The 54247-nt window shown below is 42.2% G+C and overlaps 3 protein-coding genes and 1 pseudogene across 6 annotated transcripts; 3 read left to right on the top strand and 1 right to left on the bottom strand.

Annotated features, from left to right (window-relative positions):
- Window positions 1-513: 513 nt before the first annotated feature.
- On the top strand, window positions 514-23200 carry mid1 (midline 1). 4 transcript variants are annotated; one of them, XM_076746300.1, is made up of 11 exons: window positions 633-770; window positions 9328-10049; window positions 12540-12599; window positions 16347-16442; window positions 17092-17199; window positions 19442-19590; window positions 19671-19798; window positions 20414-20557; window positions 21124-21285; window positions 21384-21591; window positions 22025-23200. In XM_076746300.1, exons 2-11 carry the CDS (start codon window positions 9384-9386, stop codon window positions 22371-22373), a joined length of 2070 nt encoding a protein of 689 aa, XP_076602415.1. In that variant the 5' UTR covers window positions 633-770; window positions 9328-9383; the 3' UTR covers window positions 22374-23200. The 4 variants fall into 4 exon arrangements, with proteins under 4 accessions (XP_076602417.1, XP_076602415.1, XP_076602416.1 ...); XM_076746299.1 differs by lacking the exon at window positions 633-770 and adding an exon at window positions 7301-7538; XM_076746302.1 differs by lacking the exon at window positions 12540-12599 and having other exon boundaries at window positions 514-770.
- A 1914-nt stretch (window positions 23201-25114) lies between these two features.
- On the top strand, window positions 25115-35877 carry cog3 (component of oligomeric golgi complex 3). The gene is made up of 23 exons (XM_076746298.1): window positions 25115-25301; window positions 25584-25730; window positions 25829-25890; window positions 26570-26735; window positions 27300-27374; window positions 27711-27803; window positions 28060-28185; window positions 28284-28364; window positions 28459-28502; window positions 28597-28723; window positions 29386-29477; window positions 29813-29952; window positions 30678-30838; window positions 31037-31145; window positions 31244-31362; window positions 31495-31584; window positions 32214-32334; window positions 32626-32714; window positions 32833-32967; window positions 33456-33531; window positions 33650-33777; window positions 34209-34307; window positions 34472-35877. Exons 1-23 carry the CDS (start codon window positions 25134-25136, stop codon window positions 34499-34501), a joined length of 2478 nt encoding a protein of 825 aa, XP_076602413.1. The 5' UTR covers window positions 25115-25133; the 3' UTR covers window positions 34502-35877.
- Window positions 35878-35990: 113 nt separating this feature from the next.
- Window positions 35991-47812, bottom strand: LOC143330821 (uncharacterized; annotated as a pseudogene).
- ednrbb (endothelin receptor type Bb) lies at window positions 40212-52194 on the top strand. Its single transcript, XM_076746295.1, has 8 exons — window positions 40212-40362; window positions 47708-49113; window positions 49254-49366; window positions 49555-49759; window positions 50038-50178; window positions 50258-50391; window positions 50491-50599; window positions 51290-52194. Exons 2-8 carry the CDS (start codon window positions 48697-48699, stop codon window positions 51458-51460), a joined length of 1290 nt encoding a protein of 429 aa, XP_076602410.1. The 5' UTR covers window positions 40212-40362; window positions 47708-48696; the 3' UTR covers window positions 51461-52194.
- Window positions 52195-54247: the final 2053 nt, after the last annotated feature.

Here is a 54247-nt window from a genome sequence, read left to right as displayed (position 1 = left end):
CCCCCCACTGGGTGACCAGACTGTACTGAAGAGTCATTTAAAGATCCTGGGATTCTTCGCGTTGACCCTAACATTGAGCTCGTTAGTCATGTACAACGCAAAAGACATTTTCATGAATTCAGCCGTGTTAAAAAGACATTTGCTAAGTCAGCTTTGATTGGCCGCTGATTTCCATGCCTTTATTTCCTCTTGAATGACATGTAAATGAGCGAGCTGCATAAGTCTATTATAAATATGCACGTAACCTCAGCTGAGCACCTCTGCAGGCCCATCCATCCCAGCGCTCCCATTTGTCATGCAGGGCACCTCTGTTCCCCGGTGGCCAATCACAAGTGCCTCCTTGGCAACCAAAAGCAGCCACCCCGCCCCCCCCCTCCACCACCTCATCATCAGTTGTGATTGACAGCCTCCCACAGGAAGGAGGGGGGTTATTTACCTCCTTATGTTCTCATGGGAGTAAGTTAATGATCCCAGCCAACAAAATAATACAAAGAGGGGAAAGCCTGAGAAGTCGGCGCCTGGTTGAACCATTTGGAGCAGTTTCGGCTTCCTTTAGAGAGGATTAGAGAAGAAGAGGCTGTGTGAGGAGAATTTCAGAGATAGCGGTGAGACAGACGAAGCAGCAGAGCCCCAGACAGAAAGTGGGAGCTAAAGGGAGGCTTCTGAGGAAAGCCGGTGTTTTTAGAAGCATCTCTTCCTGGGCTTTATTTCTGCATTCATCTGTCACCCGGACTATGGACTGTCTGTTTGACTGACTAACAGACTGAGAGGTAAGGGATCATCTGTATTTCCAATAGGTGACACTTTAAAAGTCCCCTTTAAGTCTCTGTTAGACTTTCAAGTCAGGCTTTGAGAAAGTTTTGCTTTGCTAAAATAAACATGCTTTGCAGTCTTCTGCCTGCTTTTTTTGTCTATTTGTTTGAAATTCAGCAAATTATTTTGGGATTTAAGTGAAGATCACAATGAAAGTAAAATGTCAGTGGCGATGTGATGTTGCAGCTATGGTCTTTTTTTTTTTTTTTTTTTTTTTTTTTAATTAATTTTCCCTGCAACTGAGTTGAATTATTTTTTAGGCTCCACTGCATGTGTTTCCACACTGCACAGTATGTACATACAGCTGTAACCATTGCATTTGCATTGAGTCTCATGCAATTACTAATATATTAGTGTTCTGTTACTTCAAGTCATTATCTGCCTCAACATACCTTCAAGTATAAGTTGTTTTCATTGCTCTCACATTTCTTTCCATATTTTATTGAACCCCACAGGCTAAAATGAAACACAAGGAGTCCTGCCAGAGCTTTTTGGATTGCTTCTAATCCAAACCAATCCATGTCTTATGTGCTGTGGTTTTACCACAAAACATAAACATTTGCTTTAAACAGAGATACCTTATTAAGAACCGTGACTCGATGTCGCTGACAAGGTCATCTGAGGTACCGGCCTCTAACTGAATCCCCCAAACCTCATAGTTAAACAGTGATCGTGGGCTAGCATCCAGAGCTAAGACACTGATCAAACTTTAAGTGATCAGCATCGCTGTTTGGATGCCAGTCCTGTCAGCCAGCACATGTTTGTGTTGGGAACGTTCTCCACGTAGCCAAAGAGTGGTGCCAACAATCTGAGACAACTTTCAACACTATCTGAGTCAACTGTCGCAACCACACTGCATTCCTGTGTGTTTCCATTTCAGTGTATTCACATGGAAAAACAAAAGGGTGGATTCGCTCAGAGAAATAAGGTTGCTGAGTCCCCCGACTGAATGAGGTTTGCTTGATCACTGTCTGTGCTGTGGGGAACATGTCAGCTGCCAGCAGAACACGGTAGCTGTGTGGCAAAAACAGTGGATTGTCTGTTCTGTTGTCATGTCAGCATTTGCATTGGGCCATTAATTCTGACACACAGTGCCACTGTCCTTTCTGGAGAGCATATACTCATCATTGATTACTGTGTTTATTTATGCACTATTTCATTCTGCTGTATTGAATCCCGCCTTGGGCGTGAAACACATTTCCAGCTGCAGTAACTCAGAGTTTGCTGAGGATAAATTTGACATGTCATAATACCAATTATGCGAAACTCAAGACAGAACGTGTTACAAATGCGCTGAATGTTGTTTTTATGGTGTGCAGCTCAGCTCTTTGGATGAAGTTGAGTTGAGGATGACAAACCAACCCTTGTTGGGAGTTGTGACAAGACTCCATGCTCTGATAGCCTTGAGTGATAGACCAGCTGAAGTCCTGCCCCTCTCGTGTGATTGGCCAGTGCAACAATTTGCAGCCCACTGTGTATAGATGGGATAGGTACAGTCCTCAGTGAGAGCAGAGGAACGGGTGGAAAGTTTCGACCCTCCTACTGCTTTTCAGTGGAGAACAGGGTTAGAGGGTCAGAACTTCACAGGGAGCAGAAGAGACGAGCCACTGCACTCAAAGTTCAGAGCGCTGCACTGGACCAGCTTGGCACAGTCCAAATATCAACACTGACTGACTTTAAAGGTGGCTTTTTTCCTCTCTTGCCTGTTTATGGATGTAATCATGTGGCGGGTAAGTCATTCTTGACTCAGTCTGTATTTTGTGTTACTGAGCCTCTATGTTTTGCTACCAAAACATTGAGTCATCACTTGTTTCCAAGCCTCCAGGCACAGCTCTGCGCAAGTGCTGAGGTTGTTTGGCCTTGTTGTGTTCACAGGTTCCTTCATGTTTAGAACTGCGGATAATACTTGGGAGATAAGATGACTAAGTGAGAAGGCCGAGGGGGATTTTGTAAGCGTCAAAGAGAGTGGGAGTAGCCGAAGTAGGTTTCCAGTGTCAAAGCAGCTATTCAGTGTGCACTTTGTAGAATTTCCTGAAATGTATATGCATCTAGCTGGGCTCTATCTAAAACAATACATTAGAATTTGTAAGAGCAATCGCTTGAGTGTGCCTTGCAACATTATGTCTGAAGGTGGAGTGAAAGTTCTTTTCCTCGTCTCAGCGTCACCTTTTCTCATAAAAGTTTTTTATTACCTTTACTGAGGGAGATAAAAACCAGCCTTTCATCCACAATCTGCTAGCCTCGTGGCCCACAAAATACCATTTACCCCACTGATAAGATAAAAGATACAGACTCTCCTCCCCTGGCAGTACATCTGGACACAGTTTGCGACGGGCCCACATGCATAAGACACACACACACACACACACACACACACACACACACACACACACACACACACACACACACAGGAGTCGTTTCACACCAAGCTGAGGCACAGATAAACTGGGACATTGCAGTTGGGTCTGTGGTTCCCCTTATTAATTAGTAACTTAGCTTGTTCCTGTGAGGAGGAATGCCAGACATCTTCCCACCAGAGCGCCTGCTGCCTGCCTTTGATCACTAGTGTGACAAATAGATATCAAGCTGTCACCATGGCAACACATGTGGAGGTCTTTATGAAGAAACGTTGCATTGGGTTTTTTTTTAGTGAAGGGTAAGCTGAGGGGGCAGATTTCTGAATGTTAATTGTGCTCACAGTGAGGATGGGGATGATGATGATGATGATAATGGTGATGATTGTCAGTTGTTGCAACTACTTGTACAATTGGGAGAAGTGCAAACAAAAACAGCACAATTAAGACTAAATTCAATCTGCAATATTCTTTTCAATTACAGCAATTTTTTTCCGCTTGTAACTGTAAAATGTCTCCATGTAATTTTGTTGACATTTGTAAGGCATGAAAGGTCTCCTCTGAGCGAGGAAGCGTCAACATTTTGCTGTAGTTTATAAATCCGCCACACGGTGTCGCTCTTTGACCGTTTTCCCGCGCATGAATAAAATCCATTCTTGTTGAATGACGTTTACAAAGAGCTACAAACACACGAGGCAGGGCGGACACGCAGGCCAGCAGCTGGTTTGTGCACGTTTATGTTAACGAGATGCTTCTATCTGCACTATAGTCTCAGCTCAGTGAGTCATGTCCTCAGTGAGCAGCAGGCGCGCGGCCACATGCCTGGAAAGCCACATTCTGCAGAGTTCCTGTGGTTGTGGAAAGGATACAGTGGAGGTTTTTTTTTTTTTTTTTTTTTATCTCTCCTGATGCCACCTGCCAAACCACGGAGAGGAAATGAGCCTTTTGGTGCAACTTGTGACACTGACCAGGAAGACCTGTTCAGCACAGACAGTAAGAGAAATGATAGGAAGAGCTTGTTTGGCTGACCTTTAAACCTCTATTTCCACTTCTCACTCTGTAAGAAACTCATTAGCTCTAAACATTATGTACATCATTGATTTTTAGTGCCATTTCCTCCTTAATGGAGTCATCTTTTACTTTCAGAACAATTCTGTGTCTGTGAGCATCAGTTTGCCAGATGAGTTCACAGCAAAAGTCATACTTTTGGTTGACAGATGAGTTCTTAATCCAGTAGCCTCGGTGTTTAGATTTGTAATTAAACTACCCTCCACAGTCGTTGAAATAACAGGAAGAATGGATGTTGGTCAGGGCCAGGCCTCGTGCAGCTAATCTCAGTAATGTGTGCAGCTGCAGATCAGGTAGATTTGTCAGTCTGATCAGCTGGTTTGTGCTGCCACAGCTGTAAATCACATTAGGCCTGAGTGGGCCGCTGCTGAGCTGGCTGCTTTAGGGAGCAGCAACAGGCCACACATTGGTCACAGCCACGCTGTGAAGACAGGATTACAGATAAATATGTTAGGTGTCTGCCCCGGGAGAGAAGACAAAGAGCGATCATACTCTTTCAGTGGCTGAATACATGGTTAAGAGCCATCATTAAAGGTGATGAAAGAGCATAACCAAAAGGATTAGAAGACGCTTGAGCAGGTAATTGTCTTCCTATCTGAGACATTGTAATTGTTTCATCTCTAAATGACCCATTACTTCCTAATCAAATAAAACCACTCGCGTTAAGTTGGTGCTCAAGTTCATCATCTGACAAAGCGTCACACAGTTGAGTGCGCACGTCTCACAGCTGTCATGCTGATAGTCACCATGAAGCACCTAGAGTCATAATTCTGCTGTGCAACCCGTGCGCTTCCAGCTGCTGTTAAATGTAAATGCAGATTTTTCTTGGAATGCAGATATGGATTTTTTTCAGTCTATACAGATGACCGATAATGCTTCTCATGGCCGATACAGATAAGATAACCGATAATTTCACATTTTTGTATTTTAATCACAAGTTCATAACTTGATTTGATGTGTTAAGTCTGGTAGACTTTTTCTTTCCTCTTGGAAGCCTTGAAGAACATGTACTGTAAAGAGCAATCAAGTTGTCTTCCTCTGAATCTGTAAAAACGTCCACACTGGCAACAAGTTTGGCTTCTTCCTTTTCTTCTTCTTCTTCTTGTTCTTGGTTTTGTTCTTCTTCTTCTTCTTCTTCTTCTTCTTCTGCTCTGTGTAGATCAGGCATCTCCAAACTATTCCACAAAGGGCCGAGTGGGTGAAGGTTTTCTTTCCAACCAAGCAGCAGCACACCAGACTTGACTCATTTCATCAGCTGATCTCAGTCTTCAGAGAGCTGATTGGTCAGACTTCCTGCTCTTGATTGGTTGGAGGAAAAACCTGCAGCCGCACGGCCCTTTGTGGAATAGTTTGGAGATGCCTGGTGTAGATGCTTCACTTGACAAAACTAAGTCAATGAAAGCAATTTGGCTTCGTACTACCGACTCTGTTTATCAGCTATAATTTCATTAATAATATCCAATAATCATAATCATAATAATACCTAATATATCTTGTATTCCTGGATTTTCCCTCAAAGTATTAACCCATAACAAACATATCTGTTAATTTTAATACACAGATATAATATTAACTGTTTTGTTGTTCTGTCTGTTTTTATGGGATTTTGGTTATTATATACCATGGCATAGCTTTTGTAATTTTTCTTGTCTTAATGGCTGAATTACAGTTCTGAGCTTATCTGTAGTTGAATGAAGTGAACTATGAATGTCTTTGATCATCATATCTAACGCTTTTTTGATTTTAACATTTCTTTTGTAGCCTCATAGTGCAGCAGCATATCAATACACTCTCTGTCAGGACTGAGGTATACCCAGATGGGATTGGATATGTGATATGGGCCCTAAAGGTAGTGAAACTTTACCTACACAAAGCCTTGTGTGGAAAACTTTGCATTGCGTAGACATGTGCCTTCCTAATACATCGATTTTGTCAGCACATCCTGTTTAAATGCGAAGGAGCGAGCGGAGGAGGTGGCAGAGTAGGCAGGAGTTTGATCTCATGGTACTAAATTCCAGTTGGGGAATGCCATGGGAAACCTGGGGAATGCCAGCCACATTCCCACGTGCATCTCCCAAGCAGCGTAGCTCACAGCCACCGCATTGTGTGAACTTTAGCTCGTCTTTAATATTTACAGTGTGTATCTGTCTCTCAGAGAGGATAGTCACTCTGGGGACTCCTTTGAATGACAGCAGAATTCAAATGGAGCACGGCGGGGGTGTGTCTGGAAATTGAGGCACATGGTAAGCAGATGGTACCTCGGTGATTCCCACATGAGGGCCAACTGGGACAGGCTTGTATGTAGCAGATGATGTTAACGTAGTGTCTGTCTTCATTTGTAGCCTTGTCTGTCAGAGAGGATGCTTTCTGTCGTTCAGTTTTGGCTGTCAGGAAGTTGAAATGGGCTTTTATAAGATACTTAAGTAAGATAGTTTTACTTTATTTTACCATCTATAGAGCGAGACGGTTTTCTGAAACGTGACCCTGGTGAGGCCCGAGCCTTGGGAGACACAGACTGTGATGTCATTTGCTTATTCCATGTCATCACCGGTTTGTTTCTGGAGGCAGAGGGAATTTCAGACCCTCTGTCCCACGTTCCAGATGAGTCTCGCTGCCTCTCACACGGCCTCTCAGCTGTGTTTGTGTCTTCAGCTTTCCTCTTTGAATCCCTGGTGGCATTGCCAAGAAAAGTCCCAATCCACGGCATTGTGCTGCTAGAAAGCAGAGGGGACGGTCACACAAGGAAACCTGAAACTGATCCTGATGCTTTGAAATTCTGAATGGGCAGGGCTGAGAGGACACTAACCTGCCTGTGAGGACATGGGCTGGGGCTGTGCACAATCCTGTGCCTCTGCTTATTTGCTCTCTCTCTCTCTCTCTCTCTCTCTCTCTCTCTCTCTCTCTCACTCACTCACTCACACACACACACACACACACACACACACACACACACACACACACACACGCACGCACACACACTCTCTCTCCCTGTTGTCTGCTCTCTCTCTCTTCTTCCAGTACTGGCCAGCGCTCCAGCTGTAGGTGGAGCTGGCTTTCCTGGAATTGTCGGGCAACTTTTCCTGTTGTGCTTGCTACCTCTTGCTCAATCTCTTGCTTAATGACAGCTCTGCTGCAGGATTACTGGGGCTGTGAAGACTTGTGCCATCTGGATGCCCATCTCTACAGCGTGCTGGGGTTTATGGCTGGTGCATTTGTTGTCATAAATATGTTTTCATGATTTAGGTCAGAAGTTCTCCCTCAGCAGAAATGTCTCGGCAGTGCACAGTGGGGCGAAATCCATCGGTGGGTAAAGTAAACTGTGTATGAATGGGAGAGCTTTCAGGAGTGCATAATGTACTGTACTTGGGGCTGCAGTAATGCAGTTTGCAGTGACTCTTTGCCACAGTGTTGTTTTACAAGCTTTCTGTAACTTCGGGGTGTTTTGTGTCACAGGCGATGACATCAGAGGATTAGCATCTTTGCATTGTGTTTGTCATACGAGGCTCTTTATGCATTTTGCATTTAGGGCAGCCCAGCCGGAGTGAGGACTCAACCTGTTTGACGAGACCTGTGCGACACCGCTGTTTTGTAGATGATAGCTTTGCTAAAAATGACGTGATGTCTCATGTGTCACGCAAATGTATGAAACGCTGGACAAGTAATATAGCAGTTTTATGTGCCACAGTTTGGTTACTCTGCGGAGATTATTTTGTTTTCAGGCTGCTTATATATGCATGAATTATTCCCTGCAAACATATGGTAGTTTAGAATTGAAATTGAAATAAAGTGCATAAAAGAGTCTGACATTTTAAAGAGAATATGTTAATGACTGATGAAATGACAAAGAAAACAAAAGGCTTGATGTTCAACATATTTTGTTTAACGCTCGGGGGGTTTGCACAGTGAACAGGCTGTCTTTGATCCTCTCTTATAACTTCTAGACACCTGCATTCACCGCTTTGTCTGTAAAGAACAAAATAGCAAAGAAACAAAGGCCCGCAGATGCATCACAGTCGTCACCAGAGACAAGTGCAACAATCGCCTCTTGTCTTGTACAGTACAGTGGGATAGCTGAGTGTCTGTGAAGATTTGAATAGAATGGAAAGAACAAAACCAGGTCTGTGGCTCAGAGGTAATTGCTGTATCCTCACAACTTCAAAAGGCTACTTGTGCCCGACTGTCCTGATAATGAGCTTTTGCCTTCTTCACACATAATGAGTGGAGGTAGAGAGTTCACGTAGAGAGACGCTGTGAGCACAGTGTGTCCACTCGCAGCTGGGGTGTCTGACTGGCCGGGAACAAAGGCTTAGTGTCTGCGATAGTGTGGAGCCCCAGCCATCAGCAAGCAGGCCAATAGACTTCTGCTTGGCTGAGCTGTCAGTCCTCACTGGCCTGCTGGCCTGCGGACTACAGTATAGAGAGGAACACATGGGGACAGGCTAGACTATTCCTGTGCCAAATTAAAATGAGACGCTGCTGCATTCTCTGAGATGCAAGTTCAGCCAAATAGACCATCTACATGTCTGATGTACGCATAATATGCAGACACGTCAGTATGTGCACATGTGTGAGTATCCTGCTGCTTGCATCTATTATTTTTACAGTTTGCTTCATTTCCCTAATCAGCTGTCTCTTGCAAATATATGCATACACTAATAATTACATTCATGCCTTCATATTCAGCTTGCAATGGAAATTTAATGAAGCTCAAGACAGCGATGTGTTGTTTTTATTGTCATAAGCTCTTGATAATAGAGACGGAATGTGCATAATATCTGTTCATGGTATTGTTTTCACGTAAACGTCATGTCTAAACCTGGACATTGATTAACGGATTAATTGTTTGGTCTATTGAATGTCAGAAAATAGTAAAAAATGCTGGTGTTACAATTAACTAAAGCCAACAGTTCAAAATCCAAATCCTATCACATAAAGCTGAAAATCCTCACAGTTGACAAGCTGAAACAAAGGAATGTTTTTTGCTTGAAACATAATTGAAAGAGTACTCGATCATTATGATAATTGCAGATACAACCTCCCTCTTTTCATACCTGTCACCGTTTTCTAATTCGTTTCTGTGCCGTCTTTACAGATAGCTGATCAGCTTCCCTGGATTTCGCTGACGACCCCACTTTGTTTTGCCTGAAGATGGAAACACTGGAGTCGGAGCTGACCTGCCCAATCTGTCTGGAGCTCTTTGAGGACCCGCTGCTCTTGCCCTGCGCTCACAGCCTTTGTTTCAACTGTGCCCATCGCATCCTGGTGTCACACTGCACGCCCAGCGAGCCAATTCAGTCCATCAGCGCCTTTCAGTGCCCGACCTGTCGATATGTCATCACCCTCAACCAGAGGGGCCTAGAGGGACTGAAACGCAACGTTACATTACAGAACATCATTGACCGCTACCAGAAGGCTTCTCTAAGCGGACCTAACTCTCCTAACGAGACTCGGCGGGAGCGAGCCGTCCCCGACAGCAAAGCCATGACATCTCCCGGTGACCGGGTGCAGTGTCAGTTCTGTGAGCAGGACCCTCCGCAGGATGCTGTGAAGACCTGCGTCACCTGCGAGGTGTCATACTGTGACGAGTGTCTCAAGGCCACCCACCCCAACAAGAAGCCTTTCACGGGCCACCGTCTAATCGAGCCCTTGCTGGACTCCCATCTGCGAGGCCTCATGTGTCTGGAGCATGAGGACGAGAAGGTCAACATGTACTGTGTGACAGATGAACAGTTGATCTGTGCATTGTGTAAGCTGGTTGGCCGACACCGGGACCACCAAGTGGCAGCCCTCAGCGAGCGATATGACAAACTCAAGGTAAGATAAGATCTGTAGTTAGAGGAATGCTTGAGATTCATGATGCACTGAAGACAGCTGTGCCTACTGAGTTTAGCCACACTGAAAGCTGATTTCTGCTTTTCTTCAAAGCCTCTTTTCAGTCTGGTGTCACAGTATGACATTGAAGCCTGCAAATATTGATTATTTTCATTATCATTTCATCAAAGTGATGTCTCCAAATAGCTTCTTTCATCCAACCGACAGTTCAGAACCCAAAGATGCTTCATAAATGGCAAAGAAAAGCAGCAAATCCTCACATTTACGAAGCTGGAACTAGTAAAATGACTGAAACGACTAATCAGTTATCAAAACAGTAGGCGACTGATTTTGTTTTGATCAACTAACTGATGAATCAATCTATCATAGCAGCTCTAATGACATTGTTTGTCCTAATAAATTTGCTGAATTTCAATTTCAGAAAAAAGCACAAGTAAGTTTTTCTGTTGCTTGATTTTAGTGATGTAAAATGTGCGCAGACACTGAAATAAACCACAGTTCACCAGCAAGTCTTAAAAAGTCGTGATGATAATGCTAAATCTCATTAGTTGCTTTCACTGTACAGCTTAGCTGAGCCAGTCGTTTTAAAAGAAACAAAAACTTTTAACATTGTTTTGTAGGGTTTGGTTCTGATGGTCTCTTCAGTTTTGGATTCAGCTCCTGGTCGGTAAAATACACAGATTCTTTAAGCCTTAACGCTAAAAAATCTTTTTCCGTTGTGAAGATGAAATTACCAAATTACCAAAAATTACCATTCTCACTAAAATCGTGACTCATATTGCTGTTGCATTATCTGTCAAAATGACTGCAATGTGATTTTTTTTTTTTTTTTGGCACATCATTCAGTCCTAATCTAAACCAAATCTTGTTTTTTAACTTAAGTTATTTGCAAATGATGAAAGCTAAACTTAATGAGATTCAGTGAAGGACTTGGATTTGTTGAAATGCCATCGAACGCCAACCCTGTTGTTTTGTTGAAAATGCTTAAAATCAGACCACTGTGTGAATAACAAATTATGCAAATGATTTAAGCCACTTCATAAACTGCAATGGTCCTCGCAAGTGCAAATAAGTTAACACTGCATAATGTTATACCGAGTGAAACGCATCTGTGTTTATTGTTGTAAATGAAATTTGAAGCAAGCACTGTCTTTAAAACCTCACATGACAAACGATATGAAACAGCTAAACCTAAGAAATAACTTCCTCATTTAAAGGAATTTTACAGTTCTGTGTGTGTCTGGTGATATTCTGTATTTTTCTTACTGTCAACAAATCCTATGAAAAGACAAGAGTGCGTTTATCTCTGCCTCAGATCTGCACTGTTGTCGAAGGCGCATCAGTGAGCTGCACTGTTGCACTGGGTGACATGCTCCTTCACTGCGATAAACACGGCAGTGTTGTTTATTTTCAGTCGATCCCACATAAACCTTCCTGCTGCTGTAAATACTTGCAAGCTTACCAGATCTGTGGCTGAAAATAGTCCCAGGCCAAGACACTATTCACCGCTTTCTGAGAGACGTTTGCGAGACAATGCAGAGCCCAGCTGTTTAAGGGCAGTAACTTGGCTTCTTAAAAAATCTAATCAATATATTCATGACTTGTTTTGAAAGATTTACATGTCCAGTATGGGCTTGGGGCTTGATTTTGGTATTTTCATGGGATGTGTTTACAGCGAAAAATATGGAAAATTGGCAGCCATATATAAGCCTTTGACAGACAGTATAAATGAAGTGAGGTGGAGCTGTCTTTCTCTTGGCCAGCCTTAAATGGAAAGGCACCCATTGCCACAAACTGCTTTCACAGTTTTAGGTTAAGAGGAACTGCTCACTTTGAGCAGATGGGCCAATATCAATAAGGCATGAGAGGAGGCTGTTAGCTGAAGCATATAAAAGCATATAAAAAGGTGGCTCTGTATTCCCTCCATTATAGACGTGAATCAGCTTCTGTCATAAGAATGAGATTTCTAGCTTAGCGAGGTCACGCTGTGGGTCTGCAGCAACCTCATGGGATCATTTTATAGTCCACATCAAGACAATCATGCAGTGAAGCTTTATTGTGAAGACTTTGACCTGGAAATATGAAGTTCGCTTAGATCTACCGTATGTGACTACATTTAAGGAAGGCAAATGGCCTCGAATCATGAGAATATGTGGTATTTTAGTCTTTCAGTTCATCTTGAAGTGTGTCCTGGGGATAGCGAGGCATCCACTGCATGAAATAAAAATGATGGTTTGCTTTGTTTTGCACAAATATTCACACCGTCCATGCATGACTCACAAAAGTGGGGGTGGTGGTGTTATTGTATCACAAGTAACCCTCCAAAACCCTTTTGTGCCCGCTCCTCTCTTTCACAATGCTTAGTCACCGTGGATCAGGGATGCAAACAACCTTTTGCAGCATTTTGCAGAGATAGCTCAGAGGACCGCTCTTAACCTATCTCCTTTGTTTGATCATGCTGTCATTGTGCAGAAATCTCCTGGCCGCTTTCTCTGTGTGGGGCGTGATCGTTCACACCAGGAGGCACACCAGGTGATCAGCATCATTTCTTCAATTCCACATTCAGGGAGAGATTTAGTTTAATGGGAAAACCTAAAAGCTAGTGGGGCTTTTCAGGGGCTTTAGCCTTTGGAAACCAACAGAATGTCAAATAAATTCCTCTCTCAATGCAGCAGGTCAGCCACGTAGTAACGAGACATGGTAATTACAGAGAATTATAGTATACTGCTTTGTGTTTTCATTATTCGGAGCAGTAGTTGATGTATTGTTCTTTCTCTTTTAATAAGCACATTCTGCTTGTGGTTAAAGACAGCAGAGTGCTGAGATGAATAGAGTCCTTTATCCTTTATCTTCTAAGAGACTCGCTCTCTATGATCCGCTTTCTGTTATGTATAATATCTTCAGCTGCTTGATGTAACTGTACAATTGGATATATTCTACCAATTCCTGTTTTCATTTGTCTGTGTTGACCTCATATCACATACACTGAGCTGCTTTGTTAGATGCCTCCAGTGACATAGGAAAAAGCATTTCCCATCTTAGAGAGAAATTGTTTTTTTTTGTTTTTTTTCCTTCGGGCACGCAGGACAGGACCCAGGTGGCATGCAGCTGAGCTTGTTCATAGTTGCTGTTTTTTTCCAAACACATGTTTACAGTCACAGTGCCTCCCATTTCTCAGAAATTCCCACACAAAGGGATATTGTGACATTGTAAAGAGTGTGTGTATGTGTGTGCAAGCATGTATAATGCTGTAATTTCTTCAGGCTGGCATTATGTGACATGATCCTGGGCTGGTATTATGTCTGCTTTTATCTATCCATCATTTATGTCAATTTGTCCTTTTTTATGGTCAGAGGAGCATATTCCAACATGCAGTGGGTAAAAGGGAGAAGAACATTTTGCCCATTGCATGTTCAGGAAAAAGCCCACACTAGGTCTGTCGCAGGGCTTCTATATAAACAGACAAAACACTCGCAGGCTTTTTAAAGTTTGAGCTGAAGTTGACTCAAACGGCTTTGAGCTGTGGGAAGAAGCTCGTGTAAACACGGAGAGAACATGCACATTTAACAAGGAAAGCACCAGGAATGAAACTCAGAGCCAGGGCCTTCCTTTAGTGAGGTGACAGTGCTGATCACTAAACTGCAGCTTAAGTGAAAAATAGATAGTTCTTGTCATGACACTGGCACTTTAGGATTTTCCTGAACAAAGAAGATTCCTCTTCATCTGCTTTCGTGTCATTCGAAGGTGACCTGCCGTGCTGTATATAAACACTATTGTCGGCTAACCTGTTTAACAGAAGGCCATACGCATCATCGCAGCCACACTCTGCATTGTGTCTGATGAAAGGTTAAATTAGAAAACAGGTTTGGAACCTGCTTTCTCTCCCACACTGACTGACAAATCTTTTAATGAACCTTTAGCTCAGGTGTTACTGAAAACATTAGCAGCAGCTCTGTGCTGATAACGTGTCCCTTTAAGTCATGGCAGTGTGACAGTACAATACCAGGACACTGAAACTGACAAATTTAACTATTTATATCACGTGCCTGGTGTCAAAATGTCTTAACCAAACACTACACAATATGTGGTATAAATCTAATTTATTCATCTTTTCTGAAGCCGTCAAAGTTTGTTTAAATTAGCCAAACAAACCCAACAGACTCTGAAATTATGATCAGAGGAGAACCTACCATTGAACACATCTATAATACGCTGTATATAGCAAATATCAATTGGGTCTTTAATGCAGTGCATTTAAAGTGTTGCATTGACAGATACTAGATAAAAGTTTGCACACTTTGATGTGCGTGTCTGATTCAGTGAAAGCTGAAACAGCCGCTCCGACAAGGCACAAACCACAGGCACTGTGGTGTTGACAGGATGAAGTGACAAACTCTGACAATGGATCCAATTTCTAATGTTGACACAGGATAAAACTCCAAGTCCTGACAGTGACCTGTCAGGACCGTGAGAGGAAGGAAGGGAGACTGGCCAAAGCAAAGGTGTGGGACCAGAAGCAGTCACGTATGAAAAGGAAGCTGCTATTCTTTCCTCTCATCAGCTTGAAATGATTCTGGGAAAAGAGACCTCCATTAGAGAGAGCTGTCTAAACACATGAAGGGTGTTAATGTTGCAGGAAGAGCCGCACTTCAGGCCCACTGAGAACTACAGAGCACTAAAATGTTAGCGGATATAAGAAGAATCTTTTTAAGAAGAATCAGGGGGAGACATTCCCCTTTATTGTCACACACACGCGCACAGCACACGGAGGTGAAATTTGTCTTCCGCTTTTGACCCATCCTGGTCGTCCTTCCTCCGCGGCAGACCAGGAGCGGTGGGCAGCCAGACCGGCGCCCGGGGACCCATTCTTCTGTCACCATTGGTCAGGTGGTGATCTTCTTGCATGTTTTTAGTGGGGGTATATTTTTACGGAGGATACCCCAGGTGAACACGGGGAGAACATGCAAACTCCACACAGAAAGGCCCTCCTCGAGCAGCAGGCACCGAAGCATGGTGGAGGACACACCCAGTGCCCGCAGCGAGATTCGAACCCGGGACCTTCTTGCTGTGAGGCGACAGTGTTGCCACTGTGCCACCGTGCCACATATACATTAGGATATATTCGACATCAGCTTTGATTCACGCGTTATGTTCCATGTGTCCATTTTCAAAGGTCTGCGCTCGCCTCACCTGTACCTGCAACTCCCAAATGGCTTTCATCGCTTTCTCTTCCATTTAAATAAATCATATTTGTGAGAGTGGTAAAATAAAGCCTCTGCTATTTTCGTGCAGAGTGACGCACCCGCCTTATGAAATCACAATGTGGGCCATCTAACCTGAAAGAGGTCTACCCGCCAGCCTTGCGTCTTTGCAGGCCTTTTATCCTCCGTTTGTTCTCTCCTTTTGACTGTTTTCAGCGTTTTGTTTTTCATCACGTGAAATCAGCCACAATGCTCCCAATTATGCGTCGAAGCGGAGCGTTTTCTAATATTTGCGCTTTCATTGTATGGAGATGAATTGAATATTAAATCCACCTTGGACCTTAAGTTTTTTGACCATAAAAATGTCAAATGCATTCACGTGTATTGTTAAGGCTTTGATTAATAGATTCAAACAAGCTTTTTTCCATTTTTTATCTGATTTAATTGAAAACATGGGCTTCCTACAGCATCACACGAGGCTAATAATTCAGACTTTTTAGCATTAGCGGCTGCCAAGTTGTGTATTAAAGCACCTGTCTTTCGAGTTACAGCCTTTTCCACACCTCTCTTTTGTTCCGACTGCACTTTTCACTTAAATCATTGATAGCGCGCTTAAATGTAATTGCGCGTTAATCTTTCATTTAAGAAGAGTAGCACTTTATATCACAAGATATTTTGTCCTACACAGTATGCAGTCATCATGCTACCCAATTACAGTAAGAGATTAAGTTTGAAACATAAGCCTTTGATCTGAGTCAGTGATTAACACAGCCGGGGTTTAGTTGTCCAAATCACTGGCAGATGCTCTGCTAAGCTCCGTGGCCTCAGCAGGCAGTATGATGGGATCTTTGGCACACAGGGAGGACTGGGGGGCTCTACGCTGATCCGAGCCCGAAATGTGGCCACTCATATCCAGAGGCAGCCTTGTGTGTCCTCTCCTGTGCCCATTACACTCGGGCCAGATACGGTCCTTATGTTCCCATTCACCTAACCCTCCTCCAAGATTTATTCAGCTGTTTACTGTTTGATGCGGGGGGCAGTGTGTAATGACATACTCATTTTCAATTTCGCTCTGCAGCAAGCCTTGGATTCCAACCTCAGCAGTCTAATCAAGAGGACCAGTGACTTGGAAAGTCTGATGGGCAAACTTATCCAAACCTGCCAACATGTGGAGGTGAGGTTGTTTATCTGTTCGCTTTCAGGTGCAGGCTCCTCGCTCTTGTGGCATTTCATGGGCAACAACTCATTAAATTATTAACACAGTGATGAATTACTGTATCTGAGAGTTGCTTTTCATCACGTCAACAAGATGAAGTGCTCATTAGTCTATAGATCACTCATTCCTATAATATGCGTACAGTCTGCTCCAAATTTAGTACTTTCAGAGCAAGCGTAAGCCAAATATGTATGCATAGACTTAGAAATAGAGTATAATAAAGCTTAGTCAACCATTGCTTCACATAGATTTTAAAAAGACAGCAAGCAGGCTTGTTTTGGCACATTGGAGTGTCACCGTAGTAAAAACGAGTCATCACTGGCGCCTCGTGTTCATCATAGCGGCTGTGATCATGCCTGTGTTCGGGATAGAAAGACAAACTGTGAACAAGGTCATCTGATTGCCGCTCTGTCCTGCACAACATGAGGGGGCAGAGTGATCCTCTCTTGTGGCTTTTTCTGTCACACGGTGTTTGCATCAAATTAACTGTGCTGTCAGTAATGTGTTGGGAAGAAAACAATCAAATGAGGCTGCAGTTGTGCAGCAGAGCAAATGAATAACGAAACCCTTGCAATGTCGACTGTCTCTTATCTGTACCTCTGTGTAGGTAAATGCATCGCGGCAAGAAAACAAGCTGCTGGAGGAGTGTGACCTGCTGATTAATATCATACAGCAGCGAAGACAAATCATAGCTACCAAGATAAAGGAGGGAAAGGTACTGTTTATCACCTTTTGTCACCTTCGTCTTGATAAACATTGTTTGTTTGTTTATCACCTTGCGCTTGTTGATAACCTTTCGTCCCCACGCAGCCGACAAGTTAGCTTACATGTGAGCACCTGAGCGTGCAGCTCTGAATGCAGTGCAGCAAGTTGTTGGTTAAAACCAACAGATGTTGCACTTTAAGGCGAGGCTGCGTAACTTGTGAAAGAATCAGCAACATGCTCTCCTTCTTACACAAGTAAAAAGTTTCATCCTCAAGCGATAAAACACACCCTGAGTCAGTTCAGAACATTAAGGGTTTTGCTGGTAAAGCCTTACTCACTGTGTACACTGTGAATCTGACACTAATTAAGTCACTTCACTAACTTTATTGCTCTTCATTACTTGTGGTAGTGTGATGAAGCACTTTAAGATGCCCCACATTGGCCCCAGTTTGAGTCACAGAGCTCAGCATCTGATTATCCTAAAAAAGAAATACTTACTGAAAAACCCAGTTCATTTAACGACACTTCCCGCTGATCTGAAGGTATTTCCAGAATCCTCAAAGACGCTTCAAACTATCCGGATGAAGAAATAAGGATAAACAATATGTTTAACCCATTTCAAACACAAGGGAGGAAGAACACAAGAAACACATTACAACAGAATCCAGACAACACAATGATTTCCACGACCTCAATAGTAAACACACAGTTGAATTAGCTGCTATTGGAAAGTTTTAACAAAAACGGAAAATTATCATGATCATAAATGTTGAATTTGTGGCAGATCTGTTGTATTGAATTGCGTTGTTAGACATGTTTGTTGTTTCCTGCTTGGGGTCTCATTCAACTTGCTTTCAGTTAAGTGATGATGTCTGTAGAGCAGCTGGCTTTAGTGAATCTTAATTTGGTGAAATGTATCTGTAATTGCCAAAAAAGTCACATAGTCAAGCTTTAAGAAACTAAACTGTAATAGCTTTTTTTGTCTGATTTGTTTGGACGATGTTTCATAAACTCCAACTGCTGTAGATTTTGTTAACACAGACAGGAGCATGCAATTCTTTAAAATTACACCATGAGATTGTCCAAATTGAGGGTTACAAGATCTTAACCTGACAGTGATGACTTTCTAATTGTCTGCTGCATTCTAATTAGATATGTCTCTTTGATTAAACCCCCAAGTTGCAAACGAACAAGTTTACCGCCAACAGTTTTACAAAGTGTTCCTGAACTCATGTAGTAACATCCTTTATACAATCATGTGTTCACAAAGTGGTGAACCTCGCTCCATCCTCGCTTGTGAGCAACTGAGCCTTTCCAGGATGCTCCTTTCATACCCAATCATGATACTATCACCTGTTACCAATGAACCTGTTTACCTGTGGAATGATCCAAACAGGTCTTTTTGGAGCATTCCACATCTTTCCCAGTCTTTAGTTGCTCCTGTCCCAACTCGTCTGAAACATGTTGCCGCATCAAATTCAGAATAAGCAGATATTTACAAAAATCAATGAAGCTGATGAGGTCAAACATTAAATATATTGTCTTTGTACTGTTTCCAGTTGAGTATATGTCAATAAGGATTAGCGAATTAGCATGTCTGAACCTTTTTGGAATCAGGGTTGTAGTAAACATGTGACCTCCCTGTATGCTCCCTGCTCTGAAATACTCACCAGCCTGCAGTGTTTATCACTGTTTTGCGGTCAGTTTCAGTCCTTAGCCGTGGAGTACCTCTGGCGTACATTTGATATGCATATGCTGCGCCCCTTGAATCGTTTCCCTTCCTTTTCCCCTGTTAGATGCCATTAGAAAAGCAATAGCATGCTGTGCCATGCTCTGTCAGAGTGAGGTCAGCCCTGCTTCCTGTCACGGCCCTCTCTGGAGGAGGACTCTTTCCTTCCTCGCACCGTGCCTCAAGTCAAGTTCTGAGCTTGCTTTCAGCCACTAAGCCAATGAGACACTGATGTGGGACAGGATGGTAACTGTGGCAGTGTTGTGTGGGATGCTTCATGAATACGCCTCTCATGCCAGTGTAGCTTCTAGGATGGGTGGAAGCTTGCAGTCTTGTGGGCATTACACAACAGAGAAATCCAGTTGTCAAAGGTGTAAATCCAATTTTCTTCCGCAGGAAATTTCTAATCGGTGAGATGAAATCAAATAAAACATATGGCAGGTTGGTGCCGTATACAGTAGGTATTACACTGGCTATTTATCAAGCTTTTCATCTATCGACATGTCTTGTTTTCCCTGCCCAGGCTGTGCGGCTGAGGAAACTCGCCCAGCAGATCGCCAGCTGCAAGCAGTGCATCGAGAGGTCCTCCTCCCTCATCACTCAGGCCGACCAAACTCTCAAGGAGACAGACCACACTCGCTTCCTCCAAACGGCCAAAAGCATCTGTGAGAGGTGATGGAGCAAAGAACACCATCAGCAGACACGGTGTAGGAAACAGTCACCCATCTAATCATGTGCTTCTTTTATTCCAGAGTTTCAATGGCAACAGCATCCTCTCAAATCCTCTTACCCGAAATTAACTTGAATGACACCTTTGATACTTTTGCTTTGGACTTCACAAGGGAGAAGAAAATGCTAGAAAGCTTGGATTACCTCACAGGTGAGTTAAGCACACCGTATCGCACTGCATGGCTCCCTCAGTGTATGCTGCCGTGAGGACTTTCGGGCAGTTATTCACTCAGGCTCTGTAATTCTCCAAACCGATCATTTTTACATGATTTGTTGGGCTGATTTATCCTAACAGTCCATTTGAAATTGGCCTCACCTTATCCTTCAATTTCGTATGATTTAAAGGCTTTGTCATGGATTGAAGATATTTTGACTGTGTGCCTGTTAGCCAGTGACAGCAAACAAAAAAAAAAAGCTCACAAATGTTAGGCCACAGTTAAGCTTTATTTTCCGCTGAATAAAACAGGTCTGATTGTTTACGCTCAGGCGCCCGTTGTGCAGTGTCAATTTAACTCTGCATGGGGGCTGTTGCTGTAATAGCTGGAGGAACTGCAACCTAGCTTAATTACACTTGTCAGAATATACAAAAAAAGCAACACACAAATGGATGATGCTTTTTACCACCACTGGTCCCTGCAACATATCATGAGTTTTTTTGTTGTTGTTGTTGTTGTTATTTTATGTTGTTGTGTGCAAAATCCACTCAGCTTTCATTCCTGAGTTAGAGAGCAACATTTCTCTCTCTCTCTTTTTTTTTCGATTGCAGCACCAAATCCACCAGTAATCCGCGAGGAACTATGCACAGCTTCATATGACACCATCACAGTTCACTGGACATCAGACGATGAATTCTCTGTTGTGTCGTATGAACTCCAGTACGCCATCTTCACCAGCCAATCGAATGTTGTCAGTAAGTCTATATGCAGCTCTCTGGTGGGAGCGCAGTCTGATGTTTGTGGTGGGAAACATGGCAATGATGGAGGGATTTGAAAGGGATTTCGCTGAAGTACTTAAAATTGCTTGGGAGCTGTGTTACAACATCCAAACATAATATTGTATTGTAGCAGCAGAGGAGAGCTCCATCCTGGCTCTTGTGGGTAATGAGATGACACAAAGTACACTGCAGTGGCTGGGAAGGGATATGGGGAAAAAATAACATCTCAGTCAGAGTGGATTTACATCCAGCTGCACATCATAAGCTTGATATTATCTCGGGGTTGAAATGAGCAGCAGACTGTTTGAATTGATTGCTCTAACAAGGTCACAACATGCTCGATCAAGCAATTCATTCTCATCTGCCTCAGCGCTCAAGCACACTTGGTTGAGTGGAAGTGCGACTGTATTTGATGAGTCAAAAATAGCAGCTATAGATTGAAACGCTGCATACAATTACGCTGTATTGTCTCTCTTCTTGATTTCAGTGCTGGGTGATGTTTGCTCTTTGCCAGTGACTCTCTGTGTGTGTCTGGGCTGCAGGTTTGTGTAACTCTGCTGATAGCTGGATGATTGTACCAAACATCAAGCAAAATCACTACACTGTGCACGGGCTCCAGTGCGGCACCAAGTACATTTTCATTGTGAAGGCCATAAACCAGGCTGGAAACCGCAGCAGCGAACCAGGGAAACTCAAGACCAACAGTATGTCAAGCAACTGTACAGAGTTTATTCTAATATGACTGAATGTTGTAATGCATTTCAAAAACTAGATTTTTTTTTTGTCTATCAATCCCTTTAAGGTCAGCCTTTCAAGTTGGACCCAAAGTCAGCTCACCGGAAGCTGCGGTTGTCCCATGACAACCTGACAGTGGAGAGGGACGAGACGTCGTCCAAGAAGAGCCACAGTCAGGACCGCTTCTCCAGCCACAGCAGCTATGGTGTTACAGGAAATGTCTACATCGACAGTGGGCGCCATTACTGGGAAGCTCTGATTGGAGGAAGCACATGGTAAAAATGTTCACCTGTTTCAACTCAATGACAGCAGCATGGCTTCTTGGGTGGCAGTGTCTGTCAGTCAGCTACTTTGGTCCAGACTGAAATATCTAAATATCTATTATTACTATGAAATTTGATACAGGCATTCGTGTTCCCACAGAATTCATCATAATAACTTGTGGTGATTCTGTAACTTCACATCAAAATCCTAATTTGTCCAGTATTTTTGGTTTATGACCACATACCTGCTAAAATAATGACAGTTCTGTTAGCCTCAGCTGTAGTTGGTGTTTCGTGCTAATTAGCAAATGTTAGCATGCTATCACACCAAATTATGTTTAACATTATACCTTCTTATACGCCAATGGGACCTTTTATCAGGAAAGTTTCATGTTTAATGTGCTTCTGTTTGTGAATTGTTTTCTTTTTTCCACCGGGCATGCAGGTTTGCAGTGGGCATTGCATACAAGTCAGCACCGAAACACGAGTGGGTCGGCAAAAACTCCGCCTCCTGGGTCCTGTCTCGATGCAACAACTCGTGGGTGGTGCGCCACAACAGTAAGGAGATGCCCATCGAGCCTTCGCCCCACCTGCGGCGTCTCGGAATATTGTTGGACTATGACTCTGGATCTCTGTCGTTCTACGACGCGGTCAGCTCTCAGCACTTGTACACGTTTGACATCGCCTTTGCTCAGCCAGTCTGCCCTGTGTTCAACGTGTGGAACAGGTGCTTAACAATCCTCACAGGACTGCCCATCCCAGATCACTTAGAAGGGACAGACTACAACAACTGACAAAACCAGTCCTGCTGGATTTCCTTTGTGTACCCAAAAAGACACCAGATTGCCTGCACCTCATCAACTGTGATGCCCACATACGCACTGTTGACAAAATACAAGCAGTAACCGAACGAGATGCAGTGAATGGCACAGGTGTACAATCCTAATCAATATGTTGAAATGAATTAGAATTATTTAAGAACTGATTTACAAGCATCTGTAGATGTATTTCTTTGCTTTGCACATTTATGTACATTACACTGCTGGATGGGTTTAAGGGTTCGCTTACAGTATGAAATTCATGGAGCTTTTTCCAAAAAGGCTCCAGGTTTTTTTTTTTTTTTTTTTTAAATTTTTCTGGCTAAATTCATATTCCACGCTTTCCTAGTCATGTGTTGTAAAAGGTGATGATGAACCTTTAAGTGCAAATGATAAGCGGACTCTCCCACTTTAATGTTTCTGGAAGGTTGTATTATAGCTTATTTTAAATCTAATGTTTTTAAAAGATTTTTTTTAATTCATAGCACTTTGAGAAGTTGTCACTATAAAATGCATTCCTAAGCCACTCGTCCCATAATGCAAACGTTTCCTTTTGTAAGGGAAAAGCACTTAAATAGATCAATAATAAAAATAGTTAACAACAGTTTAAGTTAGGAAATGTCACGTGAAATTGGTCAATTCAGCAGTTTTCAAATATTTATTATCTGTAAATGCTCGAGCACAGTTCAGAATTATGGGGTTATTCATCTCCTCATTGTAGCACTTTCAAAGAAGGTCTTTGTCACAATTTTCACATTTAAGTTTCTCTCTGGCAAGATGGAATAAAAGTGACTTCATTTGATTATCTGCGTGACTTGTCTTCTTCATTTCTTTGACGCGCCGCATGCTAAAAAATGTCTCTCCGTAATATGATAATTTAATATGCTGCGCACTTGTTGTTTACACTCATTTGTACTTGATCTCTCATTAAAGCTCCGACAAGCTCTCACAACACGACAGTGAAAAGAAAACACGACCACCACAGAGGAAAGTGTTGCTTTACAGGACTCACTCTGACCCACACTGAGCCAAAATACAACTTCTGACAAGATTTGCTCTGACATCTCTTTTTGTTCCGGAGTAACGTGGCTTGAATTCTGCAGCATCTCCTTTCAACTAAAGTAGACAAGAGCAAAAAGGGAAAAAAAATCCTGAACTCTGTGTGACCTCCTCCGTGAGACACCCTGCAGACCGAGCTGTAACACATGAACCTGACCTCCTCCGTGTAATGCCACCAGGACCATTGCTGGGTTTTGAGATGTGCACATTTCTGTGTGTGAAGACATAGTGAAAGCCATTCGTGTAATCATAATTGGTTGCTACATAGTGCTGATTTTGGCTGTAATTTTAGCCCTTAACCAAAACTAAATAAATATAAGAGTTTTAAGAAAATATTTTGTAACTAAAATATATTTCTTATTATAATCAGATATTAATGTTTTCTTGCCTGAAGGCCTCATAAGTATGGTGCAAAACAAAATTCCATTTCTATATTATATCATTTTATCACATACATGCTGAAGAAAAGATGTAAGTGTTTTTTCTCAAGACAATGGCCCCATTGATTGTGAGGTGTTTGCAATATTTCATCACTTCCAGCTGATTGAAACTAAAAGCTGGAAACATATTTGTCCAGTGTCTGATTTCCATTAGGAGAACACGTCTAAACAAAGACGCTATTTTCTCTTCTCCTGTGCTTTTTCATCCTGCATGCCTGAAGAAAACCCAGCCTTAGTAGAGCTGGCAGACATTACAGTTAAGCCTCTGTATGTTGGAGGATAAGAGAAATTGTCTTTGCATATGTGACTGCCACAGAAATTCTTTACTCTGAGAGAGTACTTAGAGAAAAGAAACTCATCTGCAGACATAATGAAAAAAAAAAAAAAAAGAAATCTCAATTTGAGGTATTAAAATGTGCCCCAGGGCTCCACCTGCTGGATCTGTATTTTCTGTGATTAATGATTATGGTGCCATAGGCTATATCTGTCCCACCCAGATATTCAGTCTATCACTTTGGTCTATTACTCTTGTGGTGTTAACTTTGTAGTAATGGTATCGTGGGCTTCAGCTGTCACCCAGATGATATGTGAGGCAAATTTAGTTCAAGGAAAATATAGAATAAAAAGAACTTGGTCAGGAAAAAATTAAATAAGACTAATGTCAAGTGAGTAACTTATCAAGACAATTAGAAACAATTATAGCTCAATTTTGTTCCAGCACTGGTCTACCTTTCATTTATATATTTTATTTTTTACAATTTAAACCAGCTCAATGTGCATGAAAAGTTCATTATGAGGTGACTGATTTATTTGAATATGTTATAACCAACATACACACAGCAAACACACTTGTCTAAATAAGTACATGAATTAAAAGAAAAGAAAAGAAATGAAATGAAAATAAAACATACATAAAAAACAAACATATTCAATTCAATATGACACTTGGAAATACAAAAACAAAAATATGCAATTCAATGAACATAAAACAAACCATTAATAGCGTGAAAACCAAACTAGCTTTTATGCATAAAATTTAAGCAACACGCAGGTTGTTGTCAGCATTATTTGTGACAGGCGAGGGTTGCTGTGAAAAGTATTCACATTAAAATATAGTACTCTGAACTGTTTTCTGTTTGTAGCTGTATCACCGGCTTCGCTGCCAAGCCCCGCCCCCGCTCCCGGAACAGGAAGTAGCTGCGCGTTGCTGCTGACGTTGGTGCTACACAGAGTGGCGATGGCGTTCACGGATCAGTCCCTCCTGGACTTAACAGATAAAGAAATGCGGGAGAAACTGTCGTTCTGGGATCGCCGCACCGATGCCATGGCCCCCCTCACGGAGAAACAAATGGACTCTGTCCTGGAGCTCCGAGCCGCGGCGGAAACGCTCTCTGTCCCGTCAGAGGTGAGATGAGACTCCATAGCCAGCTAGCTAGCTAACAGAGTTGCTAACTTACTTTCCAAATGTCAGTGAGATTAACTAAACCACGTAGCTGCGTCTGTAGGAACTTAGTTTACTTGTCTGCGATGTAAACAGGATAGTAAAGTTAATATGTCACGGAATGTTAGCTTGTCGGCTAACTAGCGGGCTTGCACTTGCGCCCCGCCACGTCAAGCCTTCCAGCTAGCTTCATTTGCAACCTTGCTAGGTATGTTTGGAAACAGAGAGCGCTGCTTTGTCTCATAGTTGCCCATTGAGGACTTGTGCAGCCTCTCGTCGCGGTCCTTGCAGTCCCCTTTCACGGCGACTGTGCCCGCTTCAACGGAGGACGTCCTGCTCAAGGGTTTCCAGATGCTCGATATGGAGAATGACCGGATAGAGACGGCGCAGCAGGTGACTTGTGTTTGCCAGCAGTAAACAGTGCTGCAGCCAGTCAGACGTGCTCTACCATAAGATGCATGATTTTAATACAATGCTCTGTTGTGTTGCAGTTCTTTGCTTGGTTCGCCAAGTTACAGTCAAACATGGACCAGGATGACAGCATAAAGTACAGGTGCGTCAATGTAAAGTGCTTAACCTTACACCTACACTGCTGTCATACTGAACTATTGGCTGTATGCTTGTTTAGAGGAGGGCGACCTGAGAGGAAAGTTTTATGAAAAGATAAATCAGAAACAAACTACATGGACAAGGCAAAGCGGAGTCATTAACATGTCATGCCAAGTAAACCAAAAATGCTTTGCATTAAAATTCTTGTTCAACACCCACCCACACATAAAACGCCCATCCACTCTACACATCTTTTTGCCCGGTCTCAATCGCTGCCCCTGAGTTGAATGAAGTGGCAGTTCAGTCCGAATCGGGTCAGTTAACCATAAACCACAGACACAAATGTGCACGTATACAGACGTATGGTAATTAATCATAAGTCAGCAGAGAACTTTCAAGTCCCACAGAGCAGGACCAGCGCTACAAAAAGCAAAGCAGATCATCGGCTGTGCTGCTCTTTTCTGCTGCACTTCTGGCCACGCCCCAGTTAGTGATGTCACAGCATTGACAGGCGTCACATCTCCTGTGACATCTCTGTTTGTGGTCCGGTCAGAAGTCCAACCTACATGAAGGTTTCAACCCATAAAAATATGGTCAAATTGCTTTGCAAACCGCTGGGTAGCTTCAACGCATCATCTTGTCTTTGCGTAAACAAACAGATAATATGTCTCCTTTCCCTTCAGGAGGACCAGAGATGATCTAAACTGCTACCAGGAACAATGCGATGCTATCCTGAAAGACGTCAGTGCTGCCCTGGAGCACTTGGACTCCCTTCAGAAACAGTATCTGTTTGTGTCCAATAAGACTGGCACCCTGCACGAGGCCTGTGAGCAGCTCCTAAAAGAGCAGGTACGTTGCACGCTGTTCTGTCCATCTGTTAACTCAAGCCACGTGATGGACGGATCTGTGAGGCTCCATCTGTGGGAATGTTTGTACTGCAACGTCACTTCATGTTTGTGTGTCGGCATGGACACGTGAGCTGACATTGCAGTACTCACTCCCAAACCCAGAAACTGCAGAATTAGCCGTAATGTCGGTATGATGTAAACTCTGGAGCTGTTCTGAATTGGGAAACTGTATAAAAAGAACTTTGGTAATACCCAAAGGAGTCACAGAAGATGCTGTACATTATCTAGTTCAGAGCAGCTTGACATAGATAAAAGCTTGTCTGAATATAAAACTGCTAGCAAGCGTTTTGCAGGTAAAAAAAACTCTGACTGCTGTGGCATATTTAATTTCTCATTGACGCTGCAGTTTTCTTTCTGTTTTTTTTTTTTTATTATCCTGCACAGATAGCTGCTTGTGTTCACAAATATATGTAAATTGGACCATCAGAAGGACTTGAGCTGAACTGAAATGAAACTGTCATGCCTGATTGTGTCCGTCGTGGTTTGTTGTTTTCTCTCGTTGCAGTCAGAGCTGGTTGACCTGGCGGAGAGCATACAGCAGAAACTGTCGTATTTTAACGAGCTAGAAAACATAAACACGGTAGGCTGGGGTTTTTTTTGTCGTCTGCGTCGTGAAACGTGGTAATATATGCATTGTAAATTGTGCCTTTATTAATTGCTAATTAGACATGAAGCTAATTATTCCTAAAGATCATTAAAAACATCATTCTATAGACTCATATTTCAGCTGCATCTGTAAAGTATGAAAGTAAAATCTGTAAAGCTGGTTTAATAAATTTCACTCTGGTTTCATATGAAATACATTTTGACCAGCGATGACCAGCGAAATGTTTTAATTATAAAGGCCAAGAGCTGGAAGATCTAATCGTTTATGCCTGAAATGCCTCCAAACCGAGCCTTTTCTCCGTCTTTGCAGAAACTGAACTCGCCAACCTTGTCTGTAAATAGTGAAGGCTTTATACCGATGCTGTCGAAATTGGATGACTGCATTGAATATGTTTCTTCGCATGTAAGTGGCTTTCACAGAACTTCAGTGTCTGTGCACATCTCATTTTATTGCCAGCGATGGAATAATGAAACACTAGACCATGCTCTTCAGCAGTAAATGCGTTTGAATGACTTCTGTTTAATTGATGCATATTTATACCAGTGAGAAATCTAAACCGAGACCTGGACGATGCACTGCTGACTCGTTATAACTGCAGACTGTGCTGTGCCGTTACAATTACAGCTGTCTAACACTTGACTGTCTTGATTGATTGCAGCCCAATTTCAAGGACTATCCAGTTTACTTGTCCAAGTTTAAGCAGTGTCTTTCTAAAGCTATGCACTTCATGAAGATCCACATCGTAAACACTATGCAGAATCTCACAAGCCAGTTAACGAAAAGGGTAAGGAAAAGTCACAGTTCCTCCTCCTACACAGTCAACAGCAGTGCCGAGTTTAATATCAATATTTAAAAAAAATGTATTTTATTTTGCCCCCTCAGGATCCATTGGGATTGACCAACGCAGACAATGCCTTTACACTGTACTATGTCAAGTTCAGAGCAGTTGCACCTAAAGTTAGAGTGAGTATCATGTGTTTATTACCTCCTGAAATTATGCATACACAATTTTTTGTAACAAAATCTCATTTTCATTGACTTTTTTTTTTTCTTCCAGTCACTGATTGAACAGATCGAACAGCGAGCAGAGAAGATTCCCGAGTGAGTATTTGTATTTTCCTAAAAACAAGTAGCAGCTTCAGCATTTCCTGCGCTTCAGTTAACTCATCCCTTATCGTCATATCAATGTGAGCAGATACCATCAGCTCCTAGATGAAATCCATCAGTGCTACCTTGACCAGAGGGAGCAGCTCCTCAGTCCGAGCATTACGTCCACCATTACTGACCTGACCAACCAAAACAGCAAAGACCACTGCGCCCTGGTAAGGCATGACCAGTTCAAAGCGGAACTGCCCTTTAGATACAGCAAAGTGACATTTGAGCATGCAGAAAGCCCAGCGTGGTCCCTCCGGGATATTTTCTGCAGTGCTTGGTGCAGACACAAAGCTGTGCACATGATAAATGAGTATAATCTGAGACTGTGTGCAGCAGGCATCCAAATCTCACTCCTGTTTTGTTCGCAAGTGAATTGCAGTGCCGTGTTGTTTGTGTAGTCTGTCATACCTCATCTATAAAGCGGTGACTACTGTGCTGTGTTCTTCTAGCGCTTGAAAATGTAACTCGCCGAAAGGTCGGTGCAATAATTCAGGATGAAATATTTTTAATGCCATTTCGTACTTCAGAAATCACTCATCCTGTTTTGGCGCCTGGACGGTCTATGTGTTCTGACGCTGCGTTGGCATTTAAAAATACTTGACTAATTGGCTTGATGGGGATCCTATAATTAAAGGTCAGAATTTCATGCAACAAGCTTCATAACAGCCACGCCACGTAGCCGTGATTTTTCTTTTAATGAAATCGTTAATGATTGCTGTAATGGGTGCCTCTATCTTTTATGTAGGAGGATGTGTTTGCTTGTTTGAAGTGGAGCCAAAGCCAAGTACTGCTATGCACTGCAGCGGGTAATCACTGTGTGTTTGTACAGGTTCGCAGTGGCTGTGCTTTTATGGTTCACGTGTGCCAGGATGAGCACCAGCTGTACAATGAGTTCTTCTCTAAACCTACACCTAAACTGGAGTGAGTATCCCCCCGCGTCGCTGGTATCATGATCAGAGCCATCGTCTTGTATCTCACACACAGGCTGTATGTGTTTGTTAAGGCACAACGCTTCAAAATGCATGATAGCCATTTCAGGTTTTGCTCAACAGTGTTTGAAATACCCATTTACACAGCATGGGCAGACAATTTGGATCACTACTTTTTTTTTTTTTCTTCAGTTTGCATAATTATTTTTAGGCAGTACTTTATTCCTTAACTTGAAGGAAAACTTGAAGCTTGAAATGAACAGAAAGTGTAATTTTAGACTCCTCTCAGTTGTACAAAGCAATTAAATGGTGTTTAATCTTTGACAGCGAGCTGCTAGAGAAGTTATGTTTGTCCCTGTATGATGTCCTCCGGCCTTTAATCATCCACATCATCCACCTGGAAACCCTGTCTGAGCTCTGCAGTATTCTCAAGAACGAGATGCTGGAAGACCACGTTCACAACAATGGTAGGTCAGAGCTCCTGTTATCCTCTAAGCTTCTCACTTATCACATGAGGTGTTAAATGTTGAAGTTGTGCTGGAGTTTGGGGATTGTATTTTTTTGCCTGGACTCACTAAATGTGTATAACACACACACAAAAAGTGAAGTGTGAAAGAGTCAAATGGCTGTTTTATGAGGGGTTGTGTACCAGACTACTTCTTGGTTGGGACCATTTGCCCTGCAACCAGCAGACACTCCAGGAAGTTACACCCGACCAAGAAAACACTCCGACCGCATAACCCCACGGAAGACGGTGATTAGTAGTGTTACACTTCAGGGATTAAACAAACAAGATACGGTGAATTAGTGAGTTTTAGATGTGCTGGCAGGCTGATTTTGTGACCTTTGGACAGAGCCAGCCAAGTTGTTTCCCCCTGTTTCCAGTGTTTGTGCTAAGCTAAGTTAGCTGGCTGCTTGTAGCTACATATTAAGCGTACAGGCATGAGAGTGGTATCGACCTTCTCTTTAGACTGACTGCAAGAAAGTAAATCAGTGTATCTCCAATAAGGGTTGAGGGAATTGAAGACTTTTTCAAGAACAGCACTTTGCCTTTTGGTCTTTATGGACTTCTTATCTGTTCTGATTTCATATCAATATACATCAACTTTACACTGAAGCCCCCATGGGACTTCTGTCTGATGTGTCTGTTCACAACAAAGTGTAAACTGACCTCTGGTGTGCTTTTATGTAGCCGCTCAGCTGGGGGCCTTTGATGCAGTGGTGAAGCAGATGCTGGAGGACGTCCAGGAGAGGCTGGTCTATAGGACTCACATTTACATCCAGACTGATATCACGGGCTACAAACCGGCTCCGGGAGATCTGGCCTACCCTGAGAAACTGGAGATGATGGAGGTAAGTCTCGTGTGCAGAAGGGCATGTGGTTTCACAGTGCATGGATGCAGGAATGGCTGCAACTAAGGAGTGTTGTCATTAGTTGTTAATGCATCTTGATTTTTCTTAAGATGATAAATTGAATTCTATTTTCCCTTAATTTAGCCTTTTCCCCGTCTACTAACTCTTGCTTTTCCTTTTGTTTTTTGCCGCCCTTAGAGAATTGCTCAGAGCTTGAAGGAAGAGCAGATGAAGCAGATTTCACAAGAGTCCACGTTTTCTGATGTTCAGCTCGAGGATCCTGATGGTAGAAGAAACAGTAACGCTGGTCCGTGTTTCCCGATTGTGACAATTTTTATTTTTAAGACTTTAAGTGTTCTTGTCTTTTGCCTAATGGCTCTTCCTCCTTTCGCACAATGAATACAGGGAATGTAGAAGCATCGAGCCTGCAGTCGTCGATCTCTCCCGCCGATCTGCACGGCATGTGGTATCCTACCGTCAGACGAACGCTGGTTTGTCTGTCCAAGCTCTACAGATGTATAGATGTGAGTCTTCAATTTTCATTTGTCTCTAATTTGTCTTCTCGGATCCGAAAATATGGGAGGATGTGTGGTATATAGTTTTCTTTCTGCCGTTCTCATTCATGTGTTTCTTGCTGTGACTTGGTCTTTTTCCAGAGAGCAGTCTTCCAGGGTTTATCTCAAGAAGCCTTATCTGCCTGCATCCAGTCGCTGCTTAAAGCTTCAGATATCATCCTTAAAAACAAGGTTGGCAGACGAAGTTATGAACAGAGTGTAGTTCTGTGTTTTTCCTGAACTTTTTAGATTTTTATTATCATCAGAATAACTGGAAATGTGCCTCTCTTTTGACATAGTAAATAAGATCAGTTCCCTCTTAGATAAAAAGTGCTCTTTTATTCAGATTCCTTCCGGCTGCAGCATCCCTAACGAAAGCAGCCGGGATGTCATTTAAGGTTTACTTTAATGGGTGCTTTATTATGCTCTGCAGAGTGTTCAGCAGACCATCCTTTATTTATGGGCCTCTCTCACCTTCAAATTTGCTGTCTATCTGTGCTAACTGGCCCGTTTCAACCTAACACTTCAAATTAAAGCAGCAGCATCAATCTCAGAGGATGTGTTCCCACCCTGTGTTGATGATGTCTTTTTCCAATGTTTTAGTCGCTGGCTGAGCAATAAATGGTTTCAGCTGCCTTTTTTGTCACAGTAATATGTCCCTTTCCAGCTATGGCTAATCAGCAGTTATTAATTAGACATATTCCCTTATCGTCTCCGAGCTTGTGCTTTTTATGTTCTCTGTGGCTTGGCTAGTCAGCAGATGCCCTTTTGTGTTGGCAGCCTGCAGTGTGGATTTAACAGTGCGCTATCACTTTCTGTAGACGCAAATAGATGGGCAACTTTTCCTGATCAAGCACCTGCTGATAATGCGTGAACAGATTGCCCCATTTCACACCGACTTTGCTATCAAGGAAATCTCACTGGACCTGAAGAAAACGCGAGGTAAGATAATTAAAGGTGGAGGGAACATTGGTGTTCGGCTCCATAAAAGCCAGTCATTACATTCTCATGCTCATTAAGCAACTTGTGCCTATCACATGCACCAGTGGCAGCAATTAATGTGGAAATTACAGTGTAATCCAACACCATAATGTACATTAACCGATGGCTCACAGGGCAGAGTCGCTCCTCCTATCACATACCTCATCTCAGTCAAGGTCATATTAAATTTGTAGCACTAGAGGGCACTCTAACGCTACACCAACCCAGATGTAATCTCTGCTTTGTGTTCAGATGCTGCCTTCAAAATCCTGAACCCTAAGGCTGTTCCCAAATTCTTCCGACTTAACAGTCACAACGCCATACTTGAATTCCTGTTGGAGGTAGCGTTTTTGTTTTTTTTTATTAAACATACCATGCACTTTGTGTACTTTGATAGCACCCTGCCTTAAGGGAAACGCCACTTGATAGTGCTAAACCCTTTGTCTCCGTGGCCCCCAGGGAACACCGGAGATAAAGGAGCACTACATTGACTCTAAGAAGGATGTGGACCGACACCTGAAGTTCAGCTGTGAGCAGTTCATCCAGCAGCAGACTCAGATCTTTGTGGGGAACCTTGAGGAGTTTCTCACCAAGGTAACCGTTAGAGCGAAGGCAGACTTAGCCCCAGGCAGCGACGGCTCATTCTGACCTTCATTTTTTTTTCTTTTATTTTTTTTTTCCGTCAGCTTTTTAAAAACCTTTAAAAAATCATTTGCTTATTCGTTGATCACTGAAGGTCTCGGTGCTTTTCTGGCAACTCAGGATGAAATAGCTGTTTTTCATCTAGGACATCTACTTCTGATGCTTCTTATTAGTGTGTATATGCATGTGTTTTGATATTGTGTTCTGAAACCTGTCAATGTTGTGATTGTGCTGCCATAATTAGTTGGCTGGGTTTTTTTTCTACCCACCTCACGCAGACAAAGAGTAGTATTTACTTGAACGATAATAGAAAATGCAGTTGAATTGGCCCAACTGGCAGCACAGCTTCTTGTGCTTGTTTTGCATGGCTTACAGTAACACCAGCACAAATTAAGTCCTTTCAAAATCTAATGTTTTGTTTTGACTGTGCCTGCACTCAGGTCGCAGCTCTTAAAACTATGGCTATCCAAGGTGGTCCCACATACAGCCTGTCTCAGCAACCTTGGGCGCAGCCAGGTAAGATTTGTCTCAGGAAACGCCACTGGCATCATACTGTAATTCATCAAAACTTGTATAGCGAATGCTGGAGGGCATGTCAGTGTTTTTTTTTTCTCCTTTTTTTTTCTCTTTTCAGCAAAGATCAACGATATAGTGATGGCTACCTACCGGGTGATGAAGAGCAAGCTGCCAAGCACTTTACAGAGCATGTCCTTGTACTTAGCCAATAGAGACACAGAGTTCATCCTTTTCAAGCCTGTCCGGGTGGGTGGCAGAATTAATAGTTTGCTGCATGGACTGTACTTAAAGCTCGAAGAATCCTTCATACATTACAAAGCAACGCTCGCTCTCTCTCAAATGTCTAGTCAATAATTATATCTCACTGCATTACAAGCCCTGTCAATTGATTTAGGAGAAATTGAGATTATAATCCAGCGATTTAATTGCAGTCGTGGGTTGACTCTTTGACTTGGAGATTGTGCCTTTAGCTGTAAATCATCAGTGTATCAGTGTGTGTGGAGGATTCTTTGTGCTGCCTGTGTACTGCTCATCAAGGTGCCAGGTGAAGCTGAATGAGAGAGGCACAAAATTCTAGCGGTTGACATGGAAACAAGATAGCGAGGGGACGTAGGCCAGATGGAAATGGAGTATTAATTTCCCCCCAGCACTCAGTAATAGGATGACTTTTTCCACAGAATAACATCCAGCAGGTATTCCAAAGACTGCACGCGTTGCTTCAGGAGGAATACAGCGGAGAAGACCTTCAAATCATCGCATGCCCATCTACAGAGCAGGTACAGTGCTGTGGATTAGCACAGCCCAAAGGCACCTGACATAGTTTTAATAATACCGCTGCAACATCCAAAAGTGCTGAGAGCCACTTCAGTGGAGAAACGCTGATAACGGGTGGCGGCTAAGTCACGGTGAGCACTCATCATTTTTTGCGGCTCTCTTTCAGATTAACCTACTGCTGTCTGTGAATAAGTAATGTCCGAGTTCGGCGTGTGGCGATACCGATGAGCGCCCTCTGGAAAGCGCTGGGATGCTGCAACTCCAGCCGTGACCAGGAGCTGTGAGGCTGAGTAGGCGAGATGACCAGAGAACTGTACCCGAGCTGCAAGCTGGACCGGGAGTGCTGAACTGTCAGCAAAGGGAAAAAATAAATAATAAATAAATAAAAGAAATCCTGCACAAGGCCAAAGATTCTCCAGCAGAGGCTCGAGTAGCTACAAGTACGTTGAGGGCCAAGTATTCATCTTGAAGTCCATAACAAACTGGAAAGTGGAGGGGATTTTTTTCTGGGTACTGACTTGATCATTTTGTTTGACTCAAATTGAAGGTGGTGTTGTGGTTAGGGTTGTTTTCACGTAGGAGAAATCCATGTTGACGGGTGGATTCGTGATCACGGTCTCTCTCAAAGGTGTACTATGCACAAATTGTCACTATTGCTTAGAAACAGTTTCTTACACTGTGTCCGCCATTTTCGGAGCATCCTCTTGGATGCTTGCTGCTTACAGTCTGACACCTGGTCCCTACCTTTTTATGAAGTCCCGACCTCACTTGCGCACTGTTATTGGCTGTTATTGGCGATACACCCACTGCCCAAAGGTTGCAGCCCAGAAACGTCCAGAACACAGCAAAATAGAGGAATGTAAGAAAACACAGACGGAGGGGAGGGTCTCTGCAGATAAATACTCCATCATGTGATGACTGAGAGGGATTGTACATTGTTTTGAAATAATTTGCACTCTGTGTGAGGGTGGGTGGGGGTGAAATGTATTAAGAGTGTTCAGACAAGGACACTTGGGGTGTGCAAATAGAGGCACTAAAGGGTTGTTGATCAGCCAGGTAGCTAATGGCCAGGAAGAAGCTTGCGTTCACATCCCCACACTCCCTTGATGGGTTTGGAAGGGAAAACAAGAAAAATGCTGCAAAATATTTTATTCCTCTTTTTTTTTTTTTAATGTAACACTCAGTAGAAATGTGGCGGCCCGGTGTGCTACAGGACGCTCACATCCGACAGGTTTCCTTCTCTCATCACAGCAAAAATCCACACAGATGTTCTTCACTTTTGTGAAGATGCTTTTGTTATTCTGTTGCAAATATGTAAAAAGTATACAGTGAAATCTTATGTTTTATACTCCTTCTTTTTATAAATAGGTTGATTAAAACTAATATACTTTTACTTTTGGACTGACCTTGGCAGTTTTGCACTGTGCACTGTATGATTTATGGGCGAGTCTCGTCCTCGCAGAAAGAGACACTGTCGGTGTAACGTCTGCTCTGGTGTGTTGGTCCCTTGTAAAATGATGTGTACAGTTCTACTATTTATGAACATTCTGATTAAAAAAAGGTTAATGAAGCACTCTGGTTTTATTTCTAGAGAGCACTTTGTTGTTGTGTGTGGATTCTCGGAACACGACCGTACGAGTCACTTCACACAAATGAGAAACTGCCATTCAAGGACATCCTCGGCTTTAGGGGGTCTTCTTGGCAGACTGTTGCTGCTTCATTGGCAGCCGCTGTCTTTCCATCTGTGAGATGAGGCTTTGCCGGGGCTTGACCTTCTGCGAACTGACAGTCTTTTGATAGGTGATGAGGGACTGGATGTTCTGGAGTAGGACATTGATCTTTGCACTCCTCTGCTGCAGATACCTCTGAAGCATGTCAGGCCCCGGCAGCGTTAGACCTTTGCCTTGATTCGGCTACGACAGCGAGGAAATATAAAGTAAAGCAGAATCCGTGATTTGGCCTAAAATTGGGGTCTGTTCTTCACTTTCCGCTGGGCTTGCAAATGATTATTAATATCACAAGCCGCACTAACTTGCTTTCAATTTTGCTCTGCGTTGGCCAGAGGTGAAAGTGATGCTGATGTGCTCTTGGGAGCGGATGTGGATGCTGAGTGTAAAGCTCACGGTCAGGCGGAGGGGCTGCCAGGGCGGAGCATGGACATGATTCCCATTGTCCAGCCAGCTCCAGCTTTTCTTCAAATCTCCTGTGTCACTGCAGTTGGTGCCTCCCCATGGAGTCAGATTCACCCTAATAAAGAGAGGCAGCTTGTGAACAATAAGCCCCTCGCGGGTTTTATTGTCCCACCCAGACAGACTGTTATTTCTCTCTGCTGCCGGTTTTATCAATAATTAAACTAAACTAAACTTGAAATGCTTCTACAGAGAGCTGGTGATAATTAATTAGATTTTGATTACAAAATAATGTAATGAATTGATGGCAGCTATTGTTACACTTTGCAATAAAACACTGGGAATAGCGAAACAACCAGTGAGACCACACACAGCTGTTGCTGCCATGACAGACGCCCCGTCCCCTGCTCGCAAGACCAGTCAGCTGAATGTGCAGCCGATACAAGAATAGCAAGCCCTCCCAATGGATAGCTTTAAAATATGATTAAGGCGAACAATCAAACATTACGTATTTATGATATCATGTCAGTTAGATTCACTGTAAAGGATACCACACCTGCCCAGCTCCATGTGGAAAGATCACAATAAATGTTTGACCATCGTTGTAGTGTTTGACAAGCGGTGTCATCCTCTGTCCAACCAAACAGAGTGAATAATTAATGTGGGCCTCAATACCCTCAGATGTAGTCTTGATGGGCCCTCACTTGAGTCGTGATTTCAACATATGACAACACCTTCTGTCCAATTTATCCGTGTAAAGAGAAAGCGTTTTCAGAATCCTCGACTTCAGGGAGCGAATCTTCCTTCTTGGCAGTCCCTGCGTTGTGTCGGGTGGCAGATGCTTGTTGTTTGTGTCCTGTGCTGCAGTTAAAAGTGTCATGACATGGATGAACACAAGGGGAAGAGAAGTTAAATTTGATCTGGCTGAGATATCTGTCTGTGGTACATGGTCTGTGTGTGTGTGTGTGTGTGTGTAACCTGCTTTAGGGCTCTGACAATCGGAGCTCCTTTCAAATTCCAAACCTTTCAGCCTGCGGTGTGTCATGGAAAACGTAGCATCAGAGATTCAATGGCATGGAAATTTAATTTGAAAACCATTTAATGGTGGAAGCCAATAATGGACAAGAGCGATCCTGACCTTTGATCTCTCTGCTTCGCTGGGCCCCTATCAGTCACGCTTTCCTCAGTGATAACCGCTGCACCCTTCAGCAAAATCTCTGATAACTTCAGTGCTTTCTCACAGCAGAAAAACTTCCACAAAGAGAGAAAAAAGGACGACTGTAGATGGAGAATTCTGACTCTTCGGGATTTTGCAGTGATGATTTATTTATATTTATCATTACCTCCCGTGGAAGCAAATAAGAGATTAAATGTGAAACCTATCCACTGGTGAATACTTAATGTGAACAGTTACAACATCGTTTGTAGCATTCAAATATTTTACTTTGAAAACCATCTGAATTCATGTCATTCATCTGAAGTCACAATAATCAGGTGACCCAAATCGCATCAGTGAAATTTAAATATCAAAATCCACATTTGGGTTGCGAATGGCCACATGCTGATGTTTAGCAGGTATAATGTTCACCATGTTCAGCATGTTAGTTCAGTATGTTAGCATGCTAATATCAATTAGCAGAAAGCATAAGGTTCTAATTGAAAAAAAAAACAAACTGACCAGCTGGTGGCGCTACAGAGAAAGTCTGAAGATCACCAAAGTCATTAGGATTTATCTTTTCTGCTTCATGGATATTTGTACTAAATTTCATAGCAATCTGTCCATTAATTGTCACTCTTGACCACAGATGTCAACGTCATGACGGCACTGAAGGGACAGTGAAGGGATCCCTGAAGCCTGTAGGCTTCATCCTCTGGGGACCATGAATGTCAGTACCAGATTTCATAATAATCATCCAGCAGTTGTTGAAGCATTTCAGTCTTGACCGACATAGTTGTCAGACCTTTCTTTGAGCCATGCGTGGCCAAAAATACTCAATCGAGTTCTCGAAAAAATGCAATATTTAATTACTACATTGAAATTTCACCACCTGAATTCAGAAGGTCTTTGTTGTGAAATAGTTCAGTGTTATACATTTAGTGACATTTCGGTTTGCACATTAAATATTCAGCAGTGATTAAATGCCACAGTCAGGTTTTGGGTTGCTTGTCAGAATCGAGTGATCACGGCTGTTATTTGCTTCCAGTGTCATCTCAGCTCCGAGCTGCTCACATTAACACTGAATGCAATTCTTCATTCAGCAACTGGCAAAATGAGCAAAATCACACTTTTTTTTCTAGTTCAGTCAGTTTTTCTTTTCTTTTTTTTTTTTTGACATGTGCATGTCACCATATTAACAGCGGTAGCACTCTCACTCTCTCACCTCTTTTGGGTCAACACTCTTGGCTATCTGATCACTGGTCACTGGGGGTTTCTTCAGCTGCTGGCAGTGCTGGCAGCAAATGTTCAGCACAGTCTGCAGCGCCTGCTCTGATGAGTCTGATCATCCACTTGAGGTTGGGGATCTGAAAACACTGTTGGAGTAGACACTTTTTTTTTTTTTCTTTCATAAATCATATTTCCTTTCTTTTTTTCTTTCTTTCTTTTCAGTTAATGAGGTATTCAGGAAGCATGTGACAGCCTGGCATGTTTCAAAACAAGCAGTGGCGCAGACGGGCAAGTTTTGATACGAGCCGAACGCAGACTAATTCCACGCTCCACAAATGAATTCATATTTATACACGAAGAGGAAAAAGAGCAGTTTAAATGTGGCATTTCCCTCCATACCTTGTCCAGATTAGTTAAAGACTCTTCAGTTTCTCCTTGGCAGGCTGCGGGAGCTTGGGGAGTTTCCTTGCTGAGTGAATCCAACACTTCATTATCTGGGGATATCTCCAACTCAGACTTCATGTTTTTAGGAGCGTTCTGAGGAGGGAAAAAACAAAGACACTTCATAATTTATTAAATTCTTTGAGGTCTTTAACTTGTGCTTCATGAATAAATCAAAACCGTGTCTCTGGATACCATGTCATATCATCTTTCACAAGATAAAACACTGTGACAAGGATAGACAACGCTATGAAAACTCAAATTCGGTATTTCTTTGCCAGTGGTGAAATTATCTCTACAACACACAAAAAGACCCCAAATATGCTAATTGCATCTATTCACCATTTGTCTACAGTTTCTCCGCAAAGTGCCTTTCAAATGTACGTTTAATAACATAAAAATACTGTCAAGTTCAGAGAAACCTCTCGTACTCTGAGTATCCTGGCAAAGCTTTCACTTTGTCAAGGACTTTAAGAGAGAGGTGGGTTTTAAAGCTAGAATAACTCTTTGTCACTTTGTTGTTAGGAGCCATCTTCTGGGTTATTGACCCGACCCTAACGCACCCACCTGCTTGGATGTCAACCATGAATTCTTGTGAGGAGCTTGCGATGTTTGTTGGTTTGGGTTATGGCAGTCTGCAAATGCAAGAGCAAAAAAACAAAAGAAAAAAAAAAGAGAAAAGAGAAAGTGACTCGTGACAACTGTGCACTCAAGTGCATGGACCCTCAGATATTCACATGACCTTACACTGAAACCAGTTCTTCATTATTAACAATTGCTCAAAGCATGTGCAATACAATCCAGCAGAGCTGTCGAGCCACAAGTACTGCAGGCTGAACGGGAAACATAATGTCATGTGCTGATTGTGTTCAACCTGAAAACACGTCCATGAAAGAAAACCTATAATGGATTCCTCTTTTCTTTTCTTTTCTCTCCATCCTTGAATGCAGGCAACCTTTTTTGTTTCTTTTCTGTCTTCGATGACCATCAGCTGTGCTGCACTGTTCATGATGCGCCGACTCAAGTGCCATTCCTCACCTGACCTCCGCGCGTTTACAAGTCCAGGGTTTGTTGTTGAATCCATCTCAGCTGATTCACCTGGTGAGTCAAGTGTTTGCGTCTTCATCTTTGTGACAAGCTCGACTCACGAGTGAAAAAAACAACAACACTTTGAATCAGGTACACAATGGTCAAATGAAAATGGCGTGTTTTGTTCCAAGTGTGCCATAGCAACTACCGACCAATACGCAACTGTTTCTATGGCAGACGTGTTAACAGGAGAAAAAAACAAGAGGAAACTGAGGTTCTCCACAAGCATCTCCTCTATTGTCTTTTCTTCTGTAGTCTCTCACTATTGCCATTAGAGTTGTTCAAGTCATAATATCACACTGCTAAACTAAATCTCATTTTATCGTGTGTGTGTGTGTGTGTATATTCATTGTTTTCAAGAATTTGTTTTACTTCTGTTGTGCAATAGGTAGTAATGTCCCAAGAGTTTATTATCTTTTTTTCTTTAAAAAATCCAAATGTTTAATTACTGACACTGAAAACCTTGTGCTGGGGTAATACTCAGTAATACTAAAGTAAAGTAAATGTGGATTTGACTGTGGGAGAAAGGAGGGAAAGTGAATATTTATGTATCTGTAGTGGGTTCCCGCCATCTGCAGTTTCTGTGTGTGAGTGTAAATCAACCATATACCCGCATTCAGTGACCGTATGAGCTCAATAATTTAGCGGCCTGGGAATAACACTAATTAACAGTCTTCCAGTGGGCCATATATAGTAACTAGATAATGGAAATAAATCATTACAGTAGTCTGCAGTTGACTGAAGGTCTAGACTTGTTATAGTAGATTAAAACAATGGCATCAGCATTGAAACGAAGATCAGACTCATCCTCCTAAACCTATATGTGCCTCTTTTGTCACCTTTTGACACTGCATGAATACAGTGCTTCAAAAGCCTGCGATACACACCAGGATGTATCTGTTTTGATTTAATAAGGATGGAACTACCATGCTTTATTTATCACATAAATCCCCGGGTTTCATTTTTGAAACAGCTTTTGTTATCCCTCTCTGTCTCTCGTAGCCTTCTGGACTGTTCACTAAATAACAGCCCGAGAAAAAGAAGGTTATCAGGTGCTGGAGTTGTTGGGGAAATTGATTGAAAAATAATTACTTTTACTGAAAGTGATGCCTACAATATGAAAAGAAGCTGCAATAAATGGAGGAAAGTAGCACCCATAAAAGACCAGCTCCAATAAAAATCAAGTTTTTAACCTTGTTATCATGTCAGTGGGATGTTTTTTATATACTGGCAGACGTATCAGGAGTGAAATAAGCAGGAGTGACTTTCTGCTTTGGAACCGGGCCAATGAGAGTCTCAGAACAATGGATTCAGACAGCCACGGTTTCATACGTCACATAACTGAGGAACCATTTCTAATGTAGAGAGTGATACACAAAATATATTACCATTCTGATACAATGACTTGTAGGAAACACTGCACGGTTTGCTTCTTCTTCTTATGTAATTTTGATGAACGTAGATGAGTTTTTAGGGGTTTAATCAATGCCTGGAGAGGAAATGTGTTTTAGACTCTATCTACTGTATCTCTGTAAGATTTACATCCCAAAGCATTGTTCTATAATGCATGCAGTGTGGCACTTGAAAGTACTTTATGTTGTGTTTACTTCCAGAATGAAATAGAAATCACATGCAGAATGTGGACATCCAATTAAAAAACTGCCTTGATCTCTTGCCATTTCCCTCAAGGGACCCAAAGGAAACCATATTTATGTTACAGAAGAGTAACATAAACTGCGTGGAGGATGTTATTATTCCGACTGTTCGGTTGGTCAAACGCCGGATATTTCTTTCTTTCTTTTCCGTATAAATGCCACGTAATTGCTAGTTAGGTAGGATGGGAATATCTCAGCTGGGAAAATGTGATGATTTTGGGAGATGAGAAGCAGGATTAGATGGATTATGGAGAGATGGATGAGGGGGATAGAACATGTGTGTACTCATGGTTTAGTGCCTTCTTCTTGTTGCTGCTGGTCTGTTTGTGCTCTTACAAAGTAGAAAACATGTATGCACAACTTGTCCTTTTCTCTTTGGAAAACCAATGACGAGAACTAGCTGCATTAAGGAGTCAGGCGTCCTGAAAAGTTGAAGGTCTCGATCATAAGAGAAATATTTAACTGGATTTCATGTTTTTCAGTCATCACTCAATTCTGTGGTTTGGCTATTCTCTTTTGTCAAAAGCAGTAACACAGAATCAATCACAGATCTTATGAAAAGGTGTCACATGATATCTGCAGGAACTCATTTGTTCCTGCTGACCTTTTATATATTACATCCTCAAACTCAGACATCCTTCACGTCTTCCCTCAGATTTTTTTTATTTTCTCCTGCCAGATTCCGACCTCCCCAAGATTTTAACAAGCTGTTCTTAATGCTTACTGAAATGCCTGCATTACCAACACAAATTCTCCATATTTTTCTATAAAACTCAAGCCCCTTGCTGTCTGAATGTAACCATGAACGAATATAAGCACCAGATACTCAAGAAGTTTGAACTAATATAAGGCTGTAAACTGTAACACAGCCAGAAATGTTGGCAATTTCGCCGATTCTGTATTTCCCTCTTAATTTACATGGATGGGTCTTTATCTTTTCTGGGGGTGACTTCTCCTTTTCCATTTGTCTGCTACGCTGCTGCATCTGGTTAATGAAACTGTAAAGGTGGGACACGCAGGTCTGCTTCTGGCCAAGCAGAGAGTAAATCTCTGAGCTCGTCATTTGGATATATCTCTCCAGAACGTCTTGCCCTGGCTTGTCCTGGCTCTCTGGATAAATGAGCAGCATAAAAAAAAAAAATAACATGCGGACCCTTTTCAAATCCACTCTTTTTTTCTGTGCAAATCACTCATGACTGCTGTGATTTGCTGCATGCAGTCCGACATGGACGCTCCTATATTTTTCATGTATAAAACAAAGAGAAACGCTTCATTCACAGTGCATTTATCATTACCTGCCTTAAGCTTTGACCCCACGCTGAAGCGCATGCTGTTTTTCTGATGTGCAAAGGTGACGGACGTGTGTTCCTGTGAGTGTGCGCGCACACTGATGTGTGGGCCGAGGCCAGAGGTTAGAGGCTTGAAGGGAAGGTTGCGTACGTGCGGGTCAAAATAGAACCAATTCCAGCGCTTCCTCAAAGCTCCTGTCTCACTGAGGCAGAGACCTCCAACCGGGGTCAGATTCAACCTTCAGACACACCACAGAGATTAGCAATACACACATCCTGATCTATAGCATGAGAGCAGCAGGTTAACCAAAAAGCCATCTCTGGTCAAAAGAGAAATCTAAGCGATCTTAACCATTTGGTGTCAAAGATAAAAAAAAAAACAAAACAAAACATGCAGTTAAGATTGAGTTTTGATGTCTAATAACATTTACATTTGATTCCTAACTGACTAATTGAATTAAAGGAATGGTTTGACATTTTGGGGGACTTAGATGAGAATTATTGATACCGCTCTCATATCTGTCTGCTCGATATGTATACAATTTAGAGGTTGTGGTCAGTGAATTTTGCTGCTTCAGACACAGCTTAGCTTACTGCTTAACTCTGTTTCCAGCTAAGCTAACCAGCTGCTTGTGGTCACTTCGTATGTACTGCTGTGACAAGCGAATAAGCACATCACCCAAAATGTGGGACTATTACCATAAGGCTTGATCTTAATACAAACTTTGTTTGATTTAGTATAATAACAGTTTTTAAGGAGTAAAAATTAGCATATCGTTCCTTTGGGATGACAGCATGTGGAGTGGCCTTTATTTGTGAAAATGCCTTTGATGCCGGGCGCTACGTCCTTGTGCTCCAAGATTATGTAAGTGAAGTCAGCAGGTTCTGCAGAGGATATTATAATGGCTGCTTTCCCAGAAGGATAACTTTGTCTATTAAGGATCATTAACACTGTGCAAACCTTTTATCAAAGGGAACAAACGTGTACCCTCTCATTAAGTACTTTGACCTTGTCCTTGATCATCCACTTTGTGCACTGCTTAAAAGGATACAAAACATTATCCGTTCCATCTGGACACAAGGTGAGAAAACATTTCCGACTTTTGTAGAACTTCTTCCTTTCTTGCTTCAGCCGTGATGGAAAATAATCAAGTTATTCTTACGTTTTGTGGTGAATACACTGTTGATAAAACACCTATTCTGGTTCAGGAGAGGCCATGGCAGCAGCAATGTTATTATGAAAGCATACCTTCAAACATACCTCCAGCGCACCATCTGCCTCTTCCTACAGCGTAAACATGCCAGTAGTATTTTTGATATCTATCTTAAGGATGCGAGGCTCATCATTGATGTGGGGAATCTCTTTGACAACCTACGTTTGAGCTCAATGCAGCCTGAGCAGACAAAGGAGATTATGCTTTTATTGATATTTTGTCAATGAGAAGCATGAAAGACTGCATACCTTTTGTCTACTATAGGGCCCAAGGTTGCATGCTTAGTGAAGTTGTCTTGTTTAGGTTTTCTCTTGGGTTGCAAATGTCTCAACCTGCATCAGAAATTTAAGTTATTTTCTGCAGAAGCGGGTAAAATATACAATACAATGGCAAAACCTGGAGGGAATGTTGAGAATCAGGTGCCTCCTCATATTTCTTGCTACAAGCAACAGTAAGAAAAATGTAGTGCTTTTATGGCATGCAATATATTAAACAAATATCAATATATATGCGGTCCAGTGCGGTTACGTCTGTGTCCTTCAGCAGCCGTCCCCACGATCCTTGCAAGATATAAAATATTTCAGAAGGGACAGGGCACGCGCGGCACTCACCTCTCCCTCGCCTGCTCTTTAGCAGCTTCCCTCTCTTCCTCACTCATGACGGGTGCATGAACATTCGCATCAATCTTTCAAACTGACTCCTTCTGCGCCAATTTCTCTCCCTCTTCAAGGATAAGCTCTCTCATTTGTTTAGCTTGCTCACAGCAAAAGAGGCGAACAAAAGAAAAATTCAGTGTTCCACACTTTTTTCCTCTTTGTTTTTTGCTCTCCCCGTGAACCTTTTCCCACCACAAACAGTCAATCTGAACAGTCATTATTTCTAATGAATTTATTTTCGGTTTCTTATTGGAAGTAAACAAGCTGCACTCACCCCCTGAAAGTCTATTTCTCTTTCCAGCAGTTCGCTGTGTGTGAAAGGCTGACGGAGCTGCTGGCAATAGTCACACTGAGCAAGATGCACATCCTGTTTAGATTCAACCTCTGGAACCTACAGTGCAGCAAAAAAACAGATTCACAATCACCTCTCCACCTCTGATATTATAGCCTACACACACTGTTATTACTGCTGGGAAAATGAAAAAGGCCATCACTGTCATTTCCAGGCACTACGGGCAATATAGAGATACAGAGCTAAGTCGACGGTCCCTTTTCAGCATGAAGAGTTTGTTTTGGCTCTGGCTTGTAATCCATGAGACGAGGCAGACCCACACAAGGTATATCATGCTCCTTTTTTGGCATCCTCTCTTCCTCTGTCTCCTGGTGTCAATAAGACTTGTATAAACCAAGACTTTTATATACTGTTGGATGTAACCTACATATTTCCTATATGTATATTGTGCTCGTACAGCTCATAAAATAATGCCTGTAAATTTGCCTTATAGAGGGCTTTCCAGACTGTATGTTGCACAGACTGGAAAGCCTTTGCAAAGACAAATTTGTGATTTTGGCAGCGGTGGCAGATTTTTTTCGATCTTACTTAAGAAATGGAGCAAAACCACAATGTAGAAATACTCTGTCATAAGTAAAAGCCATGAATTCGAAGTAAAACTACGCAAGTATTACCATCAAAATACAATCACACCAAAACTAAAAGTGCAGTAAAAGTAATGGTTATTTGTAGATTATATATTTTGTTTGAATAATATGAATCTGCAAGGTAACTTGTATCTAAAGCTGTCACATACATGTAGAAGTAAAAAGTTACTTTCTACCATCAGATTTGCACTGTGTAAACCAAATTAACTTCACCTGACCATGCATAAAACACAGTTTCCACCACGAACAGGCAACCTGTGAAGATCAGGATCAGTGGCCACGCTTACCACCTCTGCCTGCAACAACCGCTGCTCCTCAATTTCTTTTTGAACTGCACAAGAGAGAAATAATTGGGAATTTGACAGATGTCTAAGTCATGAGAGGCAAGAGGGGGCAGGAGCAGGTGACCCCTTCGTGCCCAAACTGATGACATGGCTTACCCTGACAGCTGAAAGAGAGACTCTGCTCCTCCCACTCCCAATCTGTCTGGGTCTGAGTGCTCACCAAAGTAATGAATCTTCCATCCAGCACGTGTACCTCCATGAACTCTGGTGAGCCCGGAAAGCTCAGGAGAACAGAGACAGGAGGCAAAGAATTACAGCAATGCTCTACCAGAACAACTCTGTTCATCTTAGAGGTAAATTAGTGGATCTTTGGCTAAAAACGACTTACATCTGATATATTATCATCTCATAAAGCTGTTTTGGCTAACGTGTTAGCTGCACTGTGGTTTTAACAGAGGCTTTTGGTGAAAACAGCTGCCTGCTGAGCTAAAAGTGACAAACAAGGTAGGAGGCTAAAGTTGAAACTTCACATAAAAGCCCTGAAATAAAGCCTGTTCTGGCACTGTACCATAGAATCACCCAGTGCATGCTGGGATTGAAATTATGGATCGCTTAGTTTGCTGATTAATAACCATTAACAAGCCAACTAAGTGTGAAGGTAATATCAGTTAGGCTAGCTGCTTAGCATACAAATTTTAACCTTCAGCAGAGGTTGTACAAACCTGATTATGTTACTGTTTGTTTTCTCCTAAAAACAATGTCATGACCGAACTTCAAACTCGTGTTTTGAGTATGATATTCACATTTTCACATTTTAGACCACCTTTATCCGTCAGAGGGGGGGATTGCCAACTGTAGTAAGCCATGCATGTGTTCAAAGGAAACTGCATTCGCTTTGACTATGCCAGTAACTGTAGCGTTAGCAAACACTGCACATAAATCAGACAGCTGTGGCATGTTAAAATATATTTATATATATATAAAATTGTGTGTGTGTGTGTGTGTGTGTGTGTGTGTGTGTGTGTGTGTGCGTGCGTGTGCACTGAAGCATCTTTGTTCTCTCCAATGGCCTATATGGATGGAAAAAGCTGTAATAATGCAGAGTATATAGACAGCCTGTCTGTGAACAGTTGTCATACTTTTTCTTAACCAACTCCTCTTAATCGATTGTTCTTGTAGAGGCATGCCAGCACATGCTTTCCCAAGGTCATTTGTCGCTAGTGGAGTGCAGATTTGAGTGTTCAAAGGAGAGCTGGAGCAGTCGTCTGGTATGTTATTAACAATGGGATCTTTCTGGTCTTCTGTCTCGTGCTCCTCCAGGCTCTTCAGGTTGTCACAAAGCTGTCGAGGGGAGAAGTCACCTTCTTCAGGACTCTCAGGAGATGCAGAGGCACAGTCTCCGCGGTAGGATGGAGACTGACTCATGTTTTTTTTTTTTAAAAAAAAAACCTGACGTGTCAACTAAAATCTCAAGAGGACACTCGCTGAATATTTCACGGTTCCATTTGTATCATTTTTGTTATTGTTCAAGTGCATTTGCCCGACAGTAGTTTTGCATCGGGCTCGTGTACATCCAAACCGTCGAATAGCTGCAGAAGACAGTTTTCCTATTCCCATTACATTCTCTAATGATGACTTCTAAGTTTAATGAAACAGGCTCTATGGCTTTGAGAAAAAAAAAAAAATCATCTTCTCACTAAAATAGACATTTTGCTACATTTAGATTTTGTGTGGAACTTTTATGTCAAACAAAAAAATGGCCAACTTTTAGTGAAAGAAGGGGAAACAATGGTAACATAATATCCCCACTGAATCCTATATAATGATCTCACCCTGTGATAACAGACAATACACTTCAACACCATCCTTTTATTGAGGATGATGCATCAAGGGAAGTAATTACAGTCACTACTGACAGATCGATGACTAATGTTGACAACAATCCCTTCGTGTATAAAACCCTGATTTCCCTCTGCTGGGTTCAAACATTTATAGCAGGCACAGCAACAAAGTAGTAGCAGAGTCTTGCTTTGTTTTAAACATACAGCCTTTTTTTGTATTGCAGAGACTCATTTTCTGCAGATTTTGTACATCTAAAGGTAAGCTGGCATAACTCAGAGTATCATATTGTGTCAGTGCTGTTTGTTTATTGTTGCCTTTTGATCAGGAAATTGAATTAATCCTTCTCCTCACCTAAATGCTTTGCTGTAAATCTCAAGGCTAAGATGCAGTGCTAATTATTTCCACTCTCATTTTCAGTCTGGTGCTGGCGAAAAGCTTTTCAGGGCCTTTTGAGGAAATCATCAACAATGTGGACGGTAGCTCTGGTTCTTTGTTTGGGAAATATTCTCATCAGAGTCGAGGCCAGTGATCAGCATTCAGAACCATTCGCTGTAATTGAGCTCTCTGAAACGGCCTCCTCTGGTCTTTTAATACTGGAAAAACAGAAATCCAACAGCTCAATTCATCCAACTCGAGAAGCAGGACCAAAAACACCACACCCTCCTATGTGCTCAGAGTCGGCTGGAATCAGAGACGCCTTCAAATATGTCAATACTGTGGTTTCTCTTGTTGTTTTCGTCGTTGGCATAGTGGGGAATTCAGCCTTACTAAAAATCATATATGTAAACAAATGCATGAGAAGTGGACCAAACATTCTCATTGCGAGCCTTGCTTTGGGGGATCTAATCCACATCGTGATAGACATCCCAATCAATGCATACAGGGTGAGTTGCTCCCCTCACGCTGTGCAATTACAATGAGAACACAATGTTGCACCTCATCCTGGTCTCTTTATATCCATTTTAAAACTTCAATCTCACCTTGAACTGATTCCCTCTGGTTTTGTCCTTTGTTTTTGCTTCAGCTCATGGCAGAAGATTGGCCATTCGGTGTGGTGCTGTGCAAACTTGTCCCCTTTCTACAGAAAACCTCTGTTGGAATTACTGTGTTGAGCTTATGTGCTCTGAGTGTTGACAGGTAAGGAGATAAGCAGCACTGTCCTGTGCCCTACAAGGAAACACTGTTTGTCTGCTGCTATCTGTATTTCATCAAGCAGACAGATTTGTTAAGCATTAGCCCTTGAAATGTTCTTTAACTGAAAAATGTATCATTGTTACAGACAAAACAGTCCCCCAAGCCATAACATTTTCCATTGATTTGAGCAGATATCGAGCTGTAGTATCCTGGAATCGAATCAAAGGCATTGGGGTTTCAGCGTGGACAGCAATCGAAATAACTCTGATATGGGTTATTTCTATCCTGCTGGCTGTGCCTGAAGTTGTCGGCTTTGATATGATAACAATGGACTATAAAGACAAGCATCTGAGAATATGTCTGCTTCATCCCATGCAAACCGCACAGTTCATGCAGGTAATGCAACAGGATAAAACAAACAGATCAACATGTGTTTTGATTGGATTGTCTTTTTACACCCAACGTACAGCAGTAAGTGTTGGTAGGAGATGAAATGAATAATGGCTCTCATATGATTTCATCTAACAGATGCCCGACTCGTTCTTGTAGATGTCCTTGTGAAACTATATCTGTGTGAAATATTATTTTATGCGTGCTGTAACGTAGCAACCATTGGACTTCATGTCATCTGTGGCACTGACTGACTGTGGGCCTCTGTCATGTTCAATCAACAGTTTTATAAATCAGTAAAGGACTGGTGGCTCTTTGGCTTCTACTTTTGCATGCCATTGGCCTGGACCGCCATCTTCTACGCACTCATGACCAGGAAAATGCTGAAGAACACTGAGAATACGCTAAGTGACCACACTAAGCAGGTAAGTAGTAGTTCACACTTTCAAGCATGTTTTGCATTGTTTTTTTTGCACATTTCTCAAATCAACTTTCCTTTTTAAGAGACGAGAAGTGGCAAAAACGGTCTTCTGCCTGGTGATTGTGTTTGCACTTTGCTGGTTGCCTCTGTACCTGAGCAGGATCTTGAAATTAACCTTATATGATGAGAAAGATCCTAATAGGTGTCAGCTGCTGAGGTGAGCATGAAGAAGAATTCAGTACTTCTTTTCATTGTTCTCTACCTGGTCTGTGCTCTTTTGTCTGATTAACACCTTAAGTTTATCCCCCTTTTTCAGCGCCTTTCTCATCCTGGACTATTTTGGCATTAACATGGCATCACTCAACTCTTGCGTCAACCCTATCGCATTGTACGTGGTCAGCAAAAGATTTAACAGATGCTTCAAGGTAAGATATGCTGTCACACGCTTTTTGTTTTCCAGCTGTTCCTATGCAGGACACTATTCAATTGAAAACAGTGTGATCCTCATCAGATGAACTATCGAATGTGTCATCCAGGACATATGGAGTCATGTCTATAAAATGGCCAGACTGGAGCAAGCAATGACCCGAGGGGGTAATAAGTGAAAATGGTCTGTAAAAACATTGTCAAGGAAAAAAAAAACCCGACAAAAAACCAGACACTTGGCAATCTACCAGACAGTTCATCACTGAATCAGAGTGATGTGTGATAGGGAGGAAGAAAACATAGCTTCAAGGCAATTTTCAAGGGAAATGTTTTAAAAGCCTTTATTGTATTAGCACAGAAGGACATATCTAAAGCATGCTTTGATTTGTTTCGGCTGTCATCGGGTGTCTGCGCACCACAGCCCACAAAGAACTGCTCGTCCTCTGCACTAATACTGCAAATGATAACAATAATCACATTTCTTTCTTTACATTTTCCTTTTTCCTTTCAACGTTCCGCTGTGTCTTTAATTAAAAGACCCTGAATCATACAAAGGAATAAAACCGCTTTCTAAGACTGCACTGCACACATAAATAAACCTCACAATGGGACATTTTCTCCATGTGAAGCTGACGGTGAATGCCTGTGCTGTCCTCTGACCAAATGTCTTTGTGCGTGTGGTCCTTCAGGCATGTCTGTGCAGTTGGCGTCTACCTCTTCAAGGCGTCACCCATGACGAGGTGCAGTCTGTTTTGAAGTCCAGAACGCAGGATCAAGCCTCGGAGCAGAGCTGCAACATCAAAGCTCACAAGCAGACTTCCACACCTCTACCTGAGCAGGGGAACACCTTGCCGTGTTAACTAAACTCGCGTGGAACTGTGGAAATCCTTTGTGAGAGTTCTTTAATATTTCTTTATTCGGTATATACATGGCTATCAAAGCAGCAGCTCAGCAGCGTTGACATGCCATCTTAATCATACGAAAAACCTTGTGAATAACATGCAGCTCTGTCTTTTGTGCTGCTGTCGTCAGTTGAACATCTGCTTTGGCATGAGCAACCTGGAGTCAGACTGTTCAGACTATTTGCCCCTGGGGCTTGACTCACTCCCAACCATTACATCAGATTTTACCTCGTACCTATCCTGTATCATGCATCACAGTTCTCAAATCACTGTTTTGGGCACGATGTTAACCTGGCACCCATCAACAGAAATCTTGTCATGGCTTGCCGCCTGCATATGTATTATTTTGATTCTGCTTCTGGATTCTGGAAAGACACTGTGCCTTAGGAAATCAAGCAAATAGGAATTCAAAATTATTACGGTGGGTTGTATGGGGGGTACGGTGTATTATTAGCACATGAATGTGTGTTTTCATCTCTGTGAAGTTTGCCATACACAGCAGCCTAAGAGTTTATAGTGTTCCTTTCATTCTTAAACCTTGAGAAACATATCAAATTGGTGCCACAAGTAGATTCTGTCTCCGCCACTGAATGACTGATTGATGGTGGCCTATTTTTAATGCATTGTTAAATGTGTAATGCATGGAGACACTTTATAAAAGACCTGAGAGTGGGGAAGAAGGAAAACGAAGATGACAGAATGAGGTCAGGAGGAGAGAGGATGGGAGGGGGGGCGGAGGGTAGAGATGAGCACCTGATAGGTCTCCCTGTCACAGGACAAGGCAAGCACAAATAGAGCGCTGTTCTTCCAGCTAATACTGTATCAGTCTGCAAAACTGTCTTGATGCTGTGTGCTGGAATGCCTATTAAAAGTTTATCTCGTCTAAGTGAAGAGCACAACCCTCAACTGTTTGGAAAGATTCTGTTTGTTTGTATAAAATCGTGTGAATGCTTGTATAGAAGAGACGTGACTTCATTACATTTAGCTAATTAAACTTTTCCGTACAGTACTGTAGGTTATTGAATTAAACTTTCATCTTGTGCTTCCCTTCATTTACAAACACATATGTTGTGAAGACAAAACACCATATTTAAATCTTACATAACTGCACTTTTGACACATTGCTTTATTTTTTTCCCCAAGTAATCTGATAAAAATACAAGTTAAGACTCTGTAACTTGAAATGAAGCCATGCAAAAATGGCAACTTCGTTTTGTGTCATGACTTTTCATCATGCCATTGTACAAAGTGCTTTGTTGCCGTTATAGTCTCAGTGCATCAGACAGAGAGCGAAAGGAAATGCTGGTTCCAGATCAAACCAACAGGCTGCCATCTTTATATACCTAATCAATTATCCTCACGTTCCTCCACATATAAACACTAGATTGAGCAGTTAGAGTCAGGTTTAGGTTTGTTAATACTGGAGATTAACGAGAATCAATGTAATCCTCTCAGTATATCGTAGTCCTCCGACTTGTAGAAAACGTGACATTTTAATGTCATCTTATTTTTCAGTTGCACTGTGAAGACAAATTTGAGCCATCTGACTCAAAATGTGTTTGTTTGTGATTAGAGATGCCAAAAATATGTTTCAAGAGAACAGAGAAAGTAACATGCGTGCTTTCCAGCCCACACAGTCATATTGCCTGCTGTGCTATACTGTCATGCACCTCTCTCTGTTCTGACATAAGAGAGACAGTGTCTCTGTGTCTCTGAGGCTTTGACTGTTGGATACAGCAGTGTTGGACAGGATAAGGGAGTTCAACATGCTCATTTACACTGAAGCCAATCTGTACTGTTTTTGATCCGGCATAACATGGTCCATGTATTTGTATTTGTTTCTGTTGCATATGCATGTACATAGTTTGAAATCTGTTCTGCAGGGTATTCTTCTTTTTTTTTTTTTTTTGCTTTTTGCTCCTCTTTTAATTCCATACTGAATTTTTATGGCAATTTTGACTTTATGGAAATAACGCAGCAGCACACTTCAACAGACGCTGAAATGCTAATTTGTTTCAAATGCTCCAGTCTCCTTCTTTAATGCATGCAGATAATCAACAAATGGTGCAGTGCTATCATGTCCCTAGCAGTAAAAGCTCACAACAGCCAGATAACACTGACACAATCACGCTCTGGTATCCGGAGAAGGGTGACGTCAGTGTCAACATCAGCGAGAGAGTGGGTGTCTGAGACCTTCTTTAGTAATCTCTGTACACACAAGGCTCAGATAGGGCTCCCCACGGTGCTGCCCAGACTCCCCAGACTGTGGATTTAATTAAACAGTGTGAAATTAATTAATCAGTGGGGTGGCAGGTAAAGGACTTCTCACTGGAACAGCTCACACAACCAAGACAAGCATTTCATGTGCGCTGACAGTTATTAATTTGCTGTATGTTTTATTATAGTGTTTCTATATAGAGATGCTGAAATTCTGGGAGATTAAAGAGCTTGGCATGGGAAAAAAGCCATGCAAATTATCAAAATAACAGCTCCAGAAAATCAAAGTGTAAACCTGTGTTTGATCTGTTCTATCAATTAATTAAAATTTTCAGTTCTGTATAATAATATGGTGCAAATTAGATGGAAATGAGATAAAATATTCATTTAGTTATCTGGGGAATCTGCCTGGAGGGCTTTTTAGTCTTCAGTCTGGCTCAAAATGCTGTCCATATGGCAATTATGTACAGTAGTGTTGCAGGAGGATTGGTCTGATGCCTACTGGCAGAGAGGAGCCTGCCTGTGACA

This window comes from Chaetodon auriga, chromosome 13, assembly GCF_051107435.1.
Source record: "Chaetodon auriga isolate fChaAug3 chromosome 13, fChaAug3.hap1, whole genome shotgun sequence".
Lineage (NCBI taxonomy): Eukaryota > Metazoa > Chordata > Actinopteri > Chaetodontiformes > Chaetodontidae > Chaetodon > Chaetodon auriga.
This window is presented reverse-complemented; position numbering and strand designations above follow the sequence as displayed.

Excerpts from the sequence above, each read along its gene's own strand:
- mid1 (XM_076746300.1), top strand. The coding sequence starts at position 9,384 with ATGGAAACACTGGAGTCGGAGCTGACCTGCCCAATCTGTCTGGAGCTC. Across the intron at positions 17,200-19,441 it reads CCAAGATAAAGGAGGGAAAG|GCTGTGCGGCTGAGGAAACT; the intron begins GTACTGTTTATC and ends TTCCCTGCCCAG. Across the intron at positions 19,799-20,413 it reads AAGCTTGGATTACCTCACAG|CACCAAATCCACCAGTAATC; the intron begins GTGAGTTAAGCA and ends TTTCGATTGCAG.
- cog3 (XM_076746298.1), top strand. The coding sequence starts at position 25,134 with ATGGCGTTCACGGATCAGTCCCTCCTGGACTTAACAGATAAAGAAATG. Across the intron at positions 28,503-28,596 it reads CGAGCAGAGAAGATTCCCGA|ATACCATCAGCTCCTAGATG; the intron begins GTGAGTATTTGT and ends CAATGTGAGCAG. Across the intron at positions 32,968-33,455 it reads TTGAGGAGTTTCTCACCAAG|GTCGCAGCTCTTAAAACTAT; the intron begins GTAACCGTTAGA and ends GCCTGCACTCAG.
- ednrbb (XM_076746295.1), top strand. The coding sequence starts at position 48,697 with ATGTGGACGGTAGCTCTGGTTCTTTGTTTGGGAAATATTCTCATCAGA. Across the intron at positions 49,114-49,253 it reads TCCCAATCAATGCATACAGG|CTCATGGCAGAAGATTGGCC; the intron begins GTGAGTTGCTCC and ends TTTTTGCTTCAG. Across the intron at positions 50,392-50,490 it reads AATAGGTGTCAGCTGCTGAG|CGCCTTTCTCATCCTGGACT; the intron begins GTGAGCATGAAG and ends CCCCTTTTTCAG.